The sequence below is a fragment of the Micromys minutus genome (genome assembly GCF_963924665.1).
Source record: "Micromys minutus genome assembly, chromosome: 5".
Classification (NCBI taxonomy): Eukaryota; Metazoa; Chordata; class Mammalia; order Rodentia; family Muridae; genus Micromys; species Micromys minutus.
In genome coordinates this window covers 86,914,339-86,986,427 of record NC_137974.1, presented here as the reverse complement: position 1 = coordinate 86,986,427, position 72,089 = coordinate 86,914,339, and the positions used below count along the sequence as shown (strand labels likewise).

Sequence of the window (72,089 nt, the reverse complement as noted above, 5' to 3'; positions counted from 1 at the left end):
TACTTACTTTCCATTTGTTTTGTATCTGTTGAAACATCTTTTCAACTTATTTGCTATTTAAAAATTATGTTGTTTGCCAGCCACAGACCCTTTGATCTATAATCCGTTCTGCCAGCAAAATGCACTCGGCGATGGTGGCTAAAGCTTGTAGGAAAAACAAGCTAATATCTGATGTGACAACCCCCCCTTTGTGTGTGTGTGTGTGTGTGTGTGTGTGTGTGTGTGTGTGTGAGAGAGAGAGAGAGAGAGAGAGAGAGAGAGAGAGAGAGAGAGAGAGAGAGAGAGAGAGAGCAATGTAGAGAGAACCATACTTGACATTGCTTGGGAATAGACAGAGACTAGATAACCCAGAGACCTAGGAGAAAACCAATTACTTCTGGAGGGGGGGTTGGGGGATGGGAGAAGAAGGGGGAGGGAGAGTAATAAATTGACCCCTAGTGATATTCTGCTACACTTACAGATCGGTGCCTCTTTCAGCCACCATCTGAGAGGCTTCCTTTCATAGCAGATGAGAACAAATAAAGAGACCCACAGCCAGACATTCCTCAGTGTGAAGGAAGACCTCGGAATACACAGTTCTAAATGACATGTCTCCTCAAATCTCTCCCTTCAGAGCTCAGAGAACCCAGAAGAAGAGGAGAAGAAAGAGTGTTGGAGAAAGAGGGGATGGAGAACACCAGAAAAACAAGGTTCAATAAATCGGCTGAAGAGAGCTCATATGAACTCACAGTCTCCCATGACAACCAAGCTACTATTATTGTACAAATGGACACATCTTAGCAGGTCGGTCTTTATAACATATTATGTGTTACCCTCCATGATTTTGATGTTTTCCATTAGACTAAGAAATGCATCTATTACCAGACCACAAGACTTACCTCCGTGCTTTCCTCTAGCAGTTAGTTTTTGAGGCAGGTATTTCTTTGGAGACCAGTCTGTTCCAGAGCTCTATGTGGAGACCAAGCTGGTCGTAAACTCAGACAGATCTACTCTTGCCTCTCAAGTACTTGAATTAAAGGTATGCACCACCATATGTAACTTTTCTAGAAGGTTTATGGTTAGAATTTTACACTTGGGTCTGCTGGGAATTGAACCCAGAACCTCTGGAAGAACAGCCAGTGCTGCTAACTGTTCAGCAGTTTCTCCTCTCCTATATTGACAATTCTTGGACATTTTCAGTTATGTATGATTTTATTTTACATCTCGGAGGATCGTATCTCAACCCTGACCTATGTCAGTCAACTGCTCCATAACTGATCTCAACTGGCAGATTTCCTTAGGAACTTTGGGAACATTATAGAAAAAGAAAGAACAGGCAAGGCTAAGCTCTTACTAGGAAGGATTTTCAGGAGGGTTGACCACTTTTTAACAATATTGTCAATTCTTGAATCAAATTTCTCCGTGCCCACAAACTGTTCTGCATTCTCAAAAACATTTTGTAGCTTGTAGATATTTTATCAGGTAGTTCAGGTATCTGAGTAAGGTTTTAATCTTCATTTGCAGTACATCTCTGTGTTTAATGACACATACATATTTTCAGGGTGTACTGGGTCATTTCTGTTTACCCCTTTCCCTGTGTATCTGGGGCAGCCGTGACACCAGTGTGACCTCTCTACACAGCGACTGATTTACTCTTCTCTCCCTGCACATCTGCTCGAGTGCATTGCTGATGACACACCACTGTGGCAGCTTCATCAACAATCGTAGTGTGTGTGTGTGTGTGTGTGTGTGTGTGTGTGTGTCATACAAACATCCACACATGGAGAAAGATTAGATAAAACTTCAGCAGTTTTCTCTAATTGTACACACAAGACCTATAAAATATATCAGGGCTCACTACATTTGCTTGAAACTGTAGGTACCTTTCATAAATGTCACATCATTAACTTAAGCACACTGTGTAGAACACATTAGCATCCAAGTCACAGAGATCTGCCTGCAAGGACAAAGAGTGAAGCTTCACCCCTGAACTCTTCACCTCTGACTCAGTCATTGGGAAAAGGTTATTATGGGATGTACAGAGACCACAGACTTTTATTACCTGGTCATTCATTTCTTTTGTAACCAGCTTTTAGCCAGTAATAGCTACCAGTCAGATGTTCTTCATAAAAGAATTACAGTTCACTGAAAGTGATAGACTATTTGTATTGTCATCTCCTATGTTCAATTCCTCCACATGGGAGCAGTGTGTCAGCTCAGCAGCCATTGGGAAAGTTGGGCTGTGGGGAGGAGCTGCTGCAGCCTCCAGGACTCCTCTCTGGGTTTCTCTTCGGTGCCTTACCCCACACTTCTTTTCCTGCTGGCAAACTTTCAGAACAAAGATGTGGACCTCAATGATGCCAGGCTCACAGAACTGAAGGAGTCTGTGTAACAAAAACCATGAAAAGATCATAAAGAGGAGTAAAGGGAGAATTGCAGTTCATGTTCACAAGGAGGACAGGTGTTTATGAACTCTAACACTGCCCCTCTAGTGCTAGGTCCAGACATGCCCACGGTATTGACTCATCAATCACTGGCTTGATAATCACTGTGAATAAGGTATGGCCGTGGGATGAAAGCAAAGGACTTGGAGCAGAGACCACAGACACACAGAAAAAGCAACCAGTGAGTAAATAGGAATAAATGAGATACAGGGATGGAGTCAAGAAACTAGAGAAGAGGTTTGTTGCCAGGTAACATGGATGGTGACATAGAAAGTGTGATGTTGGAATTTCACTCTGTTGCTGTGACAAGCACCATAACCAAAAGCACCTTAGGGAAGGCAAAATGTTTTGCAGGCTATGATCATAGTTCAGAAAGTCAGGACAAGGACTCAAGCAGGAACTTGAAACAGAAACAATGGAGGACAAGTCAGTTCTGAAACAGTGTTGAGGGTCAGCTTCCACACTCGCTCATGCTTTTCTCACAGAGCATACACCGGGTAGCATGCAAGACAGCAACATGGCCAGGGTTTAAAGTGATCCTGGGTGAGCAGGGCTGAGTTTAGGAGTAGGGATAGAGGTACCATTCAAGTGTAGAGACTCAAATTGCAAAGCTGAGGTGCTTGCTTGTAGCCAGACATTCCTTGGAGCAGTGGAATGAGACACACCTATGTAACTGTGTCTAAGTGTGTACCTGTGGAATGGGAGAAAACCTAGAAGCATTTAGGAAAGTACTGTGTGCAGAGGGGACAGTAAAAGGACCACCAGGAAGTGACCTCGCTTCCTTCACAATGACCCAACAATGCAGAATCCTGATAACCAGGGGTCAACTGTTTAGAGACATGCCAGAAAGCTCCCTTGTCCGAAAGCTTAGAGAGAGCAGGATGTTCTCTGGTTGTCTTTGGACTACTGGAGGTTCAGGCCTCAAGAAAGATAAGTGTGAAGAACATGGAAGAGCCTGGAAATTCATGATTCTATCTTGCCTCCAATGTCTCTGGCCATTTTCTCAGGAGGAAACAGACTTGATGCAGGACAACCAGGACCAGGACTGTTCAGACCAGGTAACCTAAACTCTCAGAGTTTCCCCTAGTTTTGCTCTGGGTTTTTGACACCATAATGATTGTGGAAGACTTGTAATGATAATAACTAATGAGAATGCGGCAGACCTGTGCTTGTTTTAACCATCCACCATGATGTCTCCTCAGGGTGACCATGAGTGTGCCCCAAAGGACATGAAGGAGCCCTATAGAGAGTCCTGTATCAGTGCAAAAATGGTGGAAAAACTGGTGAGCTATCTGGTGCCATCCCTGCAGGGTGGAGACCCCTACTTTGTCCCTGCCTTTCTGAATGAATACAAAAGTTTCACCACCACACAGCATGTGCTGGATCTGCTGTTGAAGCGGTGAGTGCCCACCTCCAAGCCAGACAGAGGTCTCAGATCCTCTTATTTGTTCTGGAAAGCACTCTGTCTACTTCTTGTCTATGTCAGGGTGCAGCAGCATGAATTAAAAATAAAATGCTTCTCGCAGGCTTGGCCCAAGGGATTGTGCTGGCCAAGCTGAGACTCTAATGGATGTGGTTGTCCCCTCCATCTTGAAGAAGCTCTCTATCTTTGGCCCAAAATTGCTGAGGCCTTGGTGGAAACACTTCTCCCATTTGTAAAGAATGTTCCAGAATTCCTATAGCAATACCCAATATAGATGTGGTCAGAGTGGAGACCTATGGAAGACAATCTGAGAGACCTGTGATCACTGATATGTCTGAATAAAGACATTTGTGTTCACACATCTTTGAAGTGCCTACTGTATGCAGGTGAACTGATAATTCTGAGAGCAGACAGAACATCTAGGTTCTGTATTTTGATTCTTGCCCCCTAGATGTCTTTTAGGTGGGGACCTGGGATTTTACAAGTGACATCTTATCTCTTCTAGGTATGCATACTTCCGCCCAGATTGTGGAGAGGATGAATATGTAAAGCGGTAAGTGGGCTTTGCAGCAAGAAGAAGCATTTGGGTGTCCAGTATGGTGTTATCTGGGTTCCTAGGGTAAGAAACAGCCAAAACTTTGGTCTCATTCTTCCTTAGTACCATACTGTTGTCCAAGCAGTGCCTGCAGGATGAGAATTAAATGGGCATGGTTCTTGCAAGAGGTGTGAAGGGGAAGTCTGGGGCCTCAAGTGCCACTGTGACACTATATCCACATACTAGGCCATGCCAGGAGGCTTGCTCAGCTGTTCTCCACTAGAGGCTGGCAATGACTTGTGTGAGGCTCCCTGCTTACTATGACCTCACAGCCCTGCTCACAGTTCTCATCTGCATAGGACTGGATGTCTTCCTTGCCATCCTCCCTGTAGGCAGAAGCCACTGGAGTGTTGGAGAAGGAAAGGTCTGGCCATTGACTGTGTTGTTCATCCCCTCTCCCCAGCACCCTCTGTTCTTTCCTGGACACATGGATAGACAAATGCCCTGAGGAGTTTTGCCAGACCTCAGACCTGTCCATTCTGAAAAAGCTGAAGACCTACTTGATTGTGAACATGCCTTACTCAGATCTGAATGTTCGAGTCCATATGCTTCTCATGAAGTTGCAGCAAGAATCCAGTGAGTCAGAGAGAAAGGATAAAGAAGACTCAGGTATTTGAGACCTTGTGTGTGAGGTTCAGTACATGGTGTGCTGGGAGAGGCTTGAAGGGTTCCTGGTTGCAGGAGCTGTCACTCGACCCTGGCCTGGTCACATGACCTTTTGTAGGACATGGTCAAGACTCCCAGCAGACATGGTCTCCTTTGTCTTTGGAAAGGCTGAAAGGAGATCTCATCTTGGGGATCTTGACTCTTACACCCCCACTGCCTTTTCCCTTTCTTCACAAACCTACCTCAGCTGCAGATTTGTCTCCATCCTTAGATCTAGAGAATCACACATCTGAAGATTCAGAGATTGAAGTGTGGTTTCCATCACTGAAAGTGCGGCTAGAACCACCTTGTGCACCAGTGACAAAGAGCCCAAAGTCCACCAGAAAGTTCTGCTATTGGAACCAAATGTGACATCAGCAGCCCAGTCAGTACACCTGCTAGCAGTGGCAGAACCTGTGTCTCACCATGTCAGCCGACACAACAGCCTTTTCACACATCTCACCCTTGATCTACCTCCTTAGAGAAGGCATCTCTCTTACATCTGCTCATCAGACAGCACCAGTCTGATGTCCTGACAGAACTATTCCCTGATTTCAATACAGCAGCTTTACCTGCCCCGCAGCCAGCCCTCACCTCCCCCTGAGAAATAGCCTTTTTACTATGGTGGTTCTTTTTATGTTGTGTTTAGTTTAAGTATTTGTTTTTAACAAATTGTTAGTTCTCTTTTCTCATTGGTTAACTGTGGTTATGATGTCCACTCAGCATGTTTGTATTGGGCATAGCAGTCTACCAAGCAGACCACGCTGCTTCTGCGAGATGCTTCATGGAGAGAGACCATCCTGGAGTATGGGAAGTAAAAGTGACTGCTTTAACAGAGACCGGTCTATGTTGAGAGTGGGGCTAGAAATGCAGATAGTTGAGGCCAGACTGACCAGGTTTCTTTGAAAGGGGTTTCTGCTTTAGTTTCAGGCTCCTAACACTGTAGCAGTACCGTGTCCAGGTCTGAAGACAAATGCAATGTCCTGAGACTCCTGCTTCCTGTGAGCATAAGTCTTTGAGCACACACTCCATTTCCAGTGTTCTGCATTCCGTTTGAAGGAAGGAGTGGTCAGAGCTTCACAGGGGTTCCATATTATAAACAATGTTTAAACCATTCTGATTTCCTTGAGAGAATTCAGAAGGTTACTTCCATGTTGGTGGTCAATGTAGGCTTATATTTTTCAAAACCTATTTTAATAAGTGTACTTAACTGCTTTCCCTGTGTTCTAGTCTACCGCCCACCAGAGGCAGTGGAAAGGAAAGGTTAATAGGGGAAAAGGGATGTGGATCTGGTTAGAAGTAGTTATTTGGGGTGAGTCCAATCTATCTTGTCAGAATATCAGCAGTTCAGTTGACGTGAATCATGGTGGCTCAGTACACTCACATACACCGTTCAATAACCAGCAACGGCAGCTCAGTGCAGAAGTCAGGAGGCTCTTCCAATCAGCCAGAGTAAGTCAAGGCAGTGAGAAACTGCCAGAACACTACCTGAAGTTCTTTGGAGCATTTCTACAAAGTCACAACAAATGATGATTCATCAAGTAGGTAAGGTATTTGTTTTTTACATATATAACTTTTTGTGTAAAAGCTATAAGAAGCTAAAAGCCATAAAAGGTGTTGTAGTCGTTTTCAGTTTCATCCAGTGTGTGTGTTCTGTGTGACTCCTCCTTTCTTTTCTGGTTTACAAAGAGTTAACCACCCAAGTCAGTAAGGGGCTCCAGGCTACCTGGCTGGATAAGAGAGCATTAGTAATAAATCCTTTACCTAATTCCCTCCCTCACCTGCTTTTAGCAACAAGTGTCAATGGGTCCAGAGGCCTGCAGCTTCTGGCTTCAGTAACTTAAAAAATAGCAGAGGCCCACTGTAGTGGAATTTCCCCCTAATTAATTGATTGGTTAATAAAGGTGACAAGAAGCTAATCCTTGGGTGAAAAGAGGAATTGGACCTTCTGGGTCACAGAGAGGAAGAAAGAATGCCAGAGGAAAGAATCCACTCCCCCCCCCCCCCCGTTTTTTTTTTTTTTTTTTTTTTTTTTTTTTTTTTTTTTTTACATCTAGATGGAGAGGGAGAGGAAGCAAGAAGATGGAGAACTGTTAGAGACCTGGTGGTGGCTTCTGCCACGGGAAGATTTCCAACATAGAATAGTTGATGAATTTAGGACAATAGATTCTGCGCCCGGAGGTGGCATCATCTGTTGATTTTAAACTAAGATTGGTGTTTCCATTTGAGGAGACTCAGGTGGACCAGAGGGAAAGAGCGTAACTGGGGTGGAATTCAGCCAAGGCTTTGGAACGAAAGATTGGACAAGGAACTTTGGAATGGGAAGGTTGGGCAAGGACCGAGTTCCAGGGGGAGAAGTAACCGCAGTAGAGTACACCCGCAGCTGGTCACAGGGACCAAGAGAGCTATCTCGGAGCTCTGGAGAGGCAGAGCCAGCATTGGTGGGAGAGGCGTTGGCTAGAAGAAACTCAAATTCTCTGTCTCAGTCTCAGGCTATGCATTGGGCTAGGAGCAGAGACTGCCGATATCAGCGCATAGCCAGTTTAGGGCGGATTGTTTTCTCAAAACTACACACTATAGCCCACTGAACTAAGGCTGAGGGTGGAGAAACTTGGTACACAGTGTAGATCAGGTCCAGATCGCCAGGACTAGAGCAGGATGTAGAGATCACATTCTGTGTGGATTCCAAACAAGGCACAGAGGCTACAAGAAGGTGAACATGTGCTTCAGAGTTAAAGAATATGCTTTTCTCCCATAGAGTTGTCTGGGGTAGAACGTTCAGGACAGCCAGACAGCCTTATTGGCTTCCTACAACTGGCTTCACCTTGGCCCATTCAATCTCGCTGACTGCCTCCTTTCTGTTACTAACTAGTCAGGTATGGAATACATAGAAACGACTTTGTCCTTTAGTGTCTTTTCCACAGCTAGCCAGGTCCAAACTCCATAAACTCTGATACCTGCTCATCCTGGCGCTTTACAAGAAACCAGGAACCAGTCCTTGTCTGACGGATGGTCTTAAAGCCAAAGGGACAGACAGCCACACCAGTTGATCTCCTCCTTCCCAAGGCCAGTTTTTTACGGTACTGTGTGGCCTCTCTGGTTCCTGTTACCATGCCTGGGACTGGCAAGCTTTGCTCAGATATCTTCTAACAGATGCTGAGAGGGAGTCCCATAGTTGTCACACAGGAGGTGGGATGCAGCATCTGGCAGGGTGTGGACCCTAGGAGCAGAGGTGGCATGATGGGGACCTAGAGTGACATGAGCTTGCACGGATGGAGAGGGATGAGAACACAGGGGTCCAGACAGCTCAGATGTTGGAGTTGGGGATGGACAGTTCTTCTGAGAGTTAGGTTGGCAGAAAGGGGAGTGGGTGACAGGAAGGCAAGGAGATCTTGCCTGCAGGATTCTCAGTCTCCTATACTGGTGAGGTCTCTCAAAGCAGTATTTTCACACCATAAGGAAATTGATTTGCCAGGCAAATGGAGGGTTTATGAAATTAATCATACCAGGACCCAAATTTAATAGAAGAAACTGAAAGTCGCGAGAACATGAACTTCATGCTAAGGAGAGAAGAGGTTCTGAAGCAGGCAGAGTGCTTTTGCCAGTGTCTCCTGAGGCTGAGCTTGGTCTCCCCAAAGCTCGAGACTACATCTCTTGTTACTGAATCTCGAATCGGCAGGCTACCTCCAGCTACAGCACACACGGTATGATGGGGTACGAGCTAGAGGAAGCTTAGGGTGTACAGAGAGGTTTTTCTGATACTACACTGCCCTGAAGTCCCTCTAGGGCAAACCCAGTGCCATCCAAATCTGCTTCTCAAAGAGGTTTGAGTCTGCTTTGGACAGAGGATCTGATGCTGCTAGAGTTCTTCAGAGACGTAACGCTAAGTACTGTTGGACAAAGGTCCTGAGCATGCGTGCTTTCACGGGGTGGCTCTCAGCACCTTGGTCTGGGCAGTGTACAACTGTGTATCTTTCACTGGTTATAGAGTGTACAGCCTCTTCTGGCCTTGAGAGAACCTGCATTAATAAGCAAACATACACAGACATATAATTTAAAAATAATTTTTTAAGTGTATAGAAAGACTCAAGAGTCTAAAAGAAATGTAACAACATTGGTGACAGCAAGCAAACCGGATGAGGATGGCCATGGAGCAAGCTGAGGCCATCTTGGTGGCCTGGAGGCCTGCACCCATCAGGGACCACCAGGCTTGGTAGCCCCAGGAACCACCAGATGGCTAAAGGCCAGTGCAAGACCATAATGAACAAAAGCCAGGGCTACATGGCGTGACCAGAACCCAGCTCTCCCCCTACAGCGAGGCCTGAATATCCAAGCACACCCGAGTTGCAGGAAAGTGACCTTAAATCTAATCTTAGGAAGATTATAGCTTTAAAGAGAAAATAAGTAACCCCCCTAAAGAAATAAAGACAAATACAACCAAACAAAGAGAGGCTCTTAAAGAGGCAATAAATAAAACAAAGAATACAGGAAAATACAACCAAACCGGTGAAAGAAATGAAGAAAACCGTTCAAGCCCTGAAATCAGAAATAGGAGCAAGCAAGAGAAGACAAGCTGAGGAAATCCCGGAGATGAAAACCCCAGGAAGAGACCGGAAACGACAGATGCAAGTGTCACCAGCAGAAGGCAGGAGGTGGAAGAGAGAGTCTCAGGCATAGAGAAGACACCAGAGAAGAAATTCACACACCAGTCAAAGAAAACGCCAAATTAAAATGTTTCTAACACAAAACATCCAGAAAAAATGGGGCATTATGAGAAGACCAAACCAAAGAGTAATCCAAACAGAAGGGTGAGCTCGGGGAGTCTTGTGGAAGAGTTGGGAGAAGGGTTGAGAACCCTGGAGGGACAGGGACCCCACAGGAAGACCAACAGAGTCAATCTGGAACCACCCAAGGGCAGACACGGGCTGGACCTAGGCCCCCTGCACACGTGCAGCAGTCAAGCAGCTTGGTTTTCCTCTGGGTACCCCAACAACGGGGAAGGGGGCTGTCCCTGACCCTTGCTTGTCTGTGGATCCTGTTCCCCTAACCTGGCTGACTTGTCTCACCTCAGTGGGAGAGATGAGCCTAGTCACGCAGTGACTTGATATGTGTGTGGGTTTGTAACCAGGGAGGGCTTCCACTTCTCAGAGGAACTGGGGAGGAGAAAACGGGGGAAGGACCTGTGTGAGGGGAGAAGAGGGGGCGGATACTGGAATGTAAAGTGAATAAATAAATTTTTTTTAAGACAGTGATGTCAGCGTCTCAAGAGAGAAGTACCCTTTGTTGTGTTTACAAAGACGTAATTCTGGTGGATTCTCAATTCCTTCCTTTGAAGGGTTACTAAGGTTTAAATGGGATCACGGGCTCCTTCTTGAGGTATATTGGATAGGATTATAGCTGATGAGGTTATCCAAGATCGCTGTGTTAATGGGAAAGGGTGCTTTTATTGTAAACAAAAGTCTTATGAGATTCCTCAAAAACATCAGAAGAAACAAATGTCACACACACTTGGTATGGTTTATTTCTATTTTAACATTAATCACTTGAAAATATTTCTATATAGGAACAAGGTTGTCCCTGCTAGGAAACTTTCAGACAGTGATTTTATATATATATATATATATATATATATATATATATATATGTATGTATGTATGTATGTATGTATGTATGTATGTATGTATGTATATATCATGGGGAAATATTTGAGAAAACCCTGAATTTGTTCAAAGCAAAAACTTATATTTTTCAACAAAAAATTTTTTTTAACATAATGAAGCAAAATGAGACCTGAAAACAGGCTCCGTTGTAAAGAAAATAAAAGTATATTTTAGAATAAGTGGAAATCTTTTGCTGTTGAAAATTATCAAAGTGATTTATATTTAGATGCAAGGCTACAGCAAAAAGAAGAGGAGGGGGAGGAAAATGAGGAGGATCAGGGGTCCCAGGTGAAGGCCACAAACAAAGCTAGCCAAGGGCATTGCGCAGCTGCAATGCTAATCGGATGCTCAAATAGTCTACATTCTGTGTATGAGAAGGAAGTGGGGCTAGTGATCATCACAGCTGAGTTACAAACATGCCCAGGATGAGTCCCGGAAGACCCTAGAGAGAGAGCACAGGAGTGACTGTGTGGAGGGAGACCCTTGGCAGGGAAGCATGCTGGTGAGTTGTTATTTTCTCTGGCAGAAGCAAGCCTTAGGTAAGAGCTGAACTCTCCTTTCAGCTCTTCAGTTTTGCTCCAGAATTTTATATGATAGAATCAACTTGCATTTGGAATTTTTCTGGCTCCTGTTCTGCCCCTAGCTGGGGAAATTAGCCTTCGTAGTAGACAAATGTATCTTATTTCTTCATCTGGCCATGTCCTCAGATGACAAGGGAACTAGGCTGTGTGGGTGAGAAGGCTGAAGGGGACACTTGTCTGCTTGTCAATTAGATTGTCTGTTAAAATGACCTGGGGAGAGTTTTCAACTACACATACAGGTTATCCTTAAGCATCTGATTCAAAAGACCTCATGTGGCCTGAATTCGGATATTTAAGTATTTCCTAAAGATTCCGACAACTCCTAATAAGAAATACTGGAACAGCAGACCAGCTGGTTCTGCTCCGGGGCAAGAACTGTGTCGTGCCATCCCTTCCAAATGGCCAAGCAGGACTCAGAAACCTAGATACATATAGAGTACTGTGTACATCTGGAAGTTGCTCTGCAGTGACCTACATCCTACAATTAGGTTATAGTTTCAAATACAAGCCCTTGTTAAGGCCCCAATGCTGTCTTATGGAGATGGCCTCGGTTCACTTCCGTGATACAGCCCACGGAACTTCTCCCACACCAGCTGAACATATTTGCAGTAAAGGAAGACGTTAGTGACATTCCTACAATGGCTTAAGTATTCTTGGAGTGAAACTACAGGGATAGAGGATGACTTCAACGGTAAAGAGGAAGAGAAGGAGGAAGAGCAGGAGGAGGAAGAAGAGAAGACATAGCAACTGCCTATGAATCTTAGAGGATACTAAAACATTTGCAAACCTTTGATCTATGAAAACAATATCAGTAATCTACTTAGGAGTGATCAATGTTTCAGGGACCGGTTTAAGCTTTGCTCATGTGTGTGGCAGTGTGGCATGCTCTTGGGTGCTCTGTCAGCATGGAATGACCTGCCATACTGGAGTCAGCCTGGACTCTCCTCAAATGTTCTTGAAATCTGAAGTCCTCAAGACTATTAGAAATAAATTTGCCTGAATAAAAATGAAAAAGAAAGAAAGAAAGAAATAAAGAAAAAGAAAGAAAGAAGAAAGAAAGTGTAAGGTGAGTCCCAGGATCTCAAAAACTTGGGAGAGTTCCATCAGCATTGGAGTATGGTTATATACTATGCCTGCAATGTTTTCTTTTTAATTACATTAGCCTAAGGTGGTTCTTTGTACCTTCTATTAACTGGCAAGTTAAAAGAAATACTACTGATTTTAAGTAGTGGTTCACAGAAATCCTATCATATTTGCTACAACTGTCTGAGTCATTTCACTCACAAGGTCTTTAAAAAATTGCTCTTAATGACCTGAATTAAGTACATGCTCCCTCTTAAAGACTTTCTGTCTCTCTTTTTTTTCCATCCCCAGGCCAACAAATATGAAAGGCAGATGATTAGTCAGAGTAACACAATTTATAGAGTATGTATATACACAGAGTTACACAACTTCCATGTCCATACACACACACACACACACACACACAATACACACACACACACACACATACATATGTCTATACATCTATATATATATACACACAGGTTAATGCAACTTATAGAATATATAGACATATATTTTCTATATAAGAAAAAAAAACGAGGCTCCCATAAATGAGATGAGAGATTGATTGATGTAAAAGCAAGAGGTTTATTAGTCCAGTGCACTGGGGTGAGTTACATCCAGAGGAGAGGCAGCCCCAAGCTCCCCATTAGTACAGTTTTTATACATTTTGTAAAGGGCGGGCTATAGCAGTGGTGATTAGGCATGCAAGCATTGGTGGGGTCATTTGACTTTTAAGATGATTGGCTGCTACCGACTTGAGTTTTGTTGGGGTTCTCAGCCCACACTCCAGGGGCTAAACTGTGCCAGAATGGGAGTGGGTGTCTAGATAAGGTTGGGACATTTCTTCTTGGGAGGAAGGGCTGTTTGGTGCCCTGGAGACATTCCAGGGACTGTGGCTGGATAAGATTGGAGCATTCTTTCCCCTGGAGGAGAGGAGTTACTCAGTGCCCTGAGGCTGATAGGAAATTATCAGTCTTTTCATATACATATATATTCTGTATATGTATATATATATGTACACATATATACACACATATCTATATGTATATAAGGAAGGAGAGAGAGAGGGCACAAGAATCTCATAGTTCCGTCCATGAGACTGGATGTCTTTAGCATACACTGGAATCTGAAGAAGTCAGCTCTACTAATGCCAGTAAAGGACTCAAACAGGACAGGTTAAGGCTTCCTTCTTCCTTGTCCTTATGTAGGTTTCTGACAGAAGGTGTGGCCCTGCTTAGAGGTAGGTTTTCCCAGTTCAAAGGATCTGAATTAAAGGTGTGTCTTCCTACCTCAAGTTCCAGGCTAAGGTCTATCTTCCCAGGACAAGATCTTTACCTCAAGGGTCTGCACTAAAAGTGGATCTTTCTACTTTGAATTAAAGAAAAATTTCTCACAGGTGTGTCCTCCACTTTTAGGCTTTAGTTAGTTCCAGATACAGTCAAGCTGACAACCAAGACTAGCTATCCATCACAGGGAGTAAGCTTTTCTCAGAGAGTAGCAGCAGATTCTAAACAGTTTTTTTCCGTTGAAATTGTGTCTGTCTCATTGGTAGAAGATGATGTGTCATCAGCTGTGTCTCTAAACACTGGAAACAGTACCTTTAGTAAGAGTACAAATAGAAATCATTTTATGAGCTGAGTTTCACAAGTTAGTGTCAACTAATTGTTCAGTTACTTAGCTGGCTGGGAAAATTCAATGTAAATGAAGTTAAGTTCTGGAGGGCAGGTGGTTCCTTTCTGTTCCAGGCTGTGACCCAAGTTTTGGTAAAGCATATTAACATTAAGGACAGAAATAATTTCATGTGCCAATATTGTTTTATACCTAATTATTTGAAAAGATGCTCACAGCAAAGAAAGGGTAAGGCCCAGAGATTGTGGCCTCAACCTGGACACAGGTGTACCAAGTTTCCTCTGTGATTTGAGTTCTGGTATTTTTAAAGCATTTTCTTTGATATTGTTAACTATCTGTATTCTCATTAGAATGTCTGGGAGGCTAATGGTGCTGGTTGTGGTTTTTATTGGGGGAGTTATGCTTCTTGCATTGTCCCTTAACAATGCAAGTGACTTATTGCCTTTCATTATGCTCAAGTTAATATATAAAAAGTGTATTGAATTTTTGATGTTCCATTGTACTTTCTAGTCCTTATATACTTTACCTAAAATGAAAGATAGCCAGTGGTAACAAACATAGAAACAGAGTAAACTTTAGTTTGAAGTAGAGAAAGTGTACTAGGGTCATGGGTTACATTTCTGTGTGCAAATACAACTCTGTACTGAGCTTTTATACAACTGAACTATAAGCCTTCCACCTTCCGTAGGAGAAATGCACGGGCTGTTTAGTGAGAAGAACCCACAGGGTTCTGCATTATGTGTTCTTTAATTCAGGGCCTCATTTTCTTTGAAAGATTTTTTAAAAAGTTTATTTGCAATCCATCCTCACTCTCAGGCCCTACTCCCACAGTTTCTCATTCCATTTCTCCTCCTCCTCATCCTCCTCCTCCTCCTCCTCCTCTTCTTCTTCTTCCTCTCCTATCCTTCCCCTAATTCAACCACAGCAGTCCCCAACCTCAGTAAAATGGTTGGGTATAAGTATCTGCATCTGTCTCAGTCAGCTGCTGGTCGAGCCTCTCAGAGCCACGGCAGGCTCCTGTCTGTAAGGACATCATAGCATTAGTGATAGTGTCAGGGCTTGGTGTCTCCACAAGGATCCTCAGGTGGGCCAGTCACTGCACCTCCTTTCCCTCAGTCTCATCCCCATTTTTGTCCTTGCAGTTCTTTTCGACAGGAACACTTCTTTTGACTGTGGGTTGGTAACCCTGACCCTTCTCTTGAGGCCCTGTCTATCTACTTAGAGGTCCCTCTCCCCACTGTTGGGCACTTCATCTAAGGTCACTGTCTCTCTCACCTCCCAAGACTCTGGTACTTTCTAAAGGGTTTCTCTACCTCCCACTTTCTTTTCTTTTTAAACTTTATTTTAAAAAGCAAAGATAAATGTCCAGATTTTTAAGCATTTTTGCATAAAAGTATACAAATACATTTTTATAAGGTTGTAATTAAGTATTTGTGGGTACATATACATACACTTATGTATATATGTAACAATAATATAGGAAAAGAGGTTAATAATTTGAGGAGATGCAGAAAAACTGGGAGGGGCTGTAGGAAGGAAAGGGGGATGTGATACAGTTCTATTTTAATTAAAATATATTCTTTTTTTATTTGCTTTTTTTCTTGATCATCACACACTCTGTGTATTGTTTCTGGGTGTTCAGAACTTTCTGGGGTTAGTGTCCCATTATCAGTGACTACATATTATGTCTGTTCTTTTGTGACTGGGTTATCTCACTCAGGATAATATTCTCTGGATGCATCCATTTTCTTGAGAATTTCAATAGGCCATTGTTTCAGATAGCTGAGTAGTACTCCATTGTGTAAATGTACCACAATTTTTGTATCTATTCATCTACTGAAGGACATCTGGGTTCTTTCCAGCTTCTGGCTATTATAAATAGAACTGCTATGAACATTGTGGTGCATGTATCGTTGTTGTATGTTGGAGCTTCTCTGGGGTAAATGCCCAGAAGTGGAAAAACTGGGTCTTCAGGTAGTACTATGTCCATTTTTCTGAGGAACCGCCAGACTGATTTCCAGAGTGGTTGTGTCAGTTTACAACCCCACCAACAGTGGAGAAGTGTTCCTCTTTCTCCACATCCTCGCCAGCATCTATTATCATCTGAGTTTTGGATCTTGGCCAATCTGACTGGTGTGAGGTAAAATCTCAGGGTTGTTTTGATTTGCATTTCCCTGATGGCTAAGGATGTTGAGCACTTCCTTAGATGTTTCTCAGCCATTCGATATTCCTCAATTGAGAACTTTTTGTTTAAGTCTGTATCCCATTTTTTAATAGGGTTGCTTGATTCTCTGATATCTCACTTTTTGAGTTCTTTGTATACCTTGGATATTAGGCCTCTATCTGATGTGGGGTTGATAAATATCTTTTCCCACTCTGTTAGCTGCCGATTTGTTTTCATGATAGTGTCTTTAACCTTACAGAAACTTTGCAATCTCATTAAGTCCCATTTGTCAATCTTTGACCTTAGAGCTTGAGCTACTGGTGTTCTGTTCAGGAAATTTTCTCCTGTGCCTATGAGTTCTAAGGTTTTCCCTACTTTCTCATCTAATAGTTTCAGTGTACCTGGTTTAATGTGGAGATCTTTGATCCACTTACACTTGAGCTTTGTACAAGGAGATAAGAAAGGGTCTATTTTCATTCTTCTGCATGCTGAGTGCCAGTTGGACCAACACCATTTGTTGAATAGGCTGTCCTTTTGCCATTGAATGTATACAGCTCCTTTGTCAAAAAACAGGTGACCATATATGTGAGGGTCATTTCTGGATCTTCTATTATATTGCATTTATCCACGTGCCTATTTCTGTACCAGTACCATGCAGTTTTCAGCACAATTGCCTTGTAATATAGCTTGAGGTCAGGGATGGAGATTACCGAAGATGTTTTCTTGTTGTTAAGGATGGATTTGGCTATTCTAGGTCTTTTGTTATTCCAAATGAAATTGCACATTTCTCTTTCCAACTCAGTGAAGAACTGGGTTGGAATTTTGATAGGGATTGCATTGAATCTGTAGATTGCTTTTGGTAAGATGGCCATTTTTAAAATGTTGATCCTTCCAATTCATGAGCATGGGAGATCTTTCCATTTTCTGAGATCTTTTTAGATTTTCTTCTTTAGAGGTTTGAAGTTCTTGTCATACAGGTCCTTCACTTGCTTAGTTAGAGTCACATCAAGGAATTTCATAGTTTTTGTGACTATTGTGAAGGGTATCTTTTCCGTAATTTCTTTCTCCACATGTTTGTCCTTTGAGTAGAGGAAGGCTACTGATTTGTTTGAGTTAATTTTATATCCGGCCACTTTGCTGAACTTGTTTATCAGCTGTAGGAGTTCTCTGGTGGAATTTGTGGGGTCGCTTAAGTACACTATCATGTCGTCTGAAAATAGTGATGTTTTTACTTCTTCCTTTTACAATTTGTATCCCTTTGATTTCCTTTTGCTGTCTAATTGCTCCAGCCAGGACTTCCAGTACTATGTTGAATAGGTAGGGGGAGAGTGGGCAGCCTTGTCGAGTCCCTGATTTTAGTGGGATTGCTTCAAGTTTTCCACCGTTAAGTCTGATGTTAGCTGTTGGTTTGCTGTATATTGTTTTTATTATGTTTAGGTATGGGCCTTGGATTCCTGTTCTTTCCAAGACTTTTAACATGAAGGGGTGTTGAATTTTGTCAAATGCTTTCTCAGCATCTAGTGAGATGACCATGTGGTTTTTTTCCTTTGAGTTTGTTTATATGGTGGATTATATTGATGGATTTCCATATGTTAAACCATCCCTGCATGTCAAGGATGAAGCCTACTAGATCATGGTGAATGATCGGTTTGATGTGTTCTTGGATTCGGTTTGCAAGGATTTTGTTGAGTATTTTTGCATCAATGTTCATAAGTGAGATTGGTCTGAGGTTTTCTTTCCTTGTAGGGTGTCTGTGTGGTTTAGGAATGAGGGTTATTGTAACCTCAAAAAATGCATTAGGTAGTTTTCCATCTGATTCTTTTTTGTGGAATAGTTTGGAGAGTATTGGTAATATGTCGTCAATAAATGTCTGATAAAATTCTGCACTGAACCCATCTGGACCTGGCTTTTTTTGGTTGGGAGGCTTTAGATGACTGCCTCTATTTCTTTAGGTGTTATGGGATTATTTAGATGGCTTACCTGGTCCTGATTTAACTTTAGTACCTTGTGTCTGTCTAGGAATTCATCCATTTCTTCCAGATTTTCCAGCTTTGTTGAGTATAGGCTTTTATAGTAGGATCTGATGATTTCTTGAATTTCCTCAGTTTCAGTTGTTATTTCTCCACTTTCATTTCTGATTTTGTTAATTTTGATACTCTCTCTTTTCCCTCTAGTTAGTCTGGCTAAGGGTTTATCAATCTTGTTAATATTCTCAAAGAACCAGCTCTTGGTTTTGTTGATTCTTTCAATGGTTCTTTTTGTTTCTATTTGGTCTATTTCTGCCCTATGTTTGATAATTTCTTGTTGTCTACTCCTCTTGGGTGTATCTGCTTCCTTTTGTTCTAGAGCTTTCAATAGTGCTGTCAGGTTGCTAGTGTATGCTCTCTCCAGTTTCTTTTTGGAAGCACTCAAAGCTATGAGTTTTCCTCTCAGTACTGCTTTCATTGCATCCCATAGGTTTGGGTATGTTGTGTTTTCGTTTTCATTGAATTCTAGAAAATCCTTGATTTCTTTCTTTATTTCTTCTTTGACCCTGCTATCATTTAATAGAGGGTTGTTTAGTTTCTATGTGTATGTGGGCTTTTTGTTGTCTTTGTTGTTGTTAAAGAACAGCCTTAGACCATGGTGATCTGAGAGAATGCATGGGAGTATTTCAATCTTATATCTATTGAGGCTCATTTTGTGACAAATTATGTGGTCAATTTTTGAGAAGTTGCCATGAGGTGCTGAGAAGAAGGTGTATTCTTTCTTTCTTTCTTTCTTTCTTTCTTTCTTTCTTTCTTTCTTTCTTTCTTTCTTTTTTTTTAGGATGATATGTTCTGTAGATATCTATTAATTCCAGTTGGTTTATAACCTCTGCTAGTTTTACAGTATTTTTGTTCAGTTTTTGTTTCCATGATCTGTCCATTGGTGAGAGTGGGATATTGAGGTCTCCCACTATTATTGTGTGGGGCACAATGTATTTTTTGATCTTTAGTAGGGTTTCTTTTATGAACATAGGTGCTTTTGTATTTGGAGCATATATGTTAAGGACTGAGAGTTCCTCCTGACAAATTTCCCCTGTAATGAGTAAAAAAGTGTCCTTCCTTATCTTTTTTGATAAATTTTGGTGGAAAATCTACTTTATTGGATATTAGAATGGCCATTCCAGCTTGCTTCTTGGGGCCATTTGCTTGGAAGTTTTTTTCCCACCCTTTTACTCTGAGATAGTGTCTGTCTTTGTCTCTGAGATGAGTTTCTTGTATGCAACAAATTGCTGGGTTTTGTTTATGTATCCAGTCTGATAGCCTATGTCTTTTTATTGGGGAACTGAGTCCATTTATGTTAATAGATATCAAGAAATAGTGGTTGCTGTTTCCTGCTATTTTTCTTTTGGAGGTTGAATTGTGCCTGTATGTCTTTCTTCTTTTGATTTTCTTGCTTAGGAGTTTTCTTGTTTTTATTAGGATGTAGTTCCCCTTGTTGTAATCGGTTTTCCACCTAAAATTCGTTGAAGTGCTGCGTTTGTGGTCAGATATTGTGTAAATTTAGATTTGACTTGGAATATCTTCGTCTCTCCATCGATGGTGATTGATAGTTTTGCTGGGTATAGCAGCTTGGGCTGGCACTTGTGCTCTCTTAGGGTCTGCATGATGTCTGTCCAGGCTCTTCTAGCTTTCATAGTCTCTGTTGAGAAATCCGGTGTGATTCTGATTGTTCTGCCTTTATATGTTACATGACCTTTTTCCCTTACTGCTTTTAGTATTCTTTCTTTGCTTTGGGCACTTGGTGTTTTACTATTATGTGTCGGGAGGAATTTCTTTTCTGGTCCAACCTATTTGGAGTTCTGAAGGCTTCTTTTATACTCATGGTCATCTCATTCTTAAGGGTAGGGAAGTTTTGTTCTACAATTTTGTCGAAGATATTTACTGTGCCCCTTAGTTGATATTATTCTTCCTCTTCTATTCCTATTATCCTTAGGTTAGGTCTTCTCATTGTGTCCTGGATCTCCTGGACATTTTGGGTTAGGAGCTTTTTGGTTTTTGCATCTTCTCTGACTGTTTTGTCTATGTTTTCAATGTTGTCTTCGGCCCCTGAGATTCTCTCTTCCATCTCTTGTAGTCTGTTGGAAATGCTTGCATCTGTGACTCCTGATTTCTTTTTTAGGTGTTCTACCTCTGGGGTTATCTCTTTTAGTGTTTTCTTTATTTTTTCCTTTTCCGTTTTAAATTCCTTCTCCCATTCCTTCATCTCTTTGGTTCTGTTTTCCTCTAGTTCTTTGAGTTCTTTTAGTGTTTTTCTTGTTTCCTCTTCAAAAGCTTCTAATTCTTTATGCTTTTCCTCCCATTCTTGTTTAAGGATCTCTATCATCATCTTGAGGTATGATTTTAGGTCTGCGTCTTTTATTTCTGGAGTGTTTGGCATTCCACTGTTTGTTGTGTTGGAAGAGCTGGGTACTGGTGTTGCCAGGTTGTCTTGGTTTCCCTGGGGTAAGTTCTTTCCCTTTCCTCTTGCCATCTTGTTGTCAGTCTTCTGTCCCTGGATCACTGCTGGATCACCGCTGGCTCACCACTGGTTCACTGCTGTTCCAGACCTGTGTCCCTGGATCACCTCTGGCTCACCACTGGCTCACTGCTGATCCTGGTGGTGGGTGGTCTGAGTGCAGTTCCTCACTCCATGTTGTCTGGCTGGGAATAGCCGAAGCAGGGTTACTGGTTCCCTGGAGCAAGCTGGGGCAGGGAGGGTGAAGCGGGGACCGCATGCTGGCTCACTGCTACCTCTCACTTTCTGAAGCTGCATATTTCCAGTCATTCTGCTGGCCTCTGGGCTTCTCTCCTATCCCCTCCTGACCAGATCCTTTTCCCCCTTTCCCTCTCCCTCCTTCTCCTGCTGAAATTCCCCCTCCATTTGCCTCCGGTGATTATTTTCTTTCCCCTACTAAGAGACTGAAACATCCTCACTTGGCCTTTCTGCTTGTTAATGTTCTTAAATTCTGTGGGTTGTATCCTAGGTATGTACTTTTTAGCTAATATCCTTTTATTATTGAGTACAAGTATGTCCTTTTGGGTCTGGAGTACCTCACTCACGATATTTTCTAGTTCCATCCATTTGCCTGCAAAATTCATGATGTCCTTGTATTTAATTGCTGAAGAGTTTTCCGTTGTGTAAATGCCACATATTTTCTGTATCCATTGTGTGGGAAATCTCCCCCCCCCCCACATGCTCCAGTTTCTCTCTATTACAAATAAAGCTTCCATGTACATTGTGGAGCATTTTCCCCTCTTGTATGTTGTGGCATCTTTTGGGTATATGCCTAAGAATAGTATAGCTGGGTTCTCAGGTAGGTCTATTTCCAATTTTCTGAGGAACCCTCAGACTGATTTTCGGAGTGGTTGTTCCAGCTTGCAATCCCACCAGCAATGGAGAACTGTTCCTCTTTATCCACATCCTCGCCAGCATCTGTTGTCACCTAAGTTTTTTATCTTAGCCATACTGACTGGTGTGAGGTGGGCATTTTGATTTGCATTTCCCTGATTGACTAAGGACTTTGAACATTTCTTAAAGTGTTTCTCGAGTACTCAAAATTGTTCTGTCGTGAATTCTCCGTTTAGCTTTGTACCCTATTTTTAATATTGGGTTATTTGGTTTTTTGGAGGTTAGCTTCTTGCGCTCTTCATACATTTTGGATATTAGCCGTCTATTGAGTGTGGGGTTAGTGAAGACTTCTTCCCATTCTGTGGGTAGTTGATTTGTCCTGTGGACTGTGTCTTAAGAAGCTTTTCAGCTTCATGAAGTCTTATTTATTAATTGTTGATCTTAGAACCTGGCCATTGAAGTTCTGTTTAGGAAATTTAATGAGTTCAAGGCTCTTTCCCATTTTCTCCTCTATTCGATTTAGTGTATCTGGTTTTATGCTGTGGTCCTGATCCACTTGGACTTGAGCTTTGTGTAAGGAGATAAATATGGATCTATTTTCATTTTTCCACATATAGACCACCAGTTAGACCAGCACCGTTTATTGAAGCTGTTTTCTTTTTTTCCATTGTATGTTTCCATTGTATGGCTTCTTAAGTGTCCATAAGTGTGTGGGATTATTTCTGGTTCTTCAACTCTATTCCATTAATCAACCTGCCTGTCTCTACCATGTGGTTTTTATTACTATTGCTCTGTAGTATAGCTAGAGATCAGGGGTTGGTGATTCCCCTATAGGTTCTTTTATTGTTAAGAATTGTTTTTGCTATTGTTTTTTGTTTGTTTTACCATATGAAACTGAGATTTGCTCTTTCCATGTCTGTGAAGAACTGTGTTGAGATCTTGATAGAGATTGCACTGAGTATGTAGATTGCTTTTGGTAGGATGGCCATTTTTACTGTTAATCCTACCAATCCTTGACTATGGGAGATCTCTCCATTTCCTAATATCTTCTTTGGTTTCTTTTTTCAGTGATTTGAAGTTCTTGTCATATAGATCTTTCACTTTCTTGGTAAGAGTTACACCAAGATATTTTATATTATTTGTGGCTATTGTGAAGGGTGTTGTTTTTCCACTTTTTTTCCTCAGTCTTTTTATCATTTGTATGAAGGAAGGCTACTAATTTGTTTGAATTAATTTTACATTGAGCCACTTTGGTGAAGTTGTTTATCAGCTGTATAATTTCTATGGTAGATTTTGGGGGGGGTGTTTTTTTATATATACTATCATCTGCAAATAGTGATACCTTGACTTCTTTTCCAATCTGTACCCCTTGATCTCCTTTTGTTGTCTTATTGCTTTAGCTAGAACTTCAAGTACTATATTGAAAATATGTGGACAGAATGGGCAGCCTTTTCTTGTTGCAGATTTTAGTGGGATTGCTTCCAGTATCTCTCCATTTAATCAGATATTGGTTGATGGTTTGCTGTATATTGCTTCTATTGTGTTTAGGTAAGGGCCTTGAATTCCTGATTTCTTCAATACTTTTAATATGAAGGGATGCTGTATTTTGTCAAACTCCTTTTCAGCATCTAATGAGTTGGTCATGTGATTTTTTTGAGTTTGTTCATATAGTGGATTACATTAATGGATTTTTGTGTATTGAATCAACCTTGTACCCTTGGGATGAAGTCTACTTGATCGTGGTGAATGATGCTTTTGATCTGTTCTTGGATTCGGAATGCAAGCATTTTACTGAATATTTTTACATCAATATTTATAAGTGAAATTGGTCTGAAATTATCTTTCTTTGTTGAATCTTTGTGTGATTTAGGTATCACAGTAACCGTGGCTTTATTGAATGAATTAGGCAGTGTTCCTTCTGTATGGAATGATTTGAGGAATATTGGTATTTGGTCTTCTTTGAAGGTCTGGTAGAATTCTGCACTAAAGCCATCTGGCTCTGGGCTTTTTTTTTTTGGTTGGGAGGTTTTTAATAATTTCTATTTTCTTATGGCATATGGGACAGTGTACTGGCTGGTTTTGTGTCAACTTGACACAAGCTGGAGTTTTCACAGAAAGGAGCCTCAGTTGAGGAAATGCCTCCATGAGAGCCAGCTGTAAGGCATTTTTCTCAACTAGTGATCAAGAGGGGAGGGTCCAGCCCATTGTGGGTGGTGCCATTCCTGGGCTGGTAGACCTGGGTTCTATAAGAAAGCAAACTGAGCAAGCCAAGGGAAGCAAGCCAGTAAGTGACATCCCTCCATGGCCTCTGCATCAGCCCCTGCTTCCTGACCTGCTTGGGTTCCAGTCCACCTCCTTGGGTGATGAACAGCAATATGGAAGTGTAAGCTGAAAAAACCCTTTCCTCCCCAAATTTCTTCTTGGTCACGGTGTTTGAATAGAACAGGAATAGAAACCCTGACTAAGACAGACAGTTTAGTTTACCTGATCTTGATTTAACTTAGATACATGGTATCTGTCTAGAAAATCATCCATTTTATCTAATTTTTTTTTAGTTCTGTTGAGTAAAGGGTTTTGTAGTGAGATCTGATGATGTTTATGAATTTTCTTAGTTTCTATTGTTATGTTTTTCTCTTTATTTTTTGATTTTGTTAATTTGGATACAGTCTTGTGTCCTTTGGGTAAGGGTTATCTATCTTGTTGATTTTCTCAAAGAACCAGATTTTGGTTTTGTTGATTCTTTGTTTCATTCTCTCTGTTCCTAATTAGTTGATTTCCACTCTGAGTTTGATTATTTCCTGCTGTCTACTCTTCTTGGGCATGTTTATTTCTTTTTGTTCTAGAACTTTTGGTTGTGCTGTTAAGTTGCTGGTATAGGATCTCTCCAGTTTCTATTAGGATGCATGGGATTCTTTCAGTCTTCTTGTATCTGTTCAGACTTGTTTTGTGGCTAATTATATGATTAATTTTGGATAAGGTACAGTGAGGTGCTCAGAAGAAGGTACATTCTTTTGTTTTAGAGTGAAATGTTCTGTATATATCTGTTAAATCCATTTGGTTCATGACTTCTATTAGTTTCACTGTTTATCTATTTAGTTTCTGTTTCAACCTGTCCATTGGTGAGACTGGGGTGTTAAAGTCTACCACTCTTATTGTGTGAAATTCAATGTGTGTTTTGAGCTTTAGTAAAGTTTCTTTTAGAAATGTGGGTGCTGTTCCATTTGGGGCATAGATGTTCAGAATTGAGAGTTCCTCTTGGTTGATGTTTCCTTTGATGAGTATCAAGCATACTTCCCTGTCCTATTTGATAATTTTGGTTAAAAGTTTATTTTATTGGACATTAGAATGGCTACTCCAGCTTGTTTCTTGGTACCATTTGCTTGGAAAATGGTTATGCAGCCTTTTAGTCTGAGGTAGTGTCTGTCTTTATCATTGAAATGTGTTTCTTGCATGCAGCAAAATGTTAGATCCTGCTTGCATATCTAGTCTGTTAGCTTATGTATTTTTATTGGAGAATTGAGTCCATTGATTTTGAGAGATATTAAAGACAGATGATTGTTAGTTCCTGTTATAGTTGTTGTTGGAGGTGGCTTTATGTGTGTGTTATTATTTTCTTTTGGGTTTGTTGTGAGATGACTAATTTCTTGTTTTATTCTTTGGCATAGATACTCTCTTTGTGTTGGTGTTTTCCTTTTAGAATCCTCGATAGGGCTGGATTAGTAGATATATATTGTTTAAATTTGTTTTTGTCATGGAATATTTTGGTTTCTCCATCTGTGATAAGTGAGAGTTTTGCTGGGTATAGTAGCCTGGATTGGCATTTATATTCTCTTATGTTCTGCATGACATCTGTCCATGATATTCTGACTTTGAGTCTCTGTTGAGAAGTCTGGTGTAATTCTGATAGATCTGCCTTCACATGTTACTTGGTATTTTTCCCTTACAGATTTTAATATTCTTTCTCGTTTTTTTCCTGTGCATTTAGTGTTTTGATTAGTTTGAAATGGGAGAATTTTTTGTGGTAAAATATATTTGATTTTACTTTTATGGCTACCTCTTTCTTTAGGTTGGGGCAATTTTCTTCTATGATTTTGTTGAAAATGTTTTCTGGTCCTTTGAGCTGAGACTCTACTCTCTTCTATTCCTATAATTCTTAGGCTCAGTCTTTTCATTGTGTCCTGGATTTTCTGGATGTTTTGGGTTAGAGTTTTTTTTTTCCTCTGACTGTTGTGTCCAGTGTCCATACCTTCTATGGTGTCTTCTGCACCTGAGATCCTCTCTTCTATCTCTTGTATTCTGTTGGTGATGCTTTTATCTGTAGCTCATAACCTCTTTCCTAGGTTTTCCATTTTCAAGGTTGCCTCTATTTGTGATTTCTTTATTGTTTCTATTTCCATTTTTTGGTCTTGGATCCCTTTGTTCAATTTCTTCCCCTCTTTGATTGTACTTTTCTGCATTTCTTTGATGAAATTTATTTTTGTTTCCTCTTTTAAGGGCTTCTACCTGTCTAACCGTATTTTGCTATATTTCCTTAAATTATTTTTATCCTCCTTAAAGGTCTCTATTATCTTCTTGAGATGGAAGTTTAGGTCAGAATCATACTTTTCATGTGTGTTGGGGTATCCAGGGCTTGCTGTGGTGGGAGATCTGGGTTCTGATGGTGTCAAAGTATACTGGCTTCTATTGCTTATGATCTTGTACTTGCCTGTCACTATCTGGTTATCTCTAGGGTTAGCTGTCCTGGGTGTCTCTGTCTGGTGCTTTCCTCCCTGGGTTGCAGCAGATCTTCTGGCATTTCTGTGGCCCTGGCTGAAGCAGATCTCCTGGGAGACCTATAGTCTGTGGGGTGTTGAGTGGGGCAGACAGACAAATCTGCTCAGGCAGAGGTGCAGACCAGAAGGGAGATAGGGTTGTGTGGAGGGGAGGGGTCCCATGTTTGCTGGGCTCTGCCCTGGTGTAGGTGCAGACCAGAAGGCAATTCAGGTCCTATTTTCTTACTGCCCCAGTTCGAACAGGAATGTTTGCCATTGTTATCTGCGTTTCTGCTATCACCAGAAGAAGGGAATCTCTTTGGAATCTGGAGGAAGCACCCACATTTTTAGAAAGCATTTCATACCAGCATTCCCACAACTTTACTTCCTTAAATGTGAATGTTTGCCTACCCTTGCCCTGATGAACAGGAACTGAAGACACATTTTAAAGCATCATTTCATAGTGGGACTAGGAACACTCAGATTTGTTTTGTTTTTTTTAATTTATTAAGTAGATGATCATGACCTTTTTCTGCTGGAGCAGGGATCCTTCGAGAAAACCAGCCCTGGAGTAAATTTGGAGTAACCTGCTTCGGAGATGAGAATATAGCATCACTCACAGTTGAAAAGGCTGACACTCTTAGCACTATGGCTGACTCTGGAGTAGTAAGTGGAAACTAAAGCTCTTACACTGGAAAATTCCGGGTGACTCCAGACACAGGAGAGAAGAAAAGGCTCACGGGGCCAATGCACATTTGAACTGAGTTTGAGGAGGTCTGGGATTCTGGGTGGCCCCAGGTAGGGAATCTCACAAGAAGTAAAATCGTGTGTAAAACCTGTCATCATGGGGAGGAAGAGGCTCGGGATCTTTCCTCTGTGTTGCTGTATGTCAGAGATTTGGTGTATTCTGGGTCATGGTCACAGAGGACTTGGCGCCCATTGCGGTCTTAACAGGGAGCATGGCAGCAGGCCGGCAGGTACTGAAAGAGAAGCTGGGAGCTTACATCCATAAGTACGAGGCAGGAAAAGCTCACTGGGAACGGTTTGGGATTTTCAAATCAGAAAGCCCTCCATAGTGACACACCTCCTTACACAAAGCCATACCTCTTAATTCTTCCCCAAATAGCTCCACCAACTGGAGACTAAGTATTCAGACAGAGGAGCCTATGGAGGCCATTCCCCCTTAAACACCATATAGACCGTTTCTCTTTCTTTCCCAGGGGAGCTTCACACTTTTACTTGAAACACAGGAACTTAGGCAGATGATGGTAGATTTTCTTTAACAAAATAAAGAAGCAAATCCACAGGCAGTTGATCCGTAGGATAGGTTCAGTAGTTTATTATTTTATTTTATTTTTTTGCTGTCTTTCTTTTTCTTTATTTTAAAAAACAAAGATAAATGTACAAATTTTCAGCATTTTTGCATAAAAGTATATGAATACATTTTTTAAGGTTGTAATTAAGTATTTGTGGGTAAATATACCTACACATATGTATATATGTAACAATAATATAGAAAAAGAGGCTATTAATTTGAGGGGATAGGAGAAAGACTAGGAGGGGCTGTAGGGAGGAAAGGGGGGATGTGGTACAGTTCTATTTTAATTAAAATATATTCTTTTTTTGTTGTTGTTGAACTTCACACAGTCTGTGAGTTGTTTCTGGGGTATTCAGAGCTTTCTGGGGTTAGTATGCCATTATCAGTGACTGCATATTATGTCTGTTCTTTTGTAACTGGGTTGTCTCACTCAGGATGATATTCTCTAGGCGCATCCATTTTCTTGAGAATTTTATTAGGCCATTGTTTCTGATAGCTGAGTAGTACTCCATTGTGTAAATGTACCACAATTTTTGTATCCATTCATCTACTGAAGGATATCTTGGTTCTTTCCAGCTTCTGGCTATTATAAATAGAGCTGCAATGAACATTGTGGTGCATGTATCTTTGTTGTATGTTGGAGCATCTCTGGGGTAAATGCCCAGAAGTGGAATAAACTGGGTCTTCAGGTAGTACTATGTCCATTTTTCTGAGGAACCGCCAGACTGATTTCCAGAGTGGTTGTATCAGTTTACAACCCCACCAGCAGTGGAGAAGTGTTCTTTCTCCACATCCTCGCCAGCATCTGTTGTCATCTGAGTTTTGGATCTTGGCCAATCTGACTGGTGTGAGGTGGAATCTCAGGGTTGTTTTGATTTGCATTTCCCTGATGGCTAAGGATGTTGAGCACTTCCTTAGATGTTTCTCAGCCATTCGATATTCCTCAATTGAGAACTTTTTGTTTAAGTCTGAACCCCACTTTTAATAGGGTTGTTTAATTCTCTGGTGTCTAGTTTTTTGAGTTCTTTGTATACCTTGGATATTAGGCCTCTATCTGATGTGGGGTTGGTAAAGATCTTATCCAACTCTGTTGGCTGCCGTTTTGTTTTCTTGACAGTGTCTTTAGCCTTACAGAAACTTTGCAATCTCATTAAGTCCCATTTGTCAATCTTTGAACTTAGAGCTCAAGCCATTGGTGTTCTGTTCAGGAAATTTTCTCCTGTGCCTATGAGTTCTAAGGTTTTCCCTACTTTCTTATCTAATAGTTTCAGTGCACCTGGTTTAATGTAGAGATCTTTGATCCACTTACACTTGAGCTTTGTACAAGGAGATAAGAAAGGGTCTATTTTCATTCTTCTGCATGCTGAGTGCCAGTTGGACCAACACCATTTGTTGAATAGACTGTCCTTTTTCTATTGAATGTTTACAGCTCCTTTGTCAAAAATCAGGTGACCATATACATGAGGGCTCATTTCTGGATCTTCTATTCTATTCCATTGATCCATGTGCCTATTTCTGTACCAGTACCATGCAGTTTTCAGCACAATTGCCTTGTAATATAGCTTGAGGTCAGGGATGGAGATTACCGAAGATGTTTTCTTGTTGTTAAGGGTGGATTTGGCTATTCTAGGTCTTTTGTTATTCCAAATGAAATTGCACATTTCTCTTTCCAACTCAGTGAAGAACTGGGTTGGAATTTTGATAGGGATTGGATTGAATCTGTAGATTGCTTTTGGTAAGATGGCCATTTTTAAAATGTTGATCCTTCCAATCCATGAGCATGGGAGATCTTTCCATTTTCTGAGATCTTCCTAGATTTTCTTCTTTAGAGGTTTGAAGTTTTGTCATACAGGTTCTTCACTTGCTTAGTTAAAGTCACACCAAGGAATTTCATACTTTTTGTGACTATTGTGAAGGATATCTTTTCCTAATTTCTTTCTCCACATGTTTGTCCTTTGAGTAGAGAAAGGCTACTGATTTGTTTGAGTTAATTTTATATCCGGCCACTTTGCTGATCTTGTTTATGAGCTGTAGGACTTCTCTGGTGGAAGTTGTAGGGTTGCTTAAGTGCACTATCATGCCATCTGCAAATAGTGATGTTTTTAGTTCTTCCTTTCCAATTCGTATCCCTTTGATTTCCTTTTGCTCTCTAATTGCTCTGGCCAGGACTTCCAGTACTATGTTGAATAGGTAGGGGGAGAGAGGGCAGCCTTGTCAAGTCCCTGATTTTAGTGGGATTTCTTCAAGTTTTCCACCGTTAAGTTTGATGTTGGCTGTTCGTTTGCTGTATATTGCTTTTATTATGTTTAGGTATGGGCCTTGGATTCCTGTTCTTTCCAAGACTTTTAACATGAAGTGGTGTTGAATTTTGTCAAATGCTTTCTCAGCATCTAGTGTGATAACCATGTGTTTTTTTTCTTTGAGTTTGTTTATATGGTGGATTACATTGATGGATTTCTGTATGTTAAACCATCCCTGCATGCCAGGGATGAAGCCTACTTGATCATGGTGAATGATCTTTTTGATGTGTTCTTGAATTCGGTTTGCAAGGATTTTTTAAGTATCTTTGCATCAATGTTCATAAGTGAGATTGGTCTGAAGTTATCTATCCTTGTAGGGTCTTTGTGTGGTATAGGAAAGAGGGTTTTTGTAGCCTCAAAAAATGAGTTAGGTAGTGTTCCATCGGATTCTATTTTGTGGAATAGTTTGGGGAGTATTGGCATTATGTCGTCAATAAATGTTTGATAAAACTCTGCACTGAACCCATCTGGACCTGGACTTTTTTTGGTTGGGATGCTTTTCATGACTGCTTCTATTTCTTTAGGTGTTATGGGATTATTTAGATGGTTTACCTGGTCCTGGTTTAACTTTGGTACCTTGTATCTGTTTAGGAATTCATCCATTTCCTCCAGATTTTCCAGATTTGTTGAGTATAGGCTTTTGTAATATGATCTGATGATTTCTTGAATTTCCTCTTTTTCAGTTGTTATTTCTCCACTTTCCTTTCTGATTTTGTTAATTTGGATACTCTCTCTTTGCCCTCTAGTTAGTCTGGCTAAGGGTTTATCAATCTTGTTGATTTTCTCAAAGAACCAGCTCTTGGTTTTGTTGATTCTTTCAATGGTTCTTTTTGTTTCTATTTGGTCGATTTCTGTCCTATGTTTGATTATTTCTTGCTGTCTACTCCTCTTGGGTGTATCTGCTTCCTTTTGTTCTAGAGCTTTCAACTGTGCTGTCAAGTTCCTGATGTATGCTCTCTCCAGTTTCTTTTTGGAAGCACTCAAAGCTATGAGTTTTCCTCTCAGTACTGCTTTCATTGCATCCCATAGGTTTGGGTATGTCGTGTTTCATTTTCATTTAATTCTAGAAAATCCTTAATTTCTTTCTTAATTTCTTCTTTGACCCTGCTATTGTTTAATAGAGCATTGTTTAGTTTCTATGTGTATGTGGGCTTTTTGTTGTCTTTGTTGTTGTTAAAGAACAGCCTTAGACCATGGTGATCTGAAAGGATGCATGGGAGTGTTTTGATCTTATATCTATTGAGGCTCGTTCTGGTTCCAATTATGTGGTCAATTTTCAAGAAGGTGCTGTGAGGTGCTGAGAAAAAGGTGTATTCTTTTGTTTTAGGATGAAATGTTCTATAGATATCTATTAATTCCAGTTGGTTCATAGTCTCTGCTAGTTTTACGGTGTCCTTGTTCAGTTTCTGTTTCCATAATCTGTCCATTGGTGAGAGTGGGGTATTAAAGTCTCTGACTATTATTGTGTGGGGTAAAATGTATTTTTTCAGCTTTAGTAGGGTTTCTTTTATGAATATGGGTGCTTTTGTATTTGGAGCATAGTTGTTAAGGATTGAGAGTTCCTCCTGACAGATTTCCCCTGTCATGAGTAAAAAGTGTCCTTCCTTATCTTTTTTGTTAGCTTTTGTTGAAAATATACTTTATTCAATATTAGAATGGCCACTCCAGCTTTCTTCTTGGGGCCATTTGCTTGGAAGTTTTCTTTTCCCATCCTTTCATTCTGAGATAGTGTCTGTCTTTGTCTCTGAGATGAGTTTCCTATATGCAGCAAAATGCTGGATTTTGTTTATGTATCCAGTCTGATAGTTTATATCTTTTTATTGGGGAGTTGAGTCCATTTATGTTAATAGATATCAAGAAATAGTGGTTTCTGTTTCCTGCTATTGTTGCTTTGGTAGGTTGAATTGTGCCTGTGTGTCTTTCTTCTTTTGGTTTACTTGCTTAGAATTTTTCTTGTTTTTGCTATGAGGTGGTTCCCCTCATTGTATTGGGTTTTCCACCTATAATTGGTTGTAGTGCTGGGTTTGTGGTCATATATTGTGTGAATTTAGTTTTGTCTTGGAATATCTTAGTCCCGCCATCTATGGTGATTGATAGTTTTGCTGGGTATAGCAGCTTGGGCTAGCACTTGTGCTCTCTTAGGGTCTGCATGATGTCTGTCCAGGCTCTTCTAGCTTTCATAGTCTCGGTTGAGAAATTGGGTGTGATTCTGATTGTTCTGCCTTTATATGTTACCTGACCTTTTCCCCTTACTGCTTTTAGTATTCTTTCTTTGCTTTGGTCACTTGGTGTTTTACTATTATGTGTCGGGAGGAATTTCTTTACTGGTTCAACATATTTGAGGTTCTGTAGGCTTCTTTTATGCTCGTGGTCATCTCATTCTTAAGGGTAGGGAAGTTTTCTTCCAGGATTTTGTTGAAGATATTTACTGTGCCCCTTAGTTGATATTATTCTCCCTCTTCTATTCCTATTACCCTTAGGTTTGGTCTTCTCATTGTGTCCTGGATCTTCTGGACATTTTGGGTTAGGAGCTTTTTGGTTTTTGCATCTTCTATGACTGTTTTGTCTATGTTTTCAATGTTGTCTTCGGCCCCTGAGATTCTCTCTTCCATCTGTAGTCTGTTGGAAATACTTGCACCTGTAACTCCTGATTTCTCTTTTAGTATTTCTTCCTCTAGGGTTGTCTCTTTTATTGCTTTCTTTATTGTGTCCATTTCTTTTTTAAATTCTTTTTTCTATTACTTCATCTCTTTGGTTATGTTTTCTTCTAGTTCTTTGAGTTCTTTGAGTGTTTTTCTTGTTTCTTCTTTAAAAGCTTCTAATTCTTTATGCTTTTCCTCTTGTTCTTGTTTAAGGATCTCTATCATCATCTTGAGGTAGGATTTCGTGTCTGAGTCTTCTTTTTCTGGTGTGTTTGGCATTCTGCTGTTTGTTGTGATGGGAGAGCTGGGTTCTGGTGTTGCCAGGTTGTCTTGGTTTCCCTGGGGTACGTTCTTTCACTTTTCTCTTGCCATCTTTTTTGTCAGTGATTGGTTCTTGCCTTTCCCTTGTACCTGGCCTGTGTCCCTAAATCTCTGCTGTTCCTGGTGGCAGATGGTCCAAGTGCCTGTTGTGCACCCCAGATGCCACTGCCTGGGTACAGAGGGCCCAATGCCGCCGGGTTCCTGGATCTCTGGATCAAGCCAGGCAGGCACACCTATTATTTTAGAAGAATTAAGGGTTATTCTAGAGTGGTAACAATCACCCAACACAGAAAAGCTAAACCGATAGAGAGGGATGAGTTCATGCAGTGAGAATCATTATGATACAAAATGGCAACAGAGATCACCCACTAGGAAGAAAAGCAGGTTTTGGGTCTGAGATAAGTAAGGTTTGTTTGATACTTTGAACTAATATCTTAAGTATACTTATTTATAATCTGGCATCCTCTAGTCATGTGACACTGACTACAGGGTTGTTATATGAGTATTGCATGTTTTATCAGCACAGACTTTTGACTCAATTTTCATTGGTGGTGAACTATTTCACCATTTTGTGGTGTTTTCACCTCTGCTTGTCCCTTTTACAATACTATAGGAACTGTGTATACGCTTTAAACACATTTTTTACCTTAAATTACCCCTTGCTTTACATTGTTTTATTTGATGAACACTGGGATGATGTCGTAGTTAGAGTTTTACTGCTGTGGACAGACACCCGACCAAGGCAGTTCTTATAAGAACACCATTTAACTGGGGCTGGCTTACAAGTTCAGAGGTTCAGTCCATTATCCTCAAGGCAGGAACATCATCTAGCCAGGCATGGTACAGGGAGAACTGAAAGTTCTACATCTTCATCTGAAGGCTGCTAAGAGAAGACTGGCTTTCAAGCAGCTAGAATGAGGGTCTTAAAGCCCACACCCATAATGACACACTTTCTCCAACTAGGCCATAACTCCACACAATGCCAGTCCCTGGGCCAACCATATACAAACCATCTCATGTGAGTTCACCCCAAAACGATGTAATACTTCTCAGATGAGAGTTGAAAGGCTCATTGATCTATGCATATAATGACAAACCATCAAGAGACAATTTAACACTATGCCAATTTATCCATGTAATAGTGGTAGGTTCTCCCCAGAAGTGTGACTTGTCTAGACTTCAGTTCTTGGCTTGATAATGGTGCTGAGGTATGGGTCTCATCTTGTGGTGTGGTCTTTCTATTGAATCAAAAAGAAGCTGGTTACTGTCATAATATTTGTACCTCTTAGGCACCCATACATACTTACTTACTGGGCCAAGGTTACCTAATATTGCCAGTGGATGAGTTAAACCAGGCTTGGGTTGGAGGAGCCACAGTAAGACTGAGGCTGTGACAGTTTTATTGAGGGCAATCAGACTTTTTATCAGAAACAGAATACAATGATGATTGCCAGAATCTATACAGTTGAAGTTGCCAGTTGACAGTGACATTTGAAAGCTATGTTGGATACATAGATTAACGTCTAAGACCAATTGCTCTGCCAAGCTTCTGAGCTTCTTTGCCTTCTAAGGGAACATACAGAAAAAACACAGAGCAGCCCGAATCCTTCACTGCCAGACAGAGTGTCTTGGTTACTCAGGATCTGAAAGACAAATAGTGCCCCAGGATCCATGACTCTAATCTGAAAAACCTATGCCATGTTGACCAAGTTGAGTCAAACGACAGTTTCCCTGGGGCAGGAGCGAGGATTGAAAGGAAAAGGAGACAATTAGACAGAGCTACAGTGTGACTCTGGCCGGTTTTGAGGCGGAAGCATACTTTTATTTTTCAGTCTGCTTTTAAGCTACCTTAATTCCATGTAGAAAGATACATCAGTTCTGAGTCAAGGAACAAGCAAGCCAATAATCAAAAATCCTGTAAACATCTTTCTAGGGGGTAGATGGGGAGACTGAGACAAAGGGGACTTCCAAGAGCCAAAGGGACTGTCGCACCTACATCTGCTGAGCTCGCCCTGAGCTTCAAATGTAGATGTTCCTGAGCCCAGGGCCAGAGTCAGATTTCTGCCTTGAGTTTATTTGTTTTGTCCTGGTGATGTTAAAATTCTCTTTGCCAGCTGTGCAGTGGTGACAAAAACCTCTGCACACGTGCCTTTCAGGCAGCTTGGCCAGGACAGCCTCATGGTTTCCTACACACCTCCATTGCACCAGTGACCATGTGTTGTCTGGACAGTCCTTATTGTAGCTTGTTTGGAGGACACTGTGAATGCTGTATTTTCCCCGATTTCCTTCTTAGTAAGTTTGGTTTTGGTGTGTATAACTGTTACTGATTTTATAGTCTTCTACTTTACCAAAGGTACTTTTTGGACCTGGTGTGTTTTAGAAATTAGGGCTTTCTAAGTACAGAATTGGGTAGTTTGGAAGCAGGGATAGTTTGCCGTCTTGCTGTCTGAGCTCTAACCCACTGTAGTTTTCTCTCATTGCACTGCTCCAGCTAGAGCTTGAGGACTATATTTAACAAGCACAGAGAGAATGTGCACACTTGTCTAGTCCCAGATTGAGAGAAAATGGACTCAGATTTCTTATTAGCTTAATTCTGGATATAGATTTATATAGTATTTATTGTGTTGTGTTATGAGGGAATATCATTTCTCTAAGTTTCTAGATTTTTATTTACTTTGAACAATCTTTGGCAAAAACCTAAATAGTTAAGGAACTTAAAGAATGTGTTTGATCTGGGTTTGTTGGTACATGCCTTTTGTCCCAGTGCTCATGAGGCAGAGAGGCAGATGGATCTCCATAAGTTCAAGGCAAGTGTCTTAGTTAGGGTTTTATTGCTATGAACAGACACCATGACCAAGGCAAGTTTTAAAAATAAAAACATTTAATTGGGGCTGGCTTACAGGTTCAGAGGTCCAGTTCAGTATCAAGGCAGAAGCATGGCAGCATCCAGGCAGGCATGGTGCAGGAGGAGCTGAGAGTTCTACATCTTCATCCAAAGGAAGCCAGGAACAGACTGAGCATCCTCAGGCAGCTAGGAGAAGGGTCTTCAAGCCCATCCCCAGAGTGACACTTCCTCCAACAAGCCCACACCTTCTACTAGTGCCACTCCCTGGGCCAAGCATATGCAAACCATCACAGCTAGCCTACTCTACATAGTGAACTACAGGTCGATCAAGGCTACATAGTTACGTCCTATCTCAAAAACAATATAAATAAATAAATACATTTTCACTTATTTATTCACTGTATATCCCCATCACAGCCCCCTCCCCTTAGCCACTCCCCCATCCTACTTCTCCTTCTCCTCTGAAAATGGAGAGGCTTCCCTGGGTACCAACCTACCCTGGAACATCAAGTCACTGCAAGAGTGGGCACTCCTCCTACTATAGAGGCCAGACAACACAGCCCAGTGACAGGCACAGGATCTACAGGTATGGAGCAGAGTCAGGGAATGCCCAACCCCACTGACACCCCTTCTTCAGTTATTAGGGGACTCACATGAAGCTCAAGCTAGATATTTGCTACATGTATTTAGGAGCCCTAAGTCCAGCCTATGTATGTTCTTTGGTTGATGGTTCAGTCTCTGGGAGCCCTCAAGGGTCCAGGTTAGTGACTGTTGGTCTTCCTGTGGCATTTCTGTCCCCTCCAGGTCCCTCAATCCTTCACCTAACTCTTCCTCAAGAGTCCTTGAGCTCTGTTTAATTATTGGCTGTGAGTCTCTGCATCTGCTTTCATTATCTGCTGGGTAGACCCTCTCTGACAACAGTTATGCCAAGCTCCCTGTCTGCAACCATAACAAAGTGTTACTAATGGTTCCAGGGTTTGGTTCTCATCTGTAAGATGGTTCTCAAGTGGGGCTGGGCATTGGTTGGCCATTTCCTCGGTCTCTGTTCCATCTTTGTCCTTGAACTCTTGTAGAGAGGACAAATTTTGGGTAAAAGGTTTTGTGGGTGGGTTGGTGTCCTTATCCCTCTCCTGGGTATCCTGTTTGGCTACAGAAGGTGGTCACTTCATCAAATACCCATTGCTAGGTGGCTGGGATACAGTCATTCTCATAAACTCCCTGGAGCCTCCCCCATCTCATGCCTCTGGCACATCCTAGGGATGCCCCTCCACTGCCAGCTGCCAATTTCAACTTGCTCTCCCACCTATCTCTCCTCAGCTCTCCCCACATCTGATCCCTCATGTTCCCTTCCCATCTCCTCTCCTACCCAGTTCCCTCCATCCACCTCTGATTTCACCTTCTGAGTGAGATTTAAACATCTTTTCTTTGGCCTTGCTTGTTATTTAGTTTCTGTGGAGTGTAGCCTGGGTATCCTGCATTTTATGAATAATACCCACTTATCAATGAGTGTATACCATGTATGTCCTTTTGGGCCTGGGTTATCTCACTCAGGACGGTATTTTCTAGGCCACCCATTTGCCTATAAATTTTATGATGTCCTTGTTTTAAATAGCTGAGTAGTATTCTATTGTGTAAATGAATGGCCTTTTCTTTATCCGTTCTTTAGTTGAGGAACATCTAGGTTGTTTTCAGCTTCTGGTTCTTACAAATAAAACTGCTATGAACACAGTGGAGCAAGTGTCCTTATGGGATGGTGGAGCATCTTTTGGGTATATCTAGGAGTGTTATAGCTGGGTAATGAGGTTTATAAAAATGTTTGTAAAATATATAATAATCCACAAAAACTTGAAAATGTTATAAAAAGGAATTTTAAAATGTGATAGCATCCAGGTATGAACCACCACACTATTTTCTATGCACTTGAGAAAGAGAGTCAGAATCATCACCACAAGTTACAGGTCAGTAAGAACTAAAGATTGAAATCCTGTCTAAAACAATGTGTGAATCTTTATCTCAAAGGGATGTAAAGTGAATAAATAAATAAATAAATAAATAAATAAATAAATAAATAAATGGAGAAAAATAAAAATAAATATAATGTAATTTTAAATGATTAAATTATGTGGTAATAGACAATAGTCTTGGTAGCCCATGTTTAGAGTTAGTAATATACATGATATTTGGAAGTTATTTCAGGGCTGTCAACAGGACCAACTTTTATGAGGAAAGAATTTTATTTCTATAATTTATAAACTAGTTTAAGGTTTTACACACTAGCCTCTAAATCTATAAGCAGGAACTTTTTGTGAGATAAGATTTCTTTACATATTCTTGGGTATCCTGGAACTCACTGTGTAGACCAGGCTGGCCGTGAGCTCACAGAGATCTGCTGGCCTCTGCCTCCTGAATGGGACGAAAGGCCTGTGACACAATGACCAAATAACTTCTTCAAAATTATTTAATTTTAAATGATCTGGTCCAATTGACGGAACATTTAGAAAAGAACTTTCAGGTTGCTGCTTTCCTGGGAAAGCCATAATATTAAGTAGAGTAAGGAAGAAGAGATACTTTTGAGAGTAAGGAAGAAGAGAAACTGAGTAAGAAAGAAGAGATACTAAGTAGAGTAAGGAAGAAGAGATACTAAGTAGAGTAAGGAAGAAGAGATACTAAGTAGAGTAAGGAAGAAGAGATACTAAGTAGAGTAAGGAAGAAGAGATACTTTGGAGAGTGAGCCCTTTGGAAAAGTTCAAAGTGAGAAACGACAAGCAATATTTTACTGGATGGTGATTGACATGTCGTGAGTAACCAGATGATTTCAATGAAAGCGTCTTTACTTTCGGATTTGCCTCACAGGAGGAGACTGTGGTAAATGAGCAGTTGCCTGGTGCAAACATGGAAAATGTGAGAACTGAAAGACGGCAATCCGTTCAGAAGCTTGACGCGACATATTCTGGAATCTATCCATGGGTAGAAACTGAGGCAAAAACTTGGGATGAGGTGAGTTAACTGTTGGTAAAAGCTCATATTTCTGCCTTTTATCAACATAACACACAGCACTATCTTGACAGAGACCGGGACTCACCCTGAGAATGCGGTGTTCGGCAAGTTTACTTAAATATCACAGTCCTGTGCCCACAGAAACCCCATAGCACTACGTCCTGCAGGCTGGTGGCCCATGGTAGCCCAGAATATTGTGTGATGTGTGACTTTTATTTAGATTTAAAACAATGTCATCTTATGCTAAAAGTAGATGATGCCGTGTACGAATGGGTTTTGACTTTCGCTTGCTGTAAATCTTGGTGTATAGTGGCTGCTCAGTGCATAGTCTTTGAACGATTGTCATGGAAGGCGCACTAAAGGCGCACCTCTAGGATAAAGGTCAGTTCTGACGCTGTTCTGCTACTGGACGGGCTGACCTGCTCTGAAATTCCAGTGACGTTAGTTAAATGTCTTAGAATGAGATGTCAGTTCCCAGTACTATCTCTGCCTGCATTAAAGAACTTGTTTTGTTTTGTTTTGTTTTTTGATAAATCACGCTGCCATACAAGCAGTTAGAATCTGAATAATATATGTGAGACAGCACAGGCTGCGTACTTTCAACAAGGTTTTGTTCTTGTAGGTTGTGCTGTGGATTACATATTTAGACCCCACAAACCCCTTATTAGTCCCTCAATCTGCTTTGTTGTTTGAAAGTCACCAATCTAAAACCAGTGAGTTGATTTTCCATGCAAATAGTTATTTACATATTTATATTTATATTTATACAATATTTAGCCCTTTAACCTGCTTCACTTAGTTAGCTTAATACTGTGGGGCCCTTCGTTTCCTTCTGCTCTGCAGCATCTCCCACAGTAGCTTGTATCTGCAATCCCAGCACAGACTCAGAAGAAAAATAGGCTAAGTTCAAAGCCAGCCTTTTATACATAGTGAATTTCTGGCTACTTAGTGTCACCCTGTCTCAACACACACACGCACACACACACACACACACACACACACACACACACAGAGAGAGAGAGACAGAGAGACAGAGAGAGAGACAGAGAGACTCCCCTACACACACAAACACAAAGACCCTTACACACACACACACACACACACACAGACACACATACACAAACAGAAACAGGCACACACAGGCACACAGACACAAACAACATTGTGAGGCTGTAACACATACCTGTTCCTTGGCTGATAACTGTGCTCTGTTGGTCCATCTACTCTGTTTCTTCTTCTTGTTTCCTTCTGACTGGGTTTTGCCCTCCTAGCCAACTGAGTTTATGGTGCTATCTCTCTGCCTTTCCTCATACTGTTCTTTCTGGCTTGTTCATGTTTTTATATCTGGCTTCATTTATTTGGGGTTGTCTTACAATCTTCTCTTCCATGAAGCCTTCTCTAACTAGACTGATTTTCCAAAGTCCATCTAGAACAGCATATCCTTCAACTTTGAATAAATATTATCTAAGTATAAATTGGGAGGAATATCAAATGATATATGACACTTTTTCTTAAATTTAAAGCATACTTAAGTTATAGGTTAAAATCTATATCCTGCCAATTCCTTTTCCTGAGGACAAAGATGTCTGAAGTTTTTATTTTCATATTCTGAGAATTATTTTATATTCTGAGAAATTTCATATAAAATCAAATACACTTAATAAATAGGAGACATTGTTTAACTGAGTGCTCCTATTTGCCTTAAAATGGAAAACCATATACCTGCCTTCCTTCCTTATGTAGCCAGAACTGGAGATGATACATAAAACTGGCAGGAAGACCCCTGTAGTAGTTTTTTTACACACATATTTATATTATCTTAACCTGCTCCTGGGGTGTGACAAAGCACCTTCTTGTGGCAGTTGATGGGACAGACTAATTGAGGAACCTGTTCCACAATGGAGTCCACCCATCACTTTAGCCTGACTCCAAGGCCATGTCATTTCTGCATCCCTGCTTCTAGCAGGTGCCACACTTTTTACTGCACCACATGGTCACAGCCTGCGAGTACTCCTAAGAGCTCCAAAGATGTGGACTATTCTAAGTGGGCAGGAGCTCTACTGTCTAGTTGTTGTGTAGCTTTTTCTGTGGAGATGTGACTAAATGTCTATTCACAGCAGATGTAGCAACTATGACATACAGAAGAAGAATGCTGCCCAAGATGGGGATCACTAGGGGAGCACAGGGGACTGAGGCATTACTGAAGATCCCACCCTAGCACAGTGACAGCTCAAATGTGTCCTGCACAGTATATAGAAGAATCTCCTCTCCCCCTGGTATTGTTTGATCTCCTGGAGGGACCCTGTGGGTCCCGTAAGTTTCATGAGCATTCAGAGCATAGAAACTCCCATGAGCCTCTGGAGTCTTGTGGTCCCCACTCTCCCCCAGAGAGAAATGTTTTCATCCAGAAAAAGAAACTACACAACACAGCATGGCTGGTCAAATTTCAAGAAGTACAAAGGCTAAGGCTACACTGGGGCCTTGTTCCTCATATGATACTTTGACTAATGTGAGGAAGGAGACGTCAGGATGAGATATTTCTCCCCCCACATATCAGCATATCAGTGTAACCCTGACACCAATGTTAGCAGCAGAGGTCAGCTTATTCTATGCTACATGTATACTCTCTGGCAACATCCCTGATGATCCATTGTGGCAATGACTACCAATCTCTTCATGTCACAGATTAAAAAACCATCTAAACAGTCCCATAACCCCTAAAGAAATAGAAGTAGTCATCAAAAGTCTCCCAACCAAAAAGAACCCAGGACCAGATGGGTTTAGTGCAGAATTCTATCAGACCTTCATAGAAGACCTAATGCCAACACTCTCCAAGCTATTTCACAAAATAGAAACAGAGGGAACACTACCCAACTCATTCTTCCAAACCACAATTATGCTCATCCCTAAACCACACAAAGAAACTTCAGACCAATTTCTTTCATGAACATCAGTGCAAAAATACTCAATAAATTCTTGCAGACTGAATCCAAGAATACATCACAGTAATTGTCAATCCAGGGATGCAGGGTTGGTTCAATATACAGAAATTCATTAACATAGTCCAATATATAAACAAACTCAAAGAGAAAAACCACATGATTATCTCATTAGAAGGTGAGAAAGCATTTGACAAAATTTAACCCCACTTCATGTTAAAAGTCTTGGAAAGATCAGGAATTCAAAGCCCATACCTAAACATAGTAAAAACAATATACAGCAAATCAGTAGCCAACATCAAACTAAATGGTGAGAAACTTGAAGCAATCCCACTAAAATCAGGGACTAGACAAGGCTGCCCACTCTCTCCTTACATATTCAATTTTACAGTACTGTAAGTAGTAGCCAGATCAATTAGTCAGCAAAAGGATGTCAAAGAGATACAAATTGGAAAGAAAGAAGTGAAAATACCATTATTTGCATATGATTTCATAGTCTACTTAAGTGACCCCAAAAATTTCACCACAGAACTCCTTCAGCTGATAAACAACTTCATCAAAGTGGTTAGATATAATATTATCAAACAAATCAGTAGCCTTCCTCTACAAGCTGAGAAATAAATTAGGGAAAAGATACCATTTATAATAATCACAAACAATATGAAGTACCTTGGTGTGACCTTAACTAAGCAAATGAAAGATCTGTATGACAAGAACTTCGAATCTCTGAAGAAAGAAATTGAAGATCTCAGAAGATGGAAAGATCACCCATGCACATATATTGGAAGGATCAACATTGTAAAAATGGCCATTTTTCCAAAAGCAATCTATAGATCCAATGCAATCCCCATCAAAATTCCAACTCAATTCTTCATAGAGTTGGAAAGAGCAATTTGAAAATTCATATGGAATAACAAAAAACCTAGGATAGTGAAATCTTTTCTCAACAAGAAAACTTCTGTGGGAATCACCATCTTTGACCTCAAGCTATCTTACAAAGCAATTGTGATAAAAACCGCATGGTATTGGTACAGAAACAGGCAGGTAGATCAATGAAACAGAATTGAAGACCCAGAAATAAATCCACATACTTTGATCACTTGATCTTTGACAAAGGAGCTAAAAACATTCAATGGAAAAGGGACAGCCTCTTCAACAAACGGTGCGGGTGCAATTAGCAGTCAGCATGCAGAAGTATGCAAATCGATCCTTTCTTATCTCTTTTTACAAACTCAAGTCCAAGTGAATCAAAGATCTTCACATAAAACCAGGCACATTGAAACTAATGGAAGAGAAAGTGTGGAAGAGCTTAGAACACATAGACAAAGGGGAACAGTTTCTGAACAGAACTTATACTCTAAGATCAAGAATTGACAAATGGGACCTCATAAAATTGCAAAGCTTCTATAAGGCAAAGGACATTGTCAATAGAAAAAAATGGCAACCAACAGATTGAGAATAGATCTTTACCAATCCTACATCTAATAGAGGGCTAATATCTAATATATACAAAAAACTCAAAATCAAATAATCCTATTAAAAATGGGGTACAGAGCTAAACAAAGAATTCTCAACTGAGGAGTACCAAATGGCTAAGAAGCACCTAAAGAAATGTTCAACATCCTTAGTCATCATGGAAATGCAAATCAAAATAACCATGAGATTCCACCTCACACCAGTCAGAATGACTAAGATGAAAAAACTCAGGTGATATCAAATGCTGGCAAAGATGCGGAGAAAGAGGAAAACTCCTCCACTGTTGGTGGGGTTGTAAGCTGGTAAAACCACTCTAGAAATCAGTCTGGCAGTTCCTCAGAAAATTGAAAAACCCAGCTATTCCACTCCTGGGTATATACCCAAAAGATGCTCCAACATATAACAAGGACACATGCTCCATCATGTTCATAGCAGCCTTATTTATAACTGCCAGAAGCTGGAAAGAGCCCAGATATCCTTCAACAGAGGAATGGATACAGAATATGTGGTACATTTACACAATGGAGTACTACTCAGCTATTGAAAACAATGACTCCATGAAATTCTTAGGCAAATGGATGGAACTAGAAAATATTTTCCTGAGTGGGGTAACCTGTGATATGAACACATGTGATATGCACCCAGTGGTAAGTGGATACTAGCCCCCTCCCCCAAAAAAGAAGGAAGTCCAAAATGTGGATGTTTCAGTTCTTCTTATATGGGAAAACAAAATACTCATGGGAAGAAATACAGGGACAAATACTGAAGCAGGCACTGAAGAAAAGATCATCCAGAAACTGCCTCACCTGGGGATCCACCACATATGCAGCCCCCAAACCCCAAGTACTATTGCTGATGCCAAGAAGTGCTTACTGGCAGGAACCTGATATGGATGCCTCCTCAGAGGCTCTTCCAGACCCACACTGATATAGATGAGTATACTTGCAGCTAGCCATCAGACTGAGCTCAGGGACCCTAATGGAGGAGCTAGAGAAAGGACTGAAGGAGTGAAGGGGTTTGCAACCCCATGAGAAGAACAACATCATCAATCAACCCCCGTCCCTGAGCTCCCAGGGACGAAAACAGCAACCAATTTGTGCACATGGAGAGACCCATGTCTCCAGTTATATATGCAGCAGAGGACAGCATCGTCTGGCATCAATGGGAGAGGGGCCTTTGGTCCAGTGAAGGTTCATTTTTTCAGTGTAGGGAATGCCAGGAAACTGAGGTGGAAAGGGTGGTTGGGAGAGGGAACAAATTCATGGAAGCAAGGGGAGGAAGAAGAAGGGACGGGAAAGGGGAGGAAGGGGATAACATTTGAAATGTAAATACAGAGAATATCCAGTGAAAATGATTAAAGTTGCGTGTTTTTATAAGACTTTCCTTGCCTCTTTGCAGCAATGAAGCAGTGACTAAGATGACACCATGTCAATTTTATTATCACTACTATGGCTTCTAAGGTTACAGTGTCGGTGAGGTGGTGCTTGGAAGCCAAAAATGCAAGTGCTTATTACTGCACGAAATTTCCTCTTTCTGTTTTACTGATTGTGCCAACTTGAGTATCTGAGAAAACGTAATTCAGAACTAATGATGTGTTTGATTCAGAAATAATTATGTGTTTAACCTTCATGCTGGAGGGTCATCAATATTTCTGGAAAAAGCCAGATGGTATGGTATTAGGTCTTGCAGACCAGATTGTGTTGCGATGCGTCTGTTAGACCTTCTGTTATAGCACAGAGACTGTACAGAGCCCGCACAGGAAGGGTCCTTTTGTGCTTCTATAGCACTTAAGAAGAGAACACAAACAGGAGCTGGACAAGCTCGGGCTGGAGTCTCATTGTTCTAACTGTAACTTCCCCGTCCTTTGCTCTAGTTGAGTGAATCACTGTCGATGCTAAAAGCTGCCAAGAAGATGCGCTGCAGGATTCAGAGGTATAACCACATGCACCTTGCTAGGACAGCTGGCATCTTTACGGTGCAGGCGGGCAGAGGAGTGTGATCACTGCATCCGCCTGGGCAGGGATGCACGTGTGTAAGGCCGAGGTAACATTTCGGCTTCCAGTCGCTTCACATGGTTAACACAGCTGCATGGTGCAGGGAATTTACTCAGTGGATGGACGTATGTTTGCCTACCTAAGGTCCTGGTTTCGTCTTTGAGCATCACAATAATAAAAGGAGAAAAAAGTTATTCACAAAGTCCCTAAACATCACAACTAACCACACAACACAGCTAGAAAAATGACATCATGTAGCTTGTTTTTCAAAGAATTTGCTAAATTACTTTCAAGATGGTCATTTAGTGGGGATTCACCCCATATGCAGCCACCAAACCCACACACTATTGCTGATGCCAAGAAGTGCTTACTGGCAGGAACCTGATATGGATGCCTCCTCAGGGACTCTGCCTGAGTCATACTGATTCAGTTGAGAATGCTTGCAGCTAACCATGGAACTGAACATGGGGACCCCAGTGAAGGAACTAGAGAAAAGACTGAAGGAGCAGGAAGGGTCTGCAACCCCATGGGAAGAACATTATAACCAACCAAACCCTCCAAAACTCCCAGGGACTAAAACACCAACCAATGCGTTCACATGGAGAGACCATGGCTCCAGTTGCATATGTAGCAGAAGATAACATTGTCTGGCATCAATGTGAGGAGAGGCCTTTGGTCAAGTGAAGGCACATTTTCTCAGTGTAGGGGAAAGTCAAGGCACTGAGGTGGAGAGGGTAGTTGGGAGAGGGAGCACCTTTATGGAAGCAAGTGGAGGGGAAGCAGGAGTCGGGGGGGGGGGGATAACATTTGAAATATAAATACAGAGAATATCCAATAAAATAAAAAAAACTTTACCCATAAGAATAATTCCTTTAAAATATTTAGGATTGAACTTGAAAATTCCAACCTAGTGGTCACAATTGAAAAACAAGCAAGAGAAATGGAAGTGCTTGGTGAGAAACTGCTAAATGCAAGAATCACTGTGGTAAGTTTAATAGGTTTCCCATTAATGCCATTAATATGGAAGAGGTGTTCTCTCTCTCGTAGTACTCCACAGTGCTATGTTATCCAGAATGAAGAGGCTCATTGATAAAAATATTTGTTTTAATCATATTGCTATTATTTATTGGTACAGGCAAAAGTCCCCTGGCTTTACCGAAGTTGACTGAATTAATAAAAGAAATGATTTTGGCCGAATTTTTAGTGAGAAATGTTGATGGTCCTATTTTACATAGTGGTTCATTGATAGGCTCATGGGATGCTATCTAGAGTTTGGTGTCTACAGTGCTGCTTAGGAAGTTATGAGTATGTCTGGGCCTCTGATAAAAGTTTTAAGGAACTCTTACATTCAGTGGTAGTTAGCTGGAGAACTCTGACTCTGTCTTACAGCCAGTCCCTTACCATTAGCTTCTGGACTAGTTTTGCTCTCTGCTGCTGCCAACTTGGGGAGAAGAGCATTACTTCACCTTAGATCTCGAAAGTCACAGCCACTGAGAAAGGTCAGGACAGGAATGGAAGGCAGGAGACTGAAGGCAGGAACGGAAGGCAGGAACTGAAACACACAACTTGTTTCCCACGGCTTGCTCAGCTGTGCTTTGTATGTGGCCCAGGTCCACCCACGTGCCTAGGAACACTGTACCCTCGGTTGGATGGGGCCACCTATGTCAGCCCCACATACACTCCCGCCAATCTGACTGAGATTCCTCATTTGAGATTTCCTCTTCCCAGATGTTTCAAGGTGGCAACTAAAGCTGACTATGTGAGCTTTGGGGGAAATAACTTAGAATTTCTACCCCTCGTCAAGAATAAATACAAAGTCTCATGGGAGTTTTGCTTTTTGCTTTTGTTTTGCGCCGGAGAACTGACCTATACCACCCACCCCTTCGGATTTTAAAGAGAAAAGTTATGTCTGTTAAAAAAACAAAAACCATGGCTTCTTGGTTGTTTTGGACCTTGCAGAGTACCCTAGGACTCCTACCCCTGACTGTCATGAGAGTTTGAGTCAACCATGTGACAGTCTGTGCCTGTGAAAGGTGGCTACACCTCTAGGCTGGGAATGTTTCTGCTTAGAATGAACGCGGTGTATCTGCACACCAGCAGCGTGCATTGGCACCCACGGGTCTCCTTCCTGGAAGCTGGCCTCTGTTGCATTGTGAGCCCCAAATTGGACCAATGATGTAGTTGCTCTTCTTTTTACTCAGTGAGCCCCAGGCTCTTTTCGTCTTAGCGTCCTTCTTTAGTTCAGCTTGCACGTTGGTTGCATTGCGCTGTGAAGTCCCTTCTTCAGGCTTCACCGTCCTCCAAACCCTAACTGCCCATCTCTCCAAGCATCAGCAAGTGTCCAGTAACACCCTTGGCAGCCCCTATGGCTTCCATCATTTTATTACAAGGTACACCGTATTTAGCTTTTTTGTTGTTTTTATTGAATATCTTCTTTATTTACATTTCAAATGTTATCTTTCCTGGTTTTCCCTCCGGACACCCCGTACCCCGTCCTCCCTCCTCCTGCTTTGATGACAGTGCTCACCAACCCACCCACTCCCCCCCACCATTCCCCTACCCTGGGGCTTCGAGCCCTCACAGGACCAAGGGCCTCTCCTCTCATTGATGCCCGACAAAGCCATCCTCTGCTAATTCTTCAGGCCCCAGTACCCTCCTGGGCTCCCTTGCTTCTCTTTCCTGAGTCACCTGAATTCCCCAGACTCTCCCTTTTCAAAAACGTATGTTCCATTTCCAGCACACTGAACATTTGTGGGTGGAAACTGAACATTTTCAGGCTCACAGAAGTTGCTTTCATTCTGATTTCTTAAAGTCTGCCTTTGTAAATTGTTTCTAGGTGGAATCAGCACCGGGAGGAGAACAGGAGGAGCCGGGGGCGGAGGTTGCTGCCTCACGGAGTCAGGCAGAGCTGATGGAGCTGACGTTAGAGCTCGCAAGAATGAGAAAGCAAGAGACTTCTTGTAAAATGAAAGTGCAAAAGTATAAGGAACTCTATCTGAAAGAACTAATAAGTAATAATGCCTTATTTTCACATCTTCAAAATAGGTGAGGGAGATGGAGAGGGAGAGGGAGGGGGAAAGAGGGAGAGGAAGAGGGGGAGAAGGGGAGAGGGAGAGGGAGAGAGAGAGAGATTGAGAGAGAGATTGAGAGAGAGAGATTGAGAGAGAGAGAGAGAGATTGAGAGAGAGAGAGAGAGAGATTGAGAGAGAGAGAGAGAGAGAGATTGAGAGAGAGATTGAGAGAGAGAGAGAGAGAGATTGAGAGAGAGAGAGAGAGAGATTGAGAGAGAGATTGAGAGAGAGAGATTGAGAGAGAGAGAGAGAGAGAGAGAGAGAGGGGGAGAGGGGAGAGGCAGAGAGGCTGAGCCTAACTACGCTCAATGCCCATCATTAGAACATACTTTTCAGTGAGCTGTATCCCTGGATGTATAGCTTATGAGAAATAATTGGACAGTCAGGAGGTTACGCTAATGCACTTCATTCTGTGAAGTTACGCTAATGCACTTCCTTTGAAGTGGTAATTCGGGACATTTCTTCTCCATTTTTTACTCTATTTCCACCTCAGTATCCTCACCTAGTTGATTTAATTTATTGATTTTTTAGGTGTTTATGAAACTCTTTAGTTAACATAGTTTGTTATAACTCAATTTTTTTTTCATCTAATAGATATTAAAAGCTTTCCTACTTTGGGAAGATTATAATCTCTGCATTGAACGTTCCTGTGGTCTTCAGTGTCACCACTAGAGGGGGCAGCAGAGTCACTGCCCTTGAGCGTTTCTTTTTCCCTGCGCTTTGGGGGATGCAGGAAAAGACCAACCTTGGGCTGGAGGGAAACAGAAGTTGGGGTGAGAGTGTGTGGCAGACAGAAAGGTCAGCTCCACCATGCTGCCCTGGTAAGGATGTTCTGAGCTAACTGCCTGGGCTGCTTGCTTCAGTTTCTTGTTCTCTCTCTCCATCTTGGCCTTCCTGACTTGAAGCTCCTCGGAAACAAAGACTGTTTCTTTCAGTTTTGGTGCTATGAATTACAGATGGGAGAAGCAAATGCGTCTTTGAGGGATTAAAAAAATACATACTTTCATTAAGCCATTGAGAATTTCATTCATGTATACAATGTATTTTGAACACATTCAGCTTCCATCCCTAACTGCCTAACTTGTGTCTTTTTGTTGCTGTTGATTTTAAATTTTAGCCTACTGAGCACCATTTTTGCTGCCCGTATACTCATGGGTTTGGGGCCATCCACTATAGGACTGGCTCATCTTCCAGGGACCTTTAAGGGACAGTTAAAGAGAACTGCTTGTCCCTCGGAAGCCATAGCTCCTCTGGTGTTGGAGCTTGAGACCTTCTTGCCCATGCGTGCTGGGATGCTGCCTGGCTTGGTCCTGTGCATGTCACTGTGCGTTCAGGATGGCAGACAGTTTTCCTTAGTCTCCACTGACTTTGAGCCTTGTGGGTAGGGTTGATAGAAGGCGTGGCTCAGCACTCCGCTGACTTATGGTCTCTACCACTTTGATCAAGTGTGAAGTTCTACATTGACCACTGTCTGCCGAACGTAGAAGTGTCTCCAAATGAGGCCTGAGAATTGCACTCATCTTTACTAATTTAGAGGGCAATTTGACATGTTCATTTAGCACAATAATTTATAGTAGAGGGTTTTACCCGCTCGGGGCCTATGAGCTCTCCAACCACTGGTTCCTGACTCATTGGTTCCAGATTCATAAAACGCCATATGTGCTTCCTCTTGTGAAGTATACCTGTATCCACCTGAAGTATACGGAGGTGGTTGGCTACCTCCATGCTGGTCGTTGCTGTAGCTTGCAGGATTCAGAGCTGCGTAAGGGAGCTGATGGCTTGTCTTCTCATTCAACTTGTGCAGGTTCTGTGCAGGCTAGCCAGAGGGAGGAAGCTTCCTGGTCAGTAACACTCGATTCTCAGTGCTAGTATGAATGGGAGCCCTCTCTGGATTTCCTTCTCAGTCTTTTTGGCTTCAGTGTGTGGGATTTTAGAACATGCCACACTGCTGACAGCGTTTGGTCTGCCGTGTGTAGAATTCTGTCACCTGCAAACAGCAATACCCCGATAGCTTCTTTTCCTCTGTGTGTTTCTCTTATTTCTTTCTCATGTCCGGTTGCACCAGTGATGATTTCAAGTGCCACTGAACAGGAGAGACAAAAGCAGACACAGCCTCGCCTTGCTCTGATCTTGGTGGGAGTGCCTCACGCTTTTCTCCACACGCTGGGATGGTGGCTCCTGCTTTGCCATGCTCAGCCTTTATTCCATTTGCACGTTTTCTCCATCCATAGCCTCTCGGGGATTTTTATCATAAAGGAATGTTAGGTTCTGAGAAATAACTTTACTAATGATCGCATAGTTTCGGCCCTTGGATATATTTATGTGGCAAATTGCATTTTATTGATTTGCTTATGCAAAATGTGCTCTTAATCTCTGAGTAATCTTTGCAGTCCAAGATTGGTAATTTTTGGAAGAAATGAGTTCTCTTTGTTTTTCATGTTATTTGTGTTTTTGCCCTGGGATCTGCCTATTTAAGGTTAGAGTGCTAGTAAAAACTTCTTGATTTTTTTCTCCTTTCTCTCTCTCTTTCTTTCTTTTTTGTTATTCTTTTAATTCAGGCTGCCTGTCCTCTTTCTGTGGATTTGTTTGCAGTGTTCAGGAGAATCTAGGTTGTAGTACAGTTGTGTTTGTTTATTAGATTGGTGGTTGAGAATTCTCTGTAGTCAAAGTCACTATCCAGATGTTAGCCCCCTCTGCAGGAGAATTCTCTGTAGTCATAGTCACTATCCAGATGTTAGCTCCCTCTGCAGGAGAATTCTCTGTAGTCATAGTTACTATCCAGATGTTAGCTCCCTCTGTAGAATTCTCTGTAGTCATAGTCACTATCCAGATGTTAGCTCCCTCTGTAGGAGAATTCTCTGTAGTCATAGTCACTATCCAGATGTTAGCCCCCTCTGCAGGAGAATTCTCTGTAGTCATAGTCACTATCCAGATGTTAGCCCCCTCTGCAGGAGAATTCTCTGTAGTCATAGTCACTATCCAGATGTTAGCCCCCTCTGCAGGAGAATTCTCTGTAGTCATAGTCACTATCCAGATGTTAGCTCCCTCTGCAGGAGAATTCTCTGTAGTCATAGTTACTATCCAGATGTTAGCTCCCTCTGTAGGAGAATTCTCTGTAGTCATAGTCACTATCCAGATGTTAGCCCCCTCTGCAGGAGAATTCTCTGTAGTCATAGTCACTATCCAGATGTTAACTCCCTCTGTAGGAGAATTCTCTGTAGTCATAGTTACTATCCAGATGTTAGCTCCCTCTGCAGGAGAATTCTCTGTAGTCATAGTTACTTTCCAGATGTTAGCTCCCTCTGCAGGAGAATTCTCTGTAGTCATAGTCAATCCAGATGTTAGCTCCCTCTGCAGATTTCTCTGTAGTCATAGTCACTATCCAGATGTTAGCTCCCTCTGCAGGAGAATTCTCTGTAGTCATAGTCAATCCAGATGTTAGCTCCCTCTGCAGGAAACAACAGAAACAGATACTTGTTAAGTCTTGCTTTAGGGAGTAAGAGACACAGATAGGCCAGTGCGTTCTAATGTGTTAGAATTGGTTAAAAGGAAGAGGAAAGAAAAGGTGGACAATCACAGTGACAATGATGATTGGTCTCATGTCAAGTGAGATAGGAAGTAAAGGATAGGCTGCACACAGGAATGGGGTAATTAAGGCAATGGAGAAAGTGGGCTGAATACAGATTTAACTATACATTATACTGACAGGGTAAAGACATGGACCCTCTCTATACAATATGATACAGTAACAAAGTAAAAAGTGTAATAAATTAAAATTTAAAATAATATAATAAAGGCATAATATAAACCAGGCCAGCCTCTAAGCTTTGGGAGATTTAATAGTAAGAAGAAAAGGTATAGAAAAATAGAAAAGAAGGAAAAATGAAAACATACAAACACTCATACACATATACACACATACACACACACATACACACACACATACACACATGCACACACATACACACATGTATACACACATGCATATACATACACACTCATACACACATTCATACACATATACACATAGACACACATACATACACACATGTACATGCATACACACAGGTACACACATACACAAATTCACACACACGTACACACACATGCACACGACACACTCATAGACATACACACACATACACACATGTACACACATAGACACATATACACACATGTACACACATAGACACATATACATACATGTACACACATAGACACATATACACACATGTACACACATAGACACATATACACACACACATGAGCACATGAGCATATGTATGCACAGAGGTAGGGAGGTGTGAACAGGAGAGGACAGTTTTTGCTTTCTATAACCCACTGTACATTTCTGGTGAGAAATGGCTCTAGGGGAGGGAGGAGAACTGGACAGAGACATGAGATGTTGGAGCTGCTGCAGCTAGGAGGGTGAGAAGAGCTGTTCTGAGGAGATCAGAAGCCTGAATATGGTTTTCCTCTCCTGTCTGGTCCTGTTCTCTTGTGGGATCCCAGTCATGTATGTGGAGTTTTCTTGATTGCCTGTGGACTGTGGATAGCTAAGGCACAGTCCACTCAGCTGCATGCCCACAGGCGGGGGGGGGGGTGGTATATGGTACCCAGAGGATTGTGTAGAGCTCATGCTTAGCCCTCTGGGGTGCTGATGGTGGCCCTGACAGTAGTTGTTAGGAGTCCTACTGTGGAATTCCTACTCACATATCTGTTTAGGTTTCCTGGTAGGAATCTGGACTCATTAATCACACTTATAGCAAGTGTAGTTCAGGGGGAGGGAAAATTCAGGGTCCAGAGATGGAAGGGCTTGTTGGGGTGCTGATCAAGTCAGTTGCCAAACTGGAGAAGTAACTTATGGAGTGATAGGAAACTCCCTTTCACTGTGTTTTCCAAAATCATTACCCAAAATCATAAGACGATTGTTCTGGCTTAGCTTTTTGTCTTCCATCTTACCTGGAAGTCTTCAAGATTTTTTTTCTTTTAATCATTAAAGTGTTTTTTTGTTTTTTTTGTTTTTTTTTTTTTTTGTTTTTTTGCTAAATACAAGTGTATCAGTCAGTGTTCTCTAAAGGATCAGGACTGAGTGAATATATAGGCACATGCATATGCATGCACAATCACATCCACACACACAGGCGGCATGTATACACACATGCACACACACACAGGATTTTTAGCTTGGCTTACAAGCTGCAGCCTCATATTGGAGAGGCCAAGAATCCAGTATCTACTCGGTCCACGAGACTGGATGGCTTTAGTAGTGTGAGTCTGGCACCTGAGGACGCCTAGCAAGCTGCTGGCCTTTAGTCTATGTTGGAAGCCTGAAGAAATTGGTTCCAATATTGGTGAGGAGTTGCTGCAACAAGTTAGATGAATTTGCCAGCAAGAGTGAAGGAAAGCAGGCAAAAAGAGAAGTTTCTGGGGATGGAGACGTGGCTCAGTGGTTAAGAGCACCGACAGCTCTTCAAGAGGTCATGAGTTCAATTCCCAGCAACTACATGGTGGCTCACAACCATTGTAATGAGATCTGATGTCCTTTTCTTCTGTATCAGAGGACAGCTACAGTGTGTTCATAGACATAAAATAAATAAATCTATAAAAAATAAAGAGAGAAGTTTCTGTCTTTCATGCCTCACAGTCTGGGCGGCACCAGAAAGTTCCATCTACATTTAGAGTAAGTTTTCTGCTTTAAGTTATTTGATCAAGAAAGACCAGGCTGGCCTAGAACTCACAGAGATCCTCCTGCCTCTGCCTCCCAGCTATTGGGCTTAAAGGCATGCACCACCACTTCTGGCTCTAGTATTCCTAACTTTTACTGACTGTATGTATTTGTTAGTACAGCGTGATATTTGAATATATTCATATGCAATGGAATTATTATAATTATCAAGTATGGCTTTACCTTACAGAGTAATCTTTTAAAAAGTAAGCATATGATGTTCATCCCAGCACTCAAGAGACAGAGGCAGGTAGAATTCTGTGAGTTTGAGGCCAGCCTAATCTACAGAGAGAGTTCTAGAAAGGCCAGGGCTATTCAGAAAAACTCTGTCTTGAAAACAACCAACCAAACTGTACTGTCTGGTTTTGTGCCAACTTGACACAAGCTGGAGTTATCACAGAGAAAGGAGCCTCAGTTGAGGAAACGCCTCCATGAGATCCAGCTGTGAGGCATTTTCTCAACTAGTGATCTAGGGGGAAGGGCCCCGCCCATTGTGGGTGGAGCCATCCCTGGCCCATCCCATTGTGGGTGTTGCCATCCCTAGCCCAGCCCATTGTGGGTGGAGCCATCCCTGGGCTGGTAGACCTGGGTTCTATAAGAAGGCAGGCTGAGCAAGCCAGGGGAAGCAAGCCAGTAAGTAACATCCCTCCATGGCCTCTGCATCAGCTCCTGCTTCCTGACCTGCTTGAGTTCCAGTCCTGACTTCCTTTGGTGATGAACAGCATTGTGGAAGTGTGAGCTGAATTAACCCTTTTCTCTCCAACTTGCTTCTTGGTTGTGATGTTTTGTGTAGGAATAGAAACCCTGATCTTTTATCCGTGCTTTGCCGGCTCCCATGGGGGGGGGCATCTGGCACTGTGGGGATCTCTATCTTGGCGTTTTAAGCCACTAATATCTCAGGTGAGGTTCACTCTACCATCCCCGCTGCTTCTGTCCTGGCGTGCTTATTTCCTCCAGCACCCAGTACAAACATGTCTCCATAGTCCGGTAACTTGTCAAACAGGCTTATATGTTGAATTTTCTCCACAAACCCTCTACACAATAAGCTTACAACCAATGGATAAAGATATAAACTGTCCACATATATGAGATAAATAGACCCATAGAAACCCTTAGAAATAATCATAACAACCTCATTAAGCTAGAGATGCACTGAGAGAGACATACACATGTTGCCTCCAGCTTCTCTTCCTCTGTGGATCTCTGCCTCCTGCCTCTTTCCCCGCCTATCTCTCCACTGTCCAATCATATAAACCTACATTACCTGTTAAGCCACATATCACTAATCCTACCTCTACTAGTTCGATTCACTAGTTGGTTCAAAGTTTCCACTGCTGTCCTTTGAGACAAAGTCCTCTCTTGTAGATGAGGCTAAGTTGGAACTCACAGTCTGGCCCTAAACTCACAATCCTCCTGCCTCAGCTTTCTATGTGCTAGGATTATAGAAAAGTGCCTTCATACGCCGCTGTGTGTCTCGAGACTGATCCTAAGCCTATAACTGTGTGCAGTTCATGTCTTGTCACAGCTTCTGAGTTGCACCAATTTACTCAGATGCCACCATTCTCTGAGATCCAGGTCATGTTGGGACTCCTGCAGTCACTTGGGGGACATGAGACACACTCCATGTTAACATTTTTTCCACCTGTGCAGGACCTGCAAGTGTCTAGAGCGGTCATGTTCAAATCACAAGGGGGGGATGCAGCGGAAGACCTCGTCAGCGGTGGCTCTTGTAGGACCCCACCCTGAGTGCTCTCAAGTGCCATATCTGACAAGCAGCACCTCGGAGCCACAAGGCAATATGCCCCAGCCCTCCCGATGCCCAGGAGCTAGCCATGAATTCATGGAAAATCCTAGGAGCTGGGTGAGTTGGATATTCATACTTCCTCTGGGTTTTAACTCCCTGACATCACTCGGTGCATAATTTGGGTGAACTCCTGAGTTATTCAGTTGGTTTAGGCTTTGATAGGAGAAGATCACAGTAGTGCACATAAGGAGAAGAAAAATTCATAAATAAAAACGTTACCCCCGAGACCTCATTTTCAGAAAGTACTGCTCGTCATCTGTGTTAATACAAATGGATGGGCAGAGATTATTAAACTGTTAATATAATAACTGTTAAACTCTGCACCTTCGTCAAGTATCCAAGACGGGCATGAACGGGGTACAAGAGTCCTGAAGGTCTGTAAGAAAAATGTGCAAGTCTTTTACTTAAGAATGTAACCTTCTACTAATGTCTTAAGGAAGTGTGAAGATAAGGAGAAAGTGCAGCTTGAACTGTTTGGCTCAGTGCGTTCTCTACTCTGTGCGTTGCATCAAGAAACCCAGAGGACTAAAGAGTTACAAAAAGAACTCGCCAAGTGAGTCTTTACTCAGCCACTGTTTGGCTTGACTATCATTGAATGAAACCCTAAATGTAAGTTCCTACTGAAAGTGCAGTGTTGTGACCTGGTCTTTAAGCTCACAGTGCATCCCAAACAATCTCGTTGTCAAAAGGTTGCATTTGACTCTTTAATCATTTCAAAAGCAGTAGAAATAATGCTAACTTCACTCTTCTTTGTCTGCCTTGGGTTCTCATTTCCGGATATTTCACCATCCATTTCTTTTCTCTCGTCCTAATAATAACTTGATTTAAAATAAAAGCAGGCCAGGTTTGTTTCCCATGAATTTTCATTATTGAGAACTGGTACAAAAAGAGAAGCTTGTACTAAACTTACAGCACACAAAAGCGATTTTTATTAATTTTTCACTGTTTGAGAATTTTATATTGTATACATTATGCGTTTTGATCTACCTTCCTACCTTCTCCTCCAGTTTCTCTTCTGTGCCCCCCTCCACCATTTTCTCTAAACATTTTGTGTGCTTTTTTTGTGTATAAGGCACTCCAAGTCTCTTGTTCCTGCTGTGTGGGAATGGATACAGGGCCATCTACTGGAGTAAGGCTAGCCCTCCTAGGACCACATCCCTAAAGAAAACTGATTCTTCCTCCCCCCAGTATCCATTAATTGCCAATAGCTCCTCATCTTAGGGTAGACATTTCTGAGCTCCTGTGCTGGATTGTTCTGTGTCAACTTGACACGAGCTAAAGTCTTCAGAGAGAAGGAAAGCTTAATTAAGAAAGCGCCTTCATAAGATCAAGTTGTAGACGTATAGGACATTTTCTTTAGGACTGATGGGGGAGGCCTACCTTGGGATAGTGGTCTTGGGCTGTACAAAAGTCAGCAAGCAGCACCCTCCATGGCCTTTACATCGGCTCCTGCCTCCAGGCTCCTGCCCTGTGTGAGTTCCTGTCCTGACTTCCTTCGGTGACGGACTACTTAGGGGAAGTAAGAGCCAAATAAACTCTTTTCTCTCCAGCTTGTTTTTGGTTATGTGTTTCAGCACAGCACTGACTAGGCTGTTACTTCTCCCATTCTGCTGGATTCCTCCTGGCTTGACCCTGTGCATGTCTTGTGCGTGTGGTCAGGCTGCTTTGAGTTCATGTGTGCAGCAGTCCTATCGTGTCTGGAAAATAGCTTTGCTTCATACAGATGTCCACTACTTACTGCTCTTGTCATCCTCCTTCCCCCTCTTCCTTTCCCCTCTTTGACAATGGTCCTCAAGCCTTGGGAAGGGAAGAAGGTGGTGATATGGGTTTCAATTGGAGCTGAGCACCTGCAGGCTTTAATCTCTGCATCTTGGCCAGTGTAGGTCACCGTGTGAGTCATCTACTGCAAAAAGAAGCTTCTCTTATGAGGGCTGAGAGGCATGCTAATCTGTGGGCATTAAGAACACACCAGAAAGCTCTGCATACCTAACAAGTCACAGACCTTATGAAGCTCAAAAAGAAGGTCAGAATGTGGGTGCCTCAGTCCTTCTTAGAAGGGAGAACAAAACACTCATGGGAGGAAATAAAGGGACAAATAGAGGAGCAGGGATTAAAGAAAAGATCATTCAGAGACTACCACACCTGGGGATCCACCCCATGTGCAGCCACCATAACCAAACACTATTGCTGATGCCAAGAAGTGCTTACTGGCAGGAACCAGATATGGATGCCTCCTCAGAGGCTCTGCCAGAGTCATACAAATACAGTTGAGGATGCTTGCAGCTAACCACTGGACTGAACACGGGGACCCCACTGAAGGAGCTAGAGAAGGACTGAAGGAGCTGAAAGGGTTTATAACCCCATGGGAAGAACAATGTTATCAACCAAACAAACCCTCCAGAACTCTCAGGGACTAAAACACCAACCATTGAGCACACACGGAGAGACCCATGGCTCCAGTTGCATATGCAGCAGAGGATAGCAGTGTCTGGCATCAGTGAGAGAAGAGGCCTTTGGTCCAGTGTAGGCACATTTTCCCAGTGTAGGAGAATTCGAAGGCGCTGAGGGGGAAAGAGTGTTTAGGAGAGGAGGCACCTTCATGGAAGCAAGGGGAGGGGAAAATGGGAGTTGGGGGAAAGGGGATAGCATTTGAAATGTAAATACAGAAAATATCCAATAAAAAATAAAATGTGATTTGTTAAAAAAAGAAAGAAAGGAAGGAAAGAAGAAAGAAAGAAAGAAAAGAAAGAAATCTGTGTTAGTTCTGTCTTAGTTGCTGTTCCGTTGTTGTGAAGAGAAACTGTGACCAAGGCATCACTTACAAATTACATTTCTCTGGGGATTCCTTGTTGTTTGGGAGGCCTACCCCATTATTATCATGTTGCTGGAGCCTTAGCTAAGAGCCACGTATTGATCTGCAGACAGAGAAGAGGAGGAAGGGAAGGAGAGAGGGAGAGACAAACAGATGGTCTGACATGGGCTTTGCCCCCACAAGGCTGCTGTCTTAGCTACTCGCTGAGGGCTTGAGTTTATTTGCTGAGCGTAATCAATAATCTCCTTCCACTTAACTTCCTGTGCACGGTTTTTATTTCGTGCATTTGGTCAACATTGTATACATAAAGACATGGATTTTAAAATGGCCACCATTCTTCCCTTACACTTTGTGGACGTCCTTCCTCCCAGACATTTTTTTTTTTTTTTTGTCTGTCTTACTTTCCCCTCTCTACAGCAATTTCAAAGACGTTTTCTATTTGTTTTTGACTGTGAATGTTCTTGATGCCCGTGTTTTGTGTTAGCCCTGCACTCGGAATGTGGCTCATAAACCCAGCTTCTAGCACTGAGCTGTGCCTTCTGTCCTTCCTGATGTGCTCCCATGTATACTGTCTTCTTTTTATAGGATGTGTTCTACAGTCACCGAGGAATATCTTATAGGTATTTTGAAAACATTGTATAGACCTATTCTTATCTTCTTTGCCCTGGCTACTGACTTCTGGATTATAGCTAATACTTACTATGTTAGCTAATACTTACTATATTAGTTAAAGTATATGTTAACACACTGGAATGAATACTAATCACTATAGAATGCCGTTTATAGTTACAGTATTAACCATTTGTCTGCCATGCATATCAATTGTTCTGACTAGTCTTACATCAACATGACACAAACTAAGAGGATGAAACCTCAATTGGAAAAATGCTTCTGTAAGATCCAGTTATAGCAGATAAGCCTGTAAGGCATTTTCTTAATCTGCCCAGCCCATTGTGGGTGGTGCCACCCCTGGGCTGGTAATCCTGGGTTCTATAAGAAAGCAGGCTGAGCAAGCCAGTAAGAGAACCTGCTCATGGCCTCTGCATCAGCTCCTGCCTCCAGCTTTCTGCCCAGTTTAAATTCCTGCCTTGGTTTCCCTGATGTGCTATGATTCAGGATACACATGCACCAATCAACTTTTTCCTCCCTGAGTTGCTTTTGTTCATAGTGTTTGATCACATCAATAGTGACTCTAAGATATCACTTATCTATGATTATAATGTAATCCTAATGGTTTCAAATAAAGTTACTTTGACACAGGATTATGATTTACAGGTGTTTCCTACATATGGTAGGGTATATTAATCTTAGAGAGAAACTACCACCACCACCACCACCAACATAAACCCAAACCTTTTTCCCTTTGCCCTTTTGCAGACTGAAGAAGATCTTTAACATGCCCCCTCAGGAAGAGCGTAGGCATGGAGGCAGAGGACAGAGTTTTCGTGAGGTTTCAGAAGTCAGTAAAGCTGAAATGGGTGCTCCAGTTGCCATGCTAAGACTCGAGGTGATCACGCTGTGGGATCAAAATCACTTAACCTTGGGAAAGATAAATTTCTGAAAACTTCCCACAGCCCATGAAGACTGAACTACAGATCACACACATGACTTCAGGGAAATTTGGGACTGATTTCCTCATCTTAAAGCCGCTTACAGCACTCAGATGTGCAAGTAGGAGATCACTGGGTTGTGGTCAACACACCATGAAATGTAACCACGAAAATTACAGTCTAGTAGCCGTTGGTACATTCATAATTAAACTATCCTCACCCTCTCCCTTTTCCATATTCCCCAATTTGAGGGGAAATTCTGGACACATCGGCTTTGCTGTAGGGGTTACAGTAGAAGGGTGCTTTGTGGCCTCTCATCAGAATTTCTGATGGTGTTCAATCAGCACCCTTCCCCAAACCCCCTCCACATTCCCAACCCCACCCGCCATCCCTGTCCCGGGCTCTTCTGTAAGGAGCACCAACATCTGAGGTGAAAGTGGCTCTCTTAGCAGGTCTTTTGTAAAACAATCTTTCCCTTTTTCGTTTTGGATCACTCAGTTCAGTGGCTTTAGAGATTTATTTTCTCTCTGAATCTGTGGTTTGGGAAAACTTTGGAGAAACCTTGTCCCTTATGCCTCTCAGCTGAGGCTGGGGCAGCTTGATGCCGAGGGTGCTGGGTGATCTCTAGTTGCTATAGATGTTGCTGCTATCCTGGGCTCCCACTTTGGGGAGGCAGCTGGAACTCCTGTACTGGAACACTTGGGCTGGGACGTCACTCGAGGTGGTAGTTGGACCCCTTTCTCCAACCCACATTGGAACACCTGGTCTAGCTCTGTGGCTTAGTGACCCCCCTGGGTCACGGTGTCCCAGGATGGCATTCTGAGACTATTTTCTAACTTCATGTTGGAAGTCTCATATAACCCCTTTGTCAGACTCTGTCACCGTTCTCTGAGGAATGACGATGACGGCATGGCCTGTCTAAAGCCAGCATACTCTGTTCTGTGTAAGCTACTGTCTGCAGCAGCTTACACCTCTCTCTCGAAAATGTCAAGTGCTGCCTCTGGTCAGTTGTCAGACTTCGTGCTAACCTGAAGCAAACTTGAAACAACAGGTCTTTTCAGCATTACCAGGTCCCAGCGGGATGAGGTCCTCCAGATGCAGTTACAAGGGTACTGCCTTCGAAAGAATTTCTCTTTATGTGGGGACTTCAAAGCTCAAGCGACAATGGTCATGACCCAGAGACACTACATTCTCCTAACCTGTCTCACACATTTTCTTGAAACTGTTTTGGTTATGATTAATCCAAGAGAACAAGCAACGTTTTGTTGTTTTTTTCATTTCTCTTAAGAGACAGTCTCTGGGTTTTACTGGGATTTGTGACTGTAAGAATACACTTATGCAAATCTCTGAGATGAAGCATCTCACCTTGGAATGCTTGGGACGGGGATGCTGTACCCAAGCAATGCCTCTAAGGCTTTTGTAACTTTATGGTTACCAAACTTGATGGGAACGACAGTACCAGCTTACATGCTTCTGAAGTCTTAACACGTAGTCATTGTCACAGCTGGTCCGGCTCACGTGTTTTCAGCAGCAGCCTGGGTTCGATGTCGTCTCAGGAGATGCTTATTTTAGGATTTTGTGGTGGTGTTACTTGGGTGGCGGTTACAGATGGGAAGTAAGTGTTCAGAGCCAGCCTGTGCTACCGCCAGCATGTGCTGGCTACTTCACGCCTCATCTCTCCACACTTCTCACATCTGTTCCTCTCCTGGCTGCTCTCAGCCGAGTCCCTGCTCTGTCAGACTTCACAGTCATTTCCCCGGGCCTTGAAACCCTCATCACCTCTGGTTTTTCTAGGCCTAGGGACTATTATTCTCATAACTCATTCTTTTTTTTTCTTACTAATTTTTATTTATATGAATACACTGTAGCTGTCTTCAGACACACCAGAAGAGGGCATCAGATCTCATTACAGATGGTTGTGAGCCACTATGTGGTTGCTGGGAATTGAACTCAGGACCTCTGGAAGAGCAGTCGCTGCTCTTAACTGCTGAGCCATCTCTCCAGCCCTCATAACTCGTTCTTAAGTTACGCTGTTCACTATTAACGTTTTCAAACACTTTTCATACATTTTTATATGGGTCATATTCTATGAATGCTAACACAAGTATAAAACAGAGCTGAGTGTGTGGTTGAGGACAGAGAGCTTCCTAGCATGTGCCAGGACCTGCTTCCAAACCATAGCACTTTACATGCACTCCTATACACGAATTGAAATTATTTATATAATATTATATATATATCATTATATTAAATTATCAATTAAAATTGTTTATAATATTTTAAATCTATTTTATTTTTAAAGCGTGTGTGTGTGTGTGTGTGTGTGTGTGTGTATGTGTGAATGTGGGTATGTGCATGTGAGGGATGGTACCCACTGAGGCCAGAAGAGGGCACTGTACCCTTCGGAATCAGACTTACAGCAGTTATGAACTGTCTGACCAAGTTCTGGGAACTGAATGGTCCTCCAGGACAGCAGAAAGTGCTCTTAACCACCGAGCCATCTTTCCACCCCTATGACTATAAACACTGTAAGAGCTGTTATTGATTTCAGATATTGAATACCACAGAATTCTTTTTTTTCCCATGCACTTAAATAGTTCTCTGAGTTACTGATGCAAAAATGCATATTTAACGCAGCCCGAGTCACTAGATTCTGATTTTAAATAGCACACCAATTTGATTTGTCTCAGGGAGAAGCAGGAAACGGAGCGTGCATCCACGAGGCTTTGAGTGACTCGATCCTAACTCGGATGGAACTTGAAATGAAAAGTATCGAGTCTGCCATCGCTGAAGTGAACGCGCAGGAACGCTTGGTAAAAAAGGAGCTGGAAGTAATTAAGCAGCTCTACCGCGGAGAGTTGGAACGCATAGATAGCGCGTCCTTAGAGTGGACCGTGTAAATGGAGAGGAGCCGCGGCAAGAGAAGCTTGGGCCTTGCCACAAAGGGACAAGCGCCGAGAGCCCAGCGCATGACGCTTGTGGACTGCGGAAGAAACCGGACACTGTAATTCTGGAAAAATATGTTGATAAATGAGCTTCCTCTAAAATGCTAGTCCAGGACAGTTTTTCTTCCTTCATTTCTCACTGCATATGGCAGTTCCTACCTTCCTAGTCTTCCATAGTTGATTTAATATAATGCGGAGAATGCTGCCACGCTTTCCCCTGGTAGACTGATCAGATTTGGGGGTGCTTGCACTTATCCGTCACCATGGGCTGAATTCATGGTAAAATCGGACTTGCTGAGAAGCACACTCCTGTCTTGGGTGTGCCCATGCTGAGGGAGGCACAAGGCAGGGGTGGCAGGAACCGGATGGGAGCCCACCCTTCTGGGCCTGCTACACTGCACCCCAATTTCCTTGTACCCGTTAATGTCTGAGTGCTGGTTTTTCTGCTTTGTCCCGTTCTGAATTCTTCTGTTTCAGACCTGCTGGCGGGATGGAGGGGAAACTAGAGTTCTCTCCATAAGTCCTGTGGTCTGTCTCACGGACTACGAGCTCCTGAGCCTGGTCATTGGGAATCTGGGCTCTCAGGACGGAGGAGTGAAGCCAAACTCTGCCTCTTTCCTAGCATGCTACAGGCTGTTGGCCACTAACTAATAAAGACCGGGAGGCTCTTTGAAAAGCGGTGGGTGCCAGAGGTTGTCTACTTGGTGCTGCATGAAGGTCGGCCATTAGACCCTGCTCTCAGCTGCTCTGTGAAATGCGGTGGCGCATAGAGCTATACACACATCAAATGCTGACCATTCCTGTCTCCGAGTTGGTGTCAAAGGCTTCGTGTTTTTCTTAACTATCATGGGAACAGGAGAGGCTGCCACTTGCGAGTCCTTCATCCTCATGAGCAGAGGCCAGGGAAGTCCAGCTGGGAGGATGCATTGGAGCCAGGGTGTAAGCGGCACCCTCCGGGGCTTCATGGACCCTAGCGATAAGCCCCGCCCTCCTGGGTTGCATGGAGCCCCACTATGGTGTCCTTCTGGGTTTCACAGCTGTCTCTGCTGAAACCTCCTCCAGAGCGCCACTGACTGGCCTTGGGACAGAGAGTCTGCTCTCCAGGCTCAGAGATCAAGTCATGCCAATAAGAACAGGGACAGTACATGCGTGTGGAGAAGGTAAGTATGAGAATGTAGTCACCCCCGCCTCTTCGTGAGTTAGCCCAGGTTACCGGTTGTCTTCAGGACTAAGGGAGCGAGAACACCCTGCCTTGTCACATCTAGACTTTAGCGACATTTTCCTGGCCCACCTCTCTGCTAAATGCACTTGTGCTTTTCTGAACACAGTTCTGGACTCTGGGTTCAGTGTCGCTGTGGTCGCCAGCGCAGATGGGTAAGCACAGAACTGCTGTAGTGAACAGAATTCCTCTCACCCAGTTAGAGCCAAGCAACGATTCTACCAGAAGACAGGTCACCTAGCTCCTGTCACAGTGACAGTAGTCTCTGGCCTTCCTAACTCAGTACTCTTGATCCCGAGTGTCCGTTCTGTGACTGGTTGTGCCCTCAGAAGGCTAAAAAGAATCTCCCATGACACAGTGGCCTCCTGGTCCTATGCACCACTTTGCAGTCATTCCAGGGATGAGGCATGGGGCTCCTCCTGTTGGAAGGTGTGTGGTATGCTCATAGTTAGCTCCCAGCAGTTCCCACCATGGTGGTGCTGTTTTTACCTGGTGTGGCTGGACCGTGACAACTCCCCAGTCATCACTTATTTTCAAGTCTATTTCTGTTTACCTCTACTTTTATGTTATATTTATATTACATATAGAAAGTGCTGTTATCATGACAAAATACATGCTCATCTCTAATGTCACAAACCACATGTCAAACTAAGCTCAGATGAGTGCCTCGACTGTACCTCTGTAGCAGTGACACTGGGTCACTGGCTTTATTCAGTGAACACTGCAGAAGCGGGTGTGTGAGATTTTATAAGGAGGGGTGGAATATGTAGGTCCTGGTCAACCTGCCTGCAGCCAGCTTGAAGTCAGACTTCCAGAAGTCTTCCAGAGCAACCCTCACCACATTTTCATGTCCATTCTCCTGCAAACTACTCATAAGGAACCCAGCAGAGAATTGTGAAGTGGAAACTCGAGGGTTCTTTTGGAAATTCAGGTAGATGGTGTTTCGTTGGGGCAAACACGTGAAGGAAGGTTTCACTGAAGCAGACACGGGTGAGAGGATGTTCTGCTAAAGCAAGCATGAAAGGACATGTGATGAAGGAATCTTTGCTAACAACATGAGTGTATTGGTTTGCCTTACATGTGTAGTTGAGCTATGTTTATCGAGACTCCATAGAGAGAAACACACCAAAGAAACTTCTGGAGGCGTGCTGCAGTTTCTTGCTGCTTCGTAGGATACAGGCTGATTGGCAGAGTGATGTCAGCTGAGACAGAGGCTTGGTCAAGACGCCTGTGGAGGGCACGTGACGTTTGGAGGGTATAAATAGGACTTGATGAACAGTGAAGGCTGAGCTTGGCTCGCTCACAGAGCTAGCTGTGAGATGCTTGTTGGTCTAGCTTCTTGGGTGATCTTCGATTTGCTGAGAGAGACACAGCCAAGAACCTTCCCTGGCATCCCTTCGAGTCCCTCCTGCTAACCAAGGGAGGTGAAAGTATTTAAGAACTATCATTAAAAATCGGTTTTGACAAAAGTTAAAGTTACAGAGCTGTGTGGAGCTCTACAGAAGTCTTTCCTCAGGTAAACAGAGGGAGACCCTTATGTCCCAACCTACAGAGACCTCTGTGACCCAGAGTGTGGGCAGCTCACTGCTGCTGCTGCCACCCAGGCCACACTTCTGTAGCTTTCTCAGCAGAGTGTGTCTTGTATATCACTGTTTTTCTGCCTTTCCATTCTCCCATCACATGGCCTCTTCCTGCTTCATCTTATACACAGGGGTCTGTTGTTCTAGAAGAAAATTCTCTGCAAACAAGTCTCACCGTGAGAGCTGAGAGTGCTCTACCTGGAATACAAGGGTTTCTTACCGTTAATGTGCATTTAACAGAGCGCATTTTCAGCAACTGAATCTTTCAGTTCAGAGTTTGTGTGGAACAATCAGCATGTCCTTCTCCACTTTGTTGTTTTCTGTGTTCTGAACATTGCAAATTAATTTAGAGCCTTGTTGTAACTTAAATTGGGACCAACTCTAGGCTCCCAGTTGTCCCCTTCCATAACCAGCATTTGAGCTCTCGCTGGTCCCACTGCCAGTGCCTGTCCCACTGTCCCAGATTCTTGTACCCACTCAGAAGGAGCAGAGAGAGAGTTAGCTCCTATGGCCCCAGGCACACACTCCCAGCTTGCTAATGGGTAGGACTTAAACCGCCAGCCCTTCTCTTTCTCTCAGCACCACATTCAATACATTTCCACGTTGAACACTTAAGTGTAAATTTGGCTTTTTGTGGCATGGCTTTGCTTATATGTAGTATCACTGTTAGGTCATCCATGTTCCTGGCCAAAAGGGACACAACAGCTTTGGGGACATAGAAACTGCACCTTTGCACATCTCTGAAATTTGACATCAAACAATAGCATCCTGTTATCTTAGTGGCCAGCCAGTGCCTTTGTTAAAAACAAAAAATCAGTTTGTTTGCAGCCCTTCCCTCCCCATTAGCCCTTTCCAGTCACTCTCCCTCCTTTCAGAGACAGCCCTACAGTCTGTACTTCAGTATGACACTGTGGTCTTGGCCGCCTGTAAACTTTACAGTACGTAAGTGCTCAGAAGACAAGATGGGCTGCACTGTGAGACCTGACAGTTAGGTGTGTCCCTTTCATTTCAGTTCGTAAAAGTCACAGCTTGAGAGATCTTGGTCTGTGACTCCATGAGTTGAGGAACACTGGAATATGGTCTAGCATTTCAAGAGACCACCGGAAGGTGGGGTTGTAGAGCTCTGGCTCCTCTGCCACATTCTCATATTCTCTCTCTCTCCCTCCCTGTCTCTCTCTCTCTCTCTCTCTCTCTCTCTCTCTCTCTCTCTCTCTCTCTCTCTCTCTCTCTCTCCCTCCCTGTCTCTCTCTCTCCCTCCCTCCCTGTCTCTCTCTCCCTCCCTCCCTGTCTCTCTCTCTCTCCCTCACTCCCTGTGTCTCTCTCTCTCTCCCTCCATCTCTCTCTCTCTCTCTCTCTCTCTCTCTCTCTCTCTCTCTCTCTCTCTCTCTCCCTCTCCCTCCTTGTCTCTCTCTCCCTCCCTCCCTCCCTCCCTGTCTCTCTCTCCCTCCCTCCCTCCCTCCCTGTCTCTCTCCCTCCCTCCCTGTCTCTCTCTCTCTCTCTCTCCCTTTCTCCCCATTCCTCTCCTCCCCTCTCTCCCTCCCTCCTTCCTTTTCCCTTTCCCTCTCTCCCCACTCCTTGCCTCTCCCCTCCTTACCTCCCCCCTCCCCTCTCATGTAACATGTATCTCAAAGGAGTCTCTGCAGTAGGTGCCCCAATCCAACAACATACCTGTCCACTTTACTGTTGACAGTCTAACCACCTAAGGGTTATCTTCTTTCCATGTCTTATTTTGTAAAAGACATAGACCAAAAATGAGAATGTATTGTTAGCCTAAAAATAAAAATTTAAATAGCAGACCAACATGGAGAAGCTGTGTGGATGTGAATCTGCTGCAGCTCTAACCATGGCAGAGCAACGGGCCAGTGTCAGCTTGGAAACACTCCCAAGCAACTTGCTTCTGCTTGAGCGAAGCTGCCTGGTAGACATCCCACCGCAGGATGAGAGGCCTGGCAAGTCCTCTGCGTTGTGTTCTAACGAAATGGGAGGCAACACTCCACTGTGTCAGCAAGCAAGTGCTGTCGGCACAGCCAAGGGTACACTCGCTGTGGAGTCAAGGTAAACAAGACAGCACAGGTAGCATACCATTCCTCCTATGTAAAGTATAAATCTACACGCAGTATGCTAGTCCTAGTGTGCAGAGTACAGAGCTCTGCAGGCAGTACGTATAGGATTCTACAGGCAGTATGCATGTCTTCCTAGAGTGCACTGTTCACAGATAGGGTTGTGGAGGGGAAGCAATGATAGACACCAGGGAGAGATCCATAGGAGGGCCAAAGCCAGGGCAAGGCTCAACTCTCAGGCATACTGGGTTCATTTTTTATTACCTGCTTTCTTCCACCCCTGTGGACACGCAAAGCACAAAGGAGAGAATTAGAAAGATGTATTCACATCCCAGAGTCCCATCTTTATACCTAGGACATCAAGGATTCCAACACAAGCGTGCGTAGATAAATATTTATCAATGTGATAGGAATACGCATGAAGTGGCGCTGTGCCGAGATTCCTCAGGACAGCGAGCTCTTGCCTGTGCACACAGCTGATGTGAGGATGCTTCTCATGAGACGAAATGTTGAAAAGATAGAATTTTTAGATATAGATTCTTAATAGAAGCGTTGATATGATTTCAGTTTGGGGAGCTGCATTAGTTACAATCATTGCTTGACAAAACACTTGTCGATCAATGCAGAGGAAGGTTTGTTCTGCTGCAGTTTGAAGGGACACAGTGCACCGTGGTGGGAGGGATTGGAAGCGAGTGTGAGGCAGCCGCTCACACTGCATCTGTAGTGAGGAAGCGCACACAAGTAAGGGGTGTGATCAGCTGCCTTCCCATTTTCCTGTTTGTGTTCAGTCTGGGGTCTTAATCATGGACGGAATGGGTCACAAAACACCTCCTTCCTCGTCTTTGCCGCTCCCAAACCAAAGCCAGGAGCTCTGACAACCCCACCCCCAACACCAAAACATGAGCCCAGGCAACTCCTCTTTAAGTTGCTTTGTGAGTCACTCTGTCATGGTGATAAGAAAAGTGGCTAAGTCAGCAGCCTGCATAGAAAGTCAGACAGCTCTCGGTCTAGCAAGGAGGTGAAGTCACTACTGCGTGAGCGCCATGGCGGTTTGCAGAACAAACTGGCTCTACGGAATTGTAGAGTCATGTGATAATATAAAAATCATCAGAAGACCAAAATATCAATGGCCACAAGAATCCGTCCTATTTTCTCTTTTGGTAAGAATAAAACATGAAGTAAAACTTTTAGTAATCAGGTATATAATACGGGTATTGATTCTCTGTCATGCCCCTATTCTAAAACAGCCAAGAAATATGCACACGGCTTGGTTGCAATAGACATTTTAAAGACTCTCTTTTGCACTGTCATTGTTAATTTTACAGATATCAGACGACCAAGGGAGAGAGAGTGATCACTGCAGTGTGTCTGTGTTCACTGAAAACTCAGTTTCCATCTTCTCACGTGCTATACGACCCGGCATTTAAGTTCAGGTTTTTCTTCTTCTCTGACCATATTTTAGATTTTCCATAAATTTTAACTGTGTTGCCACAGTTCTTGTGTCCTAGGTGTGGCCCTTTCTAAATTTAGTTTCTGTTTAGCTTTTGAGAGTGTCTGGAACTCTTTCTGAGAAGTGTATCCTGGACTTTCGGACTTCACTGTCTTTGCTTTGTACTGGTGAAGTTTACTTTTCCACATCGGAACATGGCAGTGAATGATGGGGGCCACGGCCCAGTGAGCAGAGGTTTTTCTAGGAGTGGGGCCACTGGGCACATGAGAATGCATGAGTTGCAGTCTGTGTGATTTTTTATCAGTAAACTGTAGCTGCGGAGGGAATAGAGGGTTCTGAGCCTACAGTAATGTTTAAGTTAATCTCTAAACACCAAAGGTTGTTAATAGTGACCTATCACTGGAGTTACTGACTGAGATAAGCAAAAAGCAATATACCGGCAGTGACTCAAGTCACGTGTGTCAAGGACATTATAATGTGTGCTTCTTTGTTCAGTGTTTAGGTTTAAATGTCATCTGTTTGGAAACCGTTTATGTAAGTTTAGCACTGTTGGTGGGTGATAAGATGGAGCATTTCTCCAAACTTCCTTTTTGAGAAAAGTAATCATATAGTTGCGCCCATTTTTTAACACAACAGGCAAAGCATTCGGTGCCTGGGGTGTGTATCTAGCTCTAAAAACGGTAGATAAAATTAAATGAACGTGCTTCCTGACAGAACTTTAAACAGCCCTGAGGATTCCGACTGCTTAGTTCCATGGTCATTAGCATTCTCTCCCTTGAGTGGTATTGACCAGTGATGATTGAAAGGAATCTCAACAAACGAGCAACTAAGCTAGCCACAAATGCAAAAGGTTTAAAATGTCGTGGGGTCTTGCTGTTGAAATTCTTAATGTCCAGACAGATCTCTTGAGCTCAGTGCAAGGTGGAGGACCCCCCCCCCATTTTTAAGTGGCCTTCTCCTTCTCTGCCTGATCTGTGGAGGGCACCCATATTGTCTACTTGTGGACCGCCGCACAGCCTTGATGAGATTACAGGCTCCGTTAGGTCCTTTTCTCCTGATTAGAGCCTGTTTAGCCAGCACCTGGATTTCCTAGAATGACTCTCCTTGCAAATGAGGCATTTTTTGGTACCAGCTCTACCCAGTGATACTTACCCATCCTGGAAATTCCTACTTTCTTCCCCAAAACTGTATAGTTCTTCATTCACCCCAAATAAACGTAAGCTGCCTCTCCAAAGCTGGTCCCGGAGATCTGTCATTTCTGTACTCGAGGGCTATCCAATTTCTGTCCTTTGACTCTTTTTCCTTTGTGTAGCAATGGCCCCCGGGAAGAAGAGAGGACCACAGAAATCTATAAGAAAAGAAATCTATAAGAAAACTAGGCAAATCTGCAATGGGTAGAAACCTATCTAAATTCCTAGTCCTATGTTACCGAAAAACAGTAGAATAGTTAAGAAAACTGAACTCCCAAAGAAAGGAAGCAAAAGCTTGCCAGATTTCTTCCTAGAGGGAGGCTTAACATCTCCCCTTCTTCCTGAGGTCCCGGCGACAGGCGACTGCAGGACTCACTGTGGAAACCAATGAGTGAATAGGGCCTATTTACAGAGCATAAGTTAGGGGTTACCCACAGTGGTGAGGGTATTCCTCCCTGCAAACTTGTAGCAGAAAAGTTATTACCCAGGGAGGTTGAAGTGTTCCACTTATCTACATAAATGGACACCCCCTAACACACACACACACACACACACACACACAGACAGACAAATATTAAAAGCAAACGTTCTCTTCCTGGAAGTTAATAGTGGGGATAGGCTGTAAACAGTTCCTGTGGTTTGGCTGAAGGGGTCTGAAAGGGGCAGGGAGGCAGCATATTCCCATTTTAGCCCATCAAAGTGTGGTTTGGTCATGGCAGAAGATTAAACCTTCCCCACTGATTAGCCACAGGGATAGTAACCACATTCTCTGGTAGCTTCACAACAGAGGAGCCACAGAAGTCTGGGAGTCAGTAAACCAACAGCTGATGTAATTCAGAAATTTCTGTTTTCATGATCAAACCCTTGCTGTCTCTAAGTGCTACTCTGCTGACAGATAACCCCAGGCCCCAAACACACACATACACACCACCATCACCACCACCACCACCACCACCAATGCCCCTTGGACAGGCACCTCCCTTAGGTTCCTTGGGTCAAACTGCTGCAGTCTTGCTGATTCCAGTGGGAGGTGAACCCCAGCTGTGAGACCGCAGTTGGAGTCATGGGTGGCTTTGGTAGATTCTATAGGCAGGTTTCTGTGACTGAGGCATGTAACTTTCTAAATTGCCTAGTTATGTACGTCATTAAAAAGTGAGATGGACGATTTATCACATGAACATCTTGGGAAAGATGCTGAGAATCCAGTGAGGTTGTTATTAATATTTCTGGATAACCACAAGATGGCGCCAACGTTCCACTTTAAACATTTTGTTGCTTTGTTGTATTTGGTTTGTTGTTATTTCCACAAGATCTGTTGGGTGCTTTGCTCACTCTTTCCTGGAATATAGACGTGTAGATTACAGTAAGCTATTTCATAAATAAATTAGAGTGTCACACTCAAAACTAGAGGTGGGCAAATTTTGAGGCTTTCTCCGGCCATACCATTTGTCACGTTAATTTTATTCTTACAGAATGGAGAGGTGTCTGATGGCGGTTCCCCTCCAGCCAGTGAGCAAGGGCAGTGGCTCCTCCTGTGTCTTCCTCCGAGTTTTT

General features: G+C 42.6%; 1 protein-coding gene across 1 annotated transcript; it reads left to right on the top strand.

Moving 5' to 3' along the window:
* Positions 1 to 27,208: 27,208 nt before the first annotated feature.
* On the top strand, positions 27,209 to 62,991 carry ANKRD26 (ankyrin repeat domain containing 26; the record flags this gene model as incomplete). Its single annotated transcript, XM_080917488.1, has 9 exons — positions 27,209 to 27,271; positions 38,574 to 38,717; positions 45,006 to 45,064; positions 46,012 to 46,111; positions 47,963 to 48,171; positions 55,576 to 55,786; positions 56,170 to 56,282; positions 59,919 to 60,048; positions 62,782 to 62,991. The coding sequence occupies 9 exons, from the start codon at positions 27,209 to 27,211 to the stop codon at positions 62,989 to 62,991; spliced, it is 1,239 nt and encodes a 412-aa protein (XP_080773614.1).
* Positions 62,992 to 72,089: the final 9,098 nt, after the last annotated feature.